The 72,089-nt window shown below is 33.3% G+C and overlaps 3 protein-coding genes and 2 long non-coding RNA genes across 5 annotated transcripts; 1 reads left to right on the top strand and 4 right to left on the bottom strand.

Moving 5' to 3' along the window:
- The first annotated feature begins 23,034 nt into the window (after positions 1-23,034).
- On the top strand, positions 23,035-30,266 carry LOC121119796 (uncharacterized). The gene is made up of 6 exons (XM_040714591.2): positions 23,035-23,390; positions 23,439-23,515; positions 27,701-27,804; positions 27,872-27,991; positions 29,495-29,909; positions 29,970-30,266. The coding sequence occupies exons 1-6, from the start codon at positions 23,261-23,263 to the stop codon at positions 30,060-30,062; spliced, it is 939 nt and encodes a 312-aa protein (XP_040570525.1). The 5' UTR covers positions 23,035-23,260; the 3' UTR covers positions 30,063-30,266.
- Positions 30,267-36,076: 5,810 nt separating this feature from the next.
- LOC139905806 (uncharacterized) lies at positions 36,077-39,105 on the bottom strand. Its single transcript, XR_011780869.1, has 2 exons — positions 38,576-39,105; positions 36,077-38,518 (listed from the first exon to the last, which is right to left on the bottom strand). It is a non-coding gene; the product is annotated as an uncharacterized lncRNA (long non-coding RNA).
- Positions 39,106-43,341: 4,236 nt separating this feature from the next.
- On the bottom strand, positions 43,342-47,586 carry LOC121119713 (uncharacterized). Its single transcript, XM_040714470.2, has 6 exons — positions 46,062-47,586; positions 45,657-46,007; positions 44,639-45,596; positions 44,239-44,565; positions 43,766-44,044; positions 43,342-43,707 (listed from the first exon to the last, which is right to left on the bottom strand). The coding sequence occupies exons 1-6, from the start codon at positions 47,363-47,365 to the stop codon at positions 43,462-43,464; spliced, it is 3,465 nt and encodes a 1,154-aa protein (XP_040570404.1). The 5' UTR covers positions 47,366-47,586; the 3' UTR covers positions 43,342-43,461.
- A 2,089-nt stretch (positions 47,587-49,675) lies between these two features.
- Positions 49,676-53,051, bottom strand: LOC121120840 (uncharacterized). The gene is made up of 5 exons (XR_005865224.2): positions 51,861-53,051; positions 51,079-51,805; positions 50,198-50,976; positions 50,012-50,126; positions 49,676-49,947 (listed from the first exon to the last, which is right to left on the bottom strand). It is a non-coding gene; the product is annotated as an uncharacterized lncRNA (long non-coding RNA).
- Positions 53,052-62,214: 9,163 nt separating this feature from the next.
- LOC121120566 (uncharacterized) lies at positions 62,215-70,683 on the bottom strand. The gene is made up of 2 exons (XM_040715440.2): positions 70,370-70,683; positions 62,215-62,449 (listed from the first exon to the last, which is right to left on the bottom strand). The coding sequence occupies exons 1-2, from the start codon at positions 70,644-70,646 to the stop codon at positions 62,358-62,360; spliced, it is 369 nt and encodes a 122-aa protein (XP_040571374.1). The 5' UTR covers positions 70,647-70,683; the 3' UTR covers positions 62,215-62,357.
- Positions 70,684-72,089: the final 1,406 nt, after the last annotated feature.

Below are 72,089 nucleotides of genomic sequence, written 5' to 3'. Positions count from 1 at the left end.
TTTTCATACGACCCTTGTATATTTATCTTTAATAAAATGACGGTTTTACACTATAACTGTTAGGTATCTAAACTCAACCCAAATTTGAATGTAAATCGTATAATTGATTCAAATATGTTTATGAAATATTCGGAGGTATATACATATGGAATAAAAATAAATAGGGATTTTCTACTTTCTTTGATTTTTGTTCAAGATTGCTTTTATGTTAACCACCACACGTGTAATAAAGTTACGTCAGTTTAAAAATTGCACAACACTTAATTAATTCCAAGCTAAATATTTATTTTTGATATTTAGGATTGCAAATTGGCAAAGTCACCACTCATTTTCTTATATAAATTACGTATCAAGAATCATTTTTTTTTATTTTATTCAACTCTTAAGTAAAGGTTTTTCTGTGGCTATGTTTCGAAAAAATCGAAACATTTCTAGAATTGTTGTTTCAAGACATTGAACATTCGTAAAAATATCAAAATAACATTGGAAAGAGTTCGGCATCAAGCTCACTATCAATCAATGGTAAATTATGAAAATAAGCTGGCAAATAAACTTCAAAAAGATTTACTTCCTCATAAAAAGTGTCGAGAACATTATTTACACTCTAAAATGCAATAAGAATTACTCCGAGAATGATCCCGAGAAGACGAAGTCTGTACAAGGATGACACAAACCTGTAGGGTTAGATATATATATATATTTGGGGGGGGGGCTGATTTTTTTGGGGAAAAAATTTAAAGAATTTAATTATTTGGAATTTTTTTTTTAATATTACTTGTTTTGAAAAAAAAGTTAAATAAAATTTTTTTCCAAAATCTACATGTATTCCTAAAATATAAAAAATTTCAAAAAAAATTCAAAAATTCATAGTTATTGCCTAAAAATCAAATTTTTTGGAATTTTTTTTGTAAAATTATATTAAATTTCAAAATAAAATAAGAAATCAAATATTAAAATTTCTATTAAAACTCTTAATTGGGAGAATGGGGATTACAGCCCCTCCAGCACACCCCTTGTGGAAGCCACTAGATATGCTAAATAATATTATTTCTTCTGTATATTTAATTAGTTGCATTATTTGTAAACATAAACACGTGCTCTACCTGATATTCTATGTTAATAAAGCAAACTTTGTCTGTCTGTTGATCTATCCATTTGTTTATTTGATTGTCTCGTAAAACCTTATTTTCGATAAAGAGAACGGTATATTAAAAAAGAATAGTAATAAATATATTTAGGGTTGTAAATGCGTGCTATTTTGGTTGAATAATGTTTTATAGAGTTATTTTATATATGATTAAAGTAAAAAATTTCTTTTCTTTGACGTCTTAAGGACTGGACCTAGTGATCAACAGTTCTGCAGACCCCTAGGACCAGACATATTACTGGAATGGACCGAATAAATAAGGAATGAGACAACACATTCCATAACTCCAAAGCCTAACTCAAAATTGATTTATGTACTTAGGTACTTAAAATACAAACGAATGAATTATAAATAAATCAATTACGACTCAATAATTATCCGTATGTCCATGTAGGATTGAGTATTACAGTGAAATCAGCGGTGCGGTAATATGAAGATTTGATCATTTAAGTACAATGTATTATTTGAGCTGAATGTTAAATAAACATTTATTTTCAAAATAAGTAGCTACGCAAAGTAGGTCAAATTATTACCACTCTTTAAGAAACTTGAGACTCTAGACAAAGTTCAACTCTGGGGAACACACATAACATCAAAGACCAACTACGTAATATAACTTTTGTCGAATATTCAAATTTGATCTTAATTCATGTTTATTTTTGAGAAAAAAAATACAATTATCTGATTAGAATATAAATACCTTTGGTATTATTTTATATTTTTTAAATATATCCATTCTTTAATTGGTTGTCGAAATATTAATATCTCTCTCTCCAAGATAAATTTCCTCTCATCTTCGGCTTTATTATTATTTTTTTTTATATTATGATAAAACTATATTATACACATATATTAGGTTAAGTAAAATTTTCTGAGTGTTTTTGATAAATGTCTTTAGTGAGTTATATTTCAAAATGAATACATTCTATAAAAAATAGCTAAGTATGCTTAAAGGTTATGCCTACACTTAAAAAAAGTTAAAATTTATAGTTTTGTGTTAGGTGAAGCCTGTTGTCTATTACAACATTCCAAAATGGAAGTAGAAAATGGGAAAATTCAACATATTTATCATTATTACATAAGTCAAAGTGAAAAGGCGGAGCAGGCGTTGTCAAAATAAATTGTGCTGTTTATGGACCCAATACAGTTTCGAATACAACTGTGAAACGGTGGTTTCAAAGATTCCTGTCTGGTAATATGGAAGTCGAAGATAAGGCACACTCTGGTAGTTCAATAATCGAAAATGTCTAAAAAATAATAGAAAATGTTCATTTGAATGGAATGTGAGCACTTATTACATTGCCCAGGAATTCGGTTTGGAGACATTTGTATAAGGTAGGTACTAACATTGGCAATGATATTGCCAAAACAATGGAAAAAGACGCTCAGAACTTATTGTTTCACCTATTATCTAACAGGATGCTGATGTTAACAAGGATCGTAATTAAGTAGTACAGTCAACTGTGCTCCTATTACCTAACAAAAATGTTATACCCGAAAAAGGGATCTGCGAAAAGAAACTCTGGGTGATTAGAAAAGGAAAAATAATAGATGCGTGCACTCGTTCTTCTTGTTTACTTATTATTTAATAAATCGTGCTGTGTTAACATCTTCCTCTAAAAGAAGAATTCTCGCCTATCTTTGGTGTAAATTGATTTAAAAAAGCATAATAAAATAAATATAAATATATGAATTGAAATATAATTAGATTATTTTAGAGGTACTAATGGTATTTTAAATGTCAAAGGTTCTAATCTTACTAGCACTAATTCATTTTCTCTCCCCCCTCCCCAAATTGATAAAAAAGGCAGCTGATATTAACAAGTGTCTTAATTCAGATACCATATGTCTCGCTCCTGCATTTTCCTCACTTCTGATCCATTACAGAATCGTCATACATAATTATGGATGAAACGAGGAAATTATGTGACTACACCCTGTACAACCAACAGCTCCGCTAACAATTAGCATGTTCAAAGCGTACTTTTCCTTAAGCTCTCCGAAATATGTACTCTAGTGAATATTTCCCCAAATTATAAATAGACACGCCAACAATGTCTGCACCAATTTTGGGGGCACTTGTGCTAAGTTCAAATAAATTATATCTACAAATTCACCCCCCTCAGTAAAAGTCGATCGATATTGACGTCTCAAACATTAACTTTTTGACTAAATTATTTCACAAGTTTATTGAAGTTCAAATGATTCATAATGCAGCGTTTAATGTCAATGCGTCATTGTTGAAAACATAATTGCTTTAAATGAACCAAAATAGTGGGAATTAGTGTTTCTTTTAATATGATGAATTAAATATATTGAAGAAAGAAAAACACATTTGCAATTGTATATGAGTGCATTAGGGTGAGGCTTGTCCCCAAAGACGTAAAAAACTATAATATCCCATCACCTCTACAACCTCAGAGCCAGGTGTATTTTTGGACACTATAAGGGGTTCTAGAGGCGCAGGGAAGCGGTGGCAGATAAATTTAACTTGACTTGAGGCCTTGCAGTTCAGCTTAACAACCTGTGGATCAGGTTGTAGTGTAGCCTATTAGAAGGGGTTCTTTTATACTTAGAAACGCAGCGTCAGTTGAGTTAAACCTTTGTTTGGGCACATTCATTCAATTCTACAACCTGAGGTATTTTGGGATATCATAAAGTCTCCTTGATGCTAAGAGAAGTACCGGTGGATAAATTTAAATTGCCTCGAGGGCCAGCATGGGCAGGATGTATTATATTATATTAGAAGGGTTCTAACATTGTGTGTTTCTTCATCATTACATAGTTTAATCGTCTGAATATAATATCAATTTTAACGATATTGCACACGATAATATTGTCTTGCAATGAAATTATTCGCAATCAAATGTCTTAAAATGATGTTGCTTCACGATAATATTACTCACAACAATTTTGTCCAACAATAATGTACACAAAGATTTTACCCCCAACGATTTTGTCCGCAACCATTTTACAATAAGCATTTTACCAGACACCTTATATTAGGTCATTAAAAATATTGATTATTAATAAAGCAAATCAAAGAAGGTAAAGCGCTTGAACATCAACATCATCGATCGGAATACAAATGATCATTCTGGATTGTTGAAGTAAATGAAGAATTTAGAATTGGAGACAATTCCTCTTCATAATTTATCCAACATATTATCAGGATAGTATAAATTTGGACATGGAAGAGTCTCAATGAAATGTAGGATCGTATTGGAAATGAGGATTTAACTTTCTGGAGTTGACGATAGGATCAGACAAGACCAGATTATTTTACCACATGTTTGAAAAGTTGATAATTTTCCAAAATCCTATGAGCTGAAGTGAAGTGACACGTACATGGACAGACTCTATACGATACTTGGCCAGAGTTAGAATCCCAGTAGAGATTTAACAGTGAAATTGATATTGGAGGTATCCTTATAAATTATATTATTACGAATAAAGGGGGATGATTCTTATTTTTATTTTTCTAATTTATGTAGCACGTGTCTGTTCCTAATTCTATTCGTTCTCGTAAAGTAATATGAGAACCTTTATTTCAAGGATTACCAAAGAGTCAGGGATTCCCCTCCGTAAAAGAGTAGGTAAACTATATTTTGAATTTCATCCAACCAAGAGATCAATATTCAAGCAGCATTTACACCCTTATGTATATTTTTCTCCTACATTTTAAATATTTCTTAGTGCCCGATTTTATTTGTACATATAGTAAAGTAACACTGCAAGAAAAAATATACAAAAATTGATTTTTTTAATTTTTAAAAAAAAGGTTCTTTTTCCAAATTTAGTTTCTGTTCTCCAAAAAAAAATTTATTTTTTTCGTCCCTTGAAAAATTATTTTTAAAATTTGGAATTCATTCAAATACTAAAGTATCCTTCCGAAATTGTCGAAAAATCCCAAGAGCCCTGCCCCCACCCCAAAAAAGTCATGCAGGTCCCCTAGTTACGTCATTGTTTTATCATTTGCCCCCCTAGCAAATAGTTAGATGATATAGTAACGAAAAAAGTCACACTAATGTGCATATGTATAATATTTCAAGCTTGGAAATTCTAACAACGAATAGTTAAAGGATATGTACTATTGTTCACTGACACACTTGTATTTATGTGTCAAATATATGTGCAAGGGTTATGTAAACATTAAGCAAATGATATTTAATATATTTCTCTGTATAGATCAATCTATATATTAACTTTTTTGACTGCTTACTCGGAATATGAAGGCCTAATCGATAAATTGTAAAATATTGTCAATATATAATCTATGAAATAATATTAAATGGCAGTGTTTTTCATAGCGCCCAATTTTTGAGGTCATTCGAGGAAAATGAAAAATGTATTCCCAGAAAAAGGTCATTTGAAAAAAAACAACCAATAAGATACATAAGAACTTCCCGTTTGAGCTCCTGCAGCTTCTGGCGCGTTATCAAAGATTTGTGCAGCCTGGCATTGTCTTGATGAAACACGATTCCTATCCTATTCGAGTTTCTTTTTGTATCCAGTCTTCTTTAAATGGTTCAAAACGGTTTTATAATCAATTTTCAGCTCCTGGGTACTTCTACGACTACTAATATGGTGGTCTATCTCGATACTTCCCATGACTTTATCGACATTTTCGACAACAGGGCTGCCATTGTGGGGCGCATAATTCATCTCCACTACAAAATTGCTCGAACCACTATTGTGCAACACGAACCGAAAGAATATTGGTCCCCTATACATTGTAAATTTTATTGGTCGCTTTCGAAGTATTTTTTCGTTTCAGTTAATAAAATTTTTAAATATGACAAATTTCTTCCTTTTCTTAATTGTTGTTCAAGTTTAATTTTTGTTGATGGGTATCATACTTTGTAAGTATTGAGAGTGAATAAAAAAACAATCGTATACAAAAATGAGATAATGAGACCCGTCAACTCTAAAGCAATCAAGAATAATTCTTCTCGAAATTGTAAGTGGATTAAATTTGCATGTTTCTACGAACTAGAATGGGAACACGGTAGAAGAGGAGTTTTGCTGTGATGAAGTTTAAGTAGATAAGCAACAATCAGCAGCTGTGAAGAGGAGAGAGAGGAAATAAACAAACCCAGATGCAATAATGACTCCTACGTCAGTCCCCAATTCTACTTTGAGTCCAACAACAACAAGTATAACTCTTCCCCAAATCCCCAAGGAATCCCTAAGAAATACACAACGTCACTACGCCTAACCTTTTTATTGGTCAAAACACACTAAAAATACAAACGTTAGGAACCAACATATCAAAAAAAAAAAAAAAAAAAAATTAAACTGAATGAAAAATGAATACAAAATTAGAAAACAACGCAGTTTTTTATCAGGCCTCGTATGTTACTTTAAATATGGAACATGTGTTAAATACATATATGCATTTTGTTCTACAATTCCGGAATTTGAGAGATAATTCCAACATATCGTGGACTTGGATGTACTAATTATTGTTATACTTGGTTGAAATTAAAAGAATATTATTAATGGAGGTAAACATTCCTCTATGTGTTTATGACGGAAATTTATTTTATGTCAGCCATGTTCGTTACATTAGTAAAAGCACACAAATGTGTCAATATTTCTATAATTAATTTATACCGGGTCGTTCAGGTAAGTCTGGACCATCTTTAACTATATCCAGAACAAAAAGGAAAGTATTTAACTCTATTATTTTGATTTTAAAGGGAGAACTAAACTTTAAGTTAGTTGAGCAACTTTTCATTCAAAACATTTATTTACAATATAGGAGACCTGATGGAACTACATCATCAAATTGGTTATGTCTCCCACGTCTTTAAACCCAAGTTTTCGGCCAGCAACATGACCTTTTGGAGTCATTGGGAGTAACAGCAGTGTCATGGCCCACCTTCTTTGATCTATAGGAGAGGGTGCGTGCCGAAAGGTACTCTGAACTCCTGTCTGGCCAAGTGATACCTTAGATGAAAGCTGAGACCAATGGTGTCGACTTCCTGTTTCAACAAGACTTGGCCCCTCTCACAAGGTCTGCAAGACCCAAAACTTGTTTAAAGCTGACAAGTTGTCATCTTGACACCCCCACACTTGGCCCCACTTGATTGGCGAAAATGGCAAACACATTTTATAATTTTCATAAAGTTGAAGATAATCCAGATTTTAGTAATTACTAAGAACGACGAAGAACAGGTACACATTACTACGGGTTTTTTTATATCGGTGTGTCCGTTATCAAGTGAGGAATTTTTCTAAACAATTCTAAACTTCGGAGGACATGACAAAAGTGTGTTTTTTCCCGTTGAAATTGGTCCTCTGACAACCTATTTAAAAATTTCTTCATAAAAAGGTAAAGTACATATCATTATTTACTCAGAGAGCGTATATTTTACAGATGGCTGGGCTCCCGCCCGTCCGACCACCACACGATGAAGCAACAAAAGATTCTTCGGACTTGTCTCCTCATATACTATATTCGAGGGCTGTGAAACAAGGAAAGGGTAGACGTGTCAATGAAGAGAAGTTTATTGAATGGGATAAGAGATTTAAATGGGAAACATTTGCTTATTTATTTGAAGACAGTAATGGTAACCCCTTTCGTATCGAAAGTCTGAGGCATATTGACGTATATGATATTCCTTTATGATATGGTTTTAAAGAGCATGAATTAGCAGGAGCAAATCCATACTTTGGTCTTAACCAAGCGGGTTTTTACTCCAAATTTCCATTGGACATAAGAGGAAGATTAGAGGACCTCAAAATGGTACACCCATTTTGGGTTAAAAATGTCGATGGAAGTAGTATCAATGTGAACAAAAAATTAAAAGACATTAATAAAATTAATCTTAATAAAGAGAAAAAAAATTACTCTCAAAATGTGACACATTCAAATGAATCGATAAACTAAGAGCTGCTAATTGGTTGAAACAACTTGGGCAAGACTAAAAAATATATATAAGGATAACAAAGATGTATGGAGGGATGGTGATTACATTGTAGAAATAGTTGCAGATCCAGCAAAATTCCACAACTAATTGTTTTCCAGGGATGCCTTGTTAAGCTCAAATTTAGGGGATCCAGACTACAATGACGAATTATTTTGAGCTAGGTCACACAAAACATGATTGTAGTAATAGTAGAGTTAAGTTTCATAGATATGAAAATGTTTTGAAGCAAACAATTACAAGAAATAGGTCTAATAAGGCCGCTGGAGGCATCTGAGATGACGAAGGTATATCTAGAGGTAGGGATATGGTAGCAAAAAAGGTAACGGAGATTACACATGGAGGAGTGGAAGTTTAGAGGAGCTCAGATGTGAAAGATGAATGGAAGGAAGAAGATGAAATTGGAAGTGCAACGATGGATTTATTAACAGTGGAAGAAGTTGATCCGCCAAGGGTCAAACCTAATTAAATAAATGGTGAATAAGTACCTCTGAAATGGTCACTTGGGAAGACAATACTGAGAAAAATAATACTGAATATGACGTCTATCAATATGACGTTCTTAATTAAAGCTATAGAATCCTTTCTGGTATTCTTACTGCCAAAATGGAGCCAATCTTAAATTATAAGCTTGGTTTGGAACAGAAAAGATGCCTGAGGGGAGGATGATTTACGACATATCAAGAAATATTCAAACTGAAATTGAGAGTATAAGAAATAGCGGGAGATTTGGTGCAATAATTGCAATTGACTTCTATAAGGCCTTTGATATCACTTTACGTGAAAATATTGAGAGCAATAAATAAACTCCTTCCTTTAGATTTTTCAACCCAATTAGAACTCTTCTATTCAACGGTATGTCGACTATTACATTAGGTGATTTGGAAGGTGATCCAATAGTTTAAAAAATAAAAGTTATCGCCAGGGTTGTCCTTTAGCTCTGCTACTTTTCGCTGCAAGGATTAAAGATCTTGGGGATACCATAAAAAAGTTTGGGGTTTTTGGAGTAGATTTTTGGAACGTCAAAACATATTATTGATATGTATCATTTGATATTGGAAGCAAAGATCCAAAAAATCCAGAGCATCAAGGCCTACTTCTGATATCCTATTATACACTCAAATCCACGGTTTGTGCTTGTGAATTACTGGTCCAAAAAGGGGATCACTATCCAATGCCACTGGTTTCCTGAAATCTTCATTACCTCCCCCCCCGGCAACGATGGAAGGTGCTGAATTGTTGGATCTAATGCCCCAGATGGAAAATCTTTGTTCTCTAGATACATATTATTGACATAATACCCATTTTTTGTCATCAATCGGTGTTCTCTCTATGTCTTCCACTTTAGGTCTTTCCTGTTCTATATTTCCACACATTTATAATGAATCCTACTCCGTGGTACTCATTGAATGAATGTAAGTCCTCATGTCCAACCTTTATCAGATGCCCATATATTACTTCGTATGTATGTCACCGAATACCAGAGTAAGAGCTGTCATTCTTGGCATACTTAACAAACCACTATCCATCATCCAACTTATTTGTCTTATTGTCTCGTTGACACATGTTAAGAATTTCTTGAATTTCTCCATTTGCTATCTCATGATTCCTGAAATTATGAGTGATGAAGATTTCTACGCATAAGTTAACTTGCTCAACCCGTGGGCCGAGGTCTATTATAGACTATAAGAAGGGGTTCTTCATTGTCAATGCAGCAGTGGATGTGGCTAATTGCCCACCTTTTCAACCAGTAGTTCACATGCACGACCCAAGGTATTAGAAACAATGTATTATAGGATATTGAAAGAGGTCCTTAATGCTCAGGAAAGAGGTGTAGGTGGTTAATGATCTACCTCTTGGTCCAGCAGTTCTTTTTCACAACCCATGGGTGGGTGTACCTTAGGATATTGGAAGGGGTCCTTGATACTGAGAATAGCTGTGGCAATAGGTTTTGATCCCACTTGTGAACAAGCTGTTCCCTTGTGTAACCCGTGGGCCGGGGTGTATTATAATATATTTGTAGGGGTCCTGGATTCTCAGTATAGTGGTGGCAAAAGGGTTTTATCCACCTCAGGGGCCAGCTGTCCACCTGCACAACCTGTTGGCCATGATATATTTATCTAACGCGAATTTTCCAAAATGCCCGTAACATATACATACATATAAGAAGATAATATTATAATCTTTTTAAGTGTATTATGTTTCCGAGATTGAATGAAATGGCAAATAAAGGAAAAATTTTATCCAAGAAATAACAACATAGTCATATTAATAAAGTCTGGCAGCCGTTTTCATTTTAGGATTGAGCGTGTACGCGGGATGAAGTATGTATACTGGCTTCCTGAAGTATATAATGAACGAAGAAGAAATGACAATCTATTTATATTAATGAAGTCTCATAAGCGTTTTGCATCTAGCATCGAGCATGTATACAGGATGCATTTTATATTGTCATCCCTGATGTATATCATAAACTTATATAGTAGAAAGAAAAAACTTTCTGTATAAAATACAGGGAATGCTGTATAATATTGCTCTCTAATGTATATTGTACATCCTAATTCATATATGAAACGTAGGTGTGTAAAAATAAATGAAATCTTGCAAGTACTTTAAAATGACAAAAAAAGGAATGCACTTTAGATGAGTCTTACCAACGTACTAAATACATCCGATAAATTGACTTTTTCTCTCGAATGTTTATCTTCTTGCCATTTTTCCAAGCATACATTCATACAGACACACAGATAAACTTTCCTTTATTAATATAGAAAACAAAACCAATTTTGACCTTATTAAAGTGATAGTTGTTGGATAAAAAAAAGTAGGAACATTTTATTGTGTTATCTTGGAGAAACAGGGCAACAGCAAATCATTTAGCACATCTTACAGGGCTTTAAATCAGTTGTCCCCAAGCTTTTTCTAACTTTAGACCAGTCAACACTTCACAATTTTACTGCAGACCAGAGGTTGGGTGTTTCAATGATAATAATAATAAATGGGAATCCACTGTGTACTCTTATGGAACTTTTTTAGTATATTGCTCCAACATTAAAATGTTGTTTCCAGGTGGCCCATTAAAATCAAACCTTTAATGTAATTCAATAATTAACTAAAGTTGAGTGATTGAAATTAATCATATTTCGATATACTAAAGCATAAACAATTAATTACAAAACAAAACAAAAATGACCCCTCTAGCTTACAAACAAGTCGAGAAAATGACACTTGAACGTGATCGACGAATTTCTATTTCCACACTCCTACCAGTCGGACATCTCCAGGACCACCGTCTACGCCGTTGCCAAGGCTGAAACGTTGGAGAGGAAGAATGGTTCGGTCAAAAAACCCAAAATGGACTTGGACGAGTAAAAGAATACATCCCAGGTCATTCCTCTCAAGTCCATGAGGGTCCATGCAAGAGATCTCTAGGTTTCACACCAGACAATCCAGGAAGCTATCAAAAAAGTGGATGGAAAGAGTATGGTGGGGGGCTACTTTTGACACAAGCATTGAAAGAAACACATCCTCTCCGTTGCAAGACTTTTTTGAATGTGTATTTTGCGTTCATCTACATTAATGATTAAGAGAGCTTTGACACACATCTACATATAGTATTGATTTGTTGAAACTCTATTGTTAATTAATAAATTATATCTTGTTAAATTTTTAAATTCAAAATGCTCAGATTTTAATGGACCACTTGGTATAAAATTTGGAAAAAATGACTTTATCTTCAACTTTAATTCAACAATATAACGCTATTATAACATCAAAACTGTCGGTAATGCTAAATCAATAGGACACTAAGCTTATTTCTTTACAAAGTGAGGATATCATTGGGGGCCTGTCTCTTAGTCATTTTGCTAGTTGGGTTAAACTTTGACGTTTAAGCAAGGAGAATACAGTCTTTTTAAAATAAAAGACCACTCTATCTAGTGTGAAACTATCATAGAGGGGGACTTACTCTATCTAACGTTAGTTGGAGTAAAAAAAAATATAAATATGAATGGAATAAAAAAAGTGCGCTGAGAACATGTAGTAGACATTGAGGTAATTGAAAATTATCAACCCAAAAATAATTCACAACTACTTTGCTCAATTAATTATCTTTTGTAATTTGGATTTATACTTAACATTTTCTTCTTCTCTTACCAACTGTGGATGAAGTAGTAAGTTCCCCTTTATTATCTTCCCGCAATAACATAATAAATAAAAAAGAAAAATAACTAATTGGTAAGGTATTGATTTATTGACAGACTGGGGATTGTGAACCACTGTTTAAATGATTAAAAACAATGTGCACAAGGTATTTTTAACTGATGAAGCAAATACTGAAAAATATCGTCAGTAAATTTTACTATCATAGCATTACATTTTGGTGGGAAAAGAGACATGAAATGACAAATTTTGACACAAAAATAACAGTTTTTCCAAAACTAAAATGGCATGTACTGCGCCACAAATGGCATGAGAGCCCTGAACGTTTGCCAAAGTAAGGTTTTTGAATGCTTCCTGCAGAAAAAACATTTGTGCTTTGATATAAAAATTTTAAACCAAAAATGGGACATTTTAATAACTGTGTGCAAGGCAAAATCGTGGACTTCAGTTTATATCAATCTAGATTACTTCAGGGTGAATAGTTAAAAATACTAGATTGTATTATTAAAAGTAAGGACTATTAAAGTTAATAAAATTAAAATAAAACTTTCAACCATCTGCAGTTGTCAGTATGGAGGCCAAAAGGGAAAGGGTAAAAAATTAAAAGTTTTGTGGCTTCAGGTCAGAGCATTGAGAGGTTCCCTGGCAGTGGTAGATGACAGAAAATTGGGATCATGAAGGAAGTGCACACTATGATAACCAGAAGTCCGGCCTAGTAGGCAGCTTGTCAAGGCTCTCAATGCCAGTTATTGGACTGTTAGGAGGTACGTAAAGGATTTGGGGAAGACATCATATGTAAAATGACTTTAGAAATTGCTTTCAGTAGCAACTAAGGCCAACCGGGTCAAGAGAGCCCAGAAATTGAGGACTTGCTTAAAGTAATTTGGTCACCTCCTCCTAAGACTGTTTCCCCCTCGACTATAACATTTGGGTTATAGTCCAGAAGAGAGCTTATGCTACCCCTCACCAAAGTTTGGATAACCTGAAGGATTATCTCGATTGGCAGTAGTAGGCCATGTCTGAGGCCTTCGTGAAGAAGTACTACGGCGTTTTTAGGACCAGGTAGGATACAATGGTAGTAGGCAAAGGAAATCATTTTGAAAAAGTATGTGATAAAGCTTCAATGTTGTACTCCTTTTCATTCATACAAAAGGTTACCTTAATTTTTCGTGATCAAAATTCCACAATTTTACATTACACACTGTATATTGTTTTGTGTAACCCCTTATTTAAGACTAAAGACGGCAATTTCAGTCTCCTCCCGGTACAGTTTATTCCTGCTAATCAGGCCTAAAACTTATACAGTTTGTTCCACGATGACGTCTCTCTCTTTAATTATTATTTTTGATAGTGAGTTGTAGTACTCACAGTCCGAAGGACCAACAGTATTAAGGATTAGTGTCAAGACTGGACTGAACCGAATAAATAAGGACTGAAACAAAAATAACTGGAAATATACATATATTTTCTTCATAAAAAAAACCATCGATAATGTAAATAAATCTACAAAAGATATCAATACATGAAATTACGGACTTGAACAAATTACACTTATTTTTCACTTTATTATAAAATTTTCATAATCATATAGATAGATTAATTAAAATCAGCCTCTTGCATGTTTTGTTTAAATGTTGTTGTTTTTTTATTATACTGTAATATTTATTATCCTAATATGATAATTTCTTCCGTTGTGCAATAATAATAGTTTATGAACGTTAATTATCGAAATGCAACAACTTTTTTGTACCCGGGTTTTAATATTTTAACCATTTTCATGTCGAATACATCGAAAATAGATATTTAAATTTTTCCTTTGTGTTTTATAATTTGGTTTTTGAAGTTGTACGTGTGCATTCATTTTACAACATGAGAATAAATGAGGAAACATCTCACAATAAAAAAAATTAGAATAACTTATGTTTTAAAAATTGATGTATTTAAAAGCATATATGAATTAAACTTAAACGAATTAGTACAGATAAAAATAATACAGATATGGAATATTATGATGGATAAAAATCATTATAAATTGGGGTAATGAGGAACGTTCATTTGCTCTCAAAAATGTTTTGTTAAATTAAACTAATTGTAAAGATGTTCATGAGTTTTTATTAGTGCGATCAAAGAAATCAGTTTATTATTTCAAACTATAATATATAAAAAAACAATTTTGTCAATCATTTTCAAAATTTGACATTTGCAGGATTATTTAAACGCAAATAACTTGACGAATAATGATGCTAAAGAATTAAAATTAGTTTTATCAGATCCGATGTCATACAAGAATTTTAAATTCGTACAATTTGCTCAAATTTGGTAATTAGAATTGGATTTATTTCGGAAAAACAAAAATTTTAAAATTACCAATTACAAATTGGTTAATCCACTAACTATCCACAAACTAAATATAATATATTATGTCAATGAAACCATGCATTATTTTGTATATCACAACTATCTCTCTAAAAACTGCGGATGTGAAGTTATTTTAAGAGAAACAAAAAAATTCAAAACATCACCAAGTCTAAAAATATTGAAGTTATGCTTATTCAAAAATGAACGTCGCCTATCTGATATGATTTCCAAAACTGTTTAAAACAAAAATTTGAATGTGTGCTATTATTTTGAGACAAAATTAAAACTTTCCTAATTTTCTAAAGCTTGTTTACTTTTTTGAGGAAGCAAATTATATTAACGTAACAAAGTAGGTGATTAAGTTAAATGCTGCCAAACATAGACAGCCATGAATACGTAAGCTTTTTTTAAATGAAATCCTTGGATCGTCGAACTTCAAGGTTATAAAACTACTCGAAACTTATATCCAGTTCAAAACACAACGTCACGACGATGAAAGGGAAAAAAAATCAAACAGATTAGTTATTAAACATAATAAATAATAGGAATATATTGTCTGTCATTTGTAATGCCCTTGATGGGATAATGGTTTATTGCGGTTGTCGTGCTTTAATTGAGAAATATGTACATAGTTACTACAAGAGCAACTTTGTAATATTACTATTGTAATTATTAAGCAGAGCTTGACAACTTAATTACATTTTATGTTTATTTAATCATAAATATGTACTATGCTTAATCTGCTTTGCTTTCAATCTTCATTCAAATCTATTCCTTTATTCTTGTTTTAATAGATGATTTTCAAGTTCCATCAGTATTGTTGTTGATGTTTGCTATTATTCAAGATGCCTACACCATCAAACCAATAAACCAAAGTAATGAAACTTATCTTCGGAAAATAGGTAAAAACATTTTTCCAAAAGGACATTTCGCCGAAAAAGGATAATTAATATATTGATACTGCATATTTTAAAATGATAATTTGATAAACAGGCAGTGTTCATATGCCATATATGTCAATGAAGTAGTGTTATTTTGCGAAGAAATATTTTTAAAAATTATATTCATTAATTATCATTATATAAGCACGGCACATGCATGTTTGAATGGAGTGCGAATCTTTACGGATTTAGTACTTTAAATATCTTAAATAGTAAAGAAACCCGCTAATCACTTCTCAATTAATTATCATTCGACATGATGGATGATTCGTATTGAAATAAACTCATGAACTAACGAACAAACAAAATATCAGGCAAGAGCCATGATTTCCACTTTGGATTGATTCAGGATGTGTCAGAAGAAGAGGCAGTTGGCTTTGGCGATGCTAACCTCCGAGAGAATTCAGGAATGTACTTAAAGATCGAGTTGTAGGAGAGCACGAGAAAATGAGAGACGTAAGCAAGGAAAACTCTAAAGCTCAGTCCAGTTGGAGCAATCTGTAATCGAAATAGAAAGATGGTCCTTGCCTCTTCATGAACTGCATTTATTGTCCAATGAGAAAAATACAGTCTGCATTACATAGTGACTTAAAGGATTCGAATATCTAAGTCTGTGATTTCTTACCTCCCAATGGATCTAATGCCAAGCTTTGAGAAACGTAACCAGTGATGCATGAAATAATTTTGGAGGGGGAAAACTTGTTATCTTTCTTAAGGCTAGGACTTTTCAGCCCATGTGTTAGATCAGGCCTAATATGAGCAGGTAGCGACAAAGGGTATTAGCCCTGCAATTGAAATATAAGCATAATCTAAACTATATTCTTCTAAACGACTACGTCTTAAATTAAACAGAAATATAAAATCCTAATTACAGTCCTGGTTGCATTATATTTTGAGTGTCTTCCACTTTGATATTGTTCTGGTTACGAGACTGCATTGTTATAAAATATTTACATTGAGTATCCCAATAAACCACATTGGATAGGATTATATATTTTTGTCCAGTTATCCTTCTTTTCTCTGCCTCATTCGATCCAAAATCAAGTTAAATGTAAAAATCTAGACGTTTAATAACGATTTATAATATCTAAACATAATATTCAATTTAAATATCACTATTTTGACTATTAAACCCATGAACGTGGTTATGAATGTTTCAAATCGCTCCATCAAAAGAAGACTCCATTTAGAATATCCAAATCCACATTTTTATGATGGCTGCAATGGAAAAAGAAAATACAAAAAAATATGAAAAAATAATATAGGACCCTTTACTCACAGCGAAACAAAAGTATACAAAGTACAGAATATTATCGGCAACTACTTCACGCCGAGAGTATTTCAGGGTGAGCGGAGCCTCTGAAGTCACCGTAATGAGATGAGGATTTGGATTTTTACAGTAACTAATATAAGTCAATGTCAATCGTTAAGAAATCATGACATTTCATACTCAGTCATTGGCAAGATTATCAATTTAGTTTATATAATAATAAGTAACTATTCTCTAAATAATAATTAACACTTGGCAACAAGAAAAATACAGAAAGCAAGCTACCATATGTTTTTTGTTTTTTAACTTTTTCCTTTACCTTTTGTCAGTCAAGGTTAAGAGTTAATAAAAAAGCTAGCCGTGCACATTGAAAAAAAGACTAATATAAGACAATAAAAGAACGACATTAAAGCAAAACAGTTAATTAAATTCACTAAGCTTTGATTAAAATTGCTAAATATATTAATAAATGCTAACCAGGCATTATCAAGACAGTTAAAGAATTACATATTATCAAATTTAAAATTCAGGAGCAAAATGAAAAGTATTGTGCGATAAATTGTAGATTCAAGGGAGGTGCTATACTACAGTCGTTTATGAGTAAAAACATTGTTAGAAGTTATACTAAAACTTAATATATGATAATATAAAAAATATCTTGACAGAAATCAATTACGACTACATTTTTGTATCTAAAAAAAAATATATAAATATAATTTAACAAGTCATATGCATAAATGTTCCATGAGATCTGCATAATTGAATACGCAGGATTACAAAGTCATGTTTTGCCATTTCGGTATGCATTTGATTTTCACATATGTACAACTTTTTTTTCCTATTTCCAATTGATGATACGTACATAATCCATAAATATGTAAAATATTGATTAATATCTAAATATATTCAAAGTTTAGCTCGAAGTGATAAGGCAAATAATGATTAAATATGGATCATAGAGAATTGTCCGTGGTTCAACAACTAATGTAGGGAAATCCATATTTACCAAGTGGTCCATTAATTCTGAAGACTTTGAATTTTAAACTTCAACTCGATATCATGTATTAATTAACAATATAATTTTAACAAAATTAATACTCAAAATACATGTGTGCCTGAGCTCTGTTAATCGTTAATGTAGCCTCCCTTCAGGATAATGATGGCTTCCAGGCGGTGTCAGAAGGCCTGACAGCTCCGTTAGATGTATTTATCTGTCTTTGGATGAAGGGCACTGCAGGGTACCCCCTCGGCATGCGCTCTGAAGGTATAGTCGAAGGAGTTGGCATCAGGATTGTAGGGGGGTAAAGTGTCAAAAATAGAGTTTAAAATACTTATTTACAACATATTCAATAAAGTCTTACAACGAAGGAAATGAGTTTCTTCTTTGCTCGTGTCAAGAGTGACTCTTCCATTCTTATAAGGCTCTTTTCACCCGCTTGTTTATAGCTCTCTTGACAGTCTGCTGCGAAACCCCAAGATTACTTGCATGAGCCCTCATGGGCAGTTTGAACTTTTTGAAATAGTCCTTCTTCTTCTCCAACGTTTTGGACTTGCTGACAGCGTAGACCGTGGTCTTGAGACACCCAACTGCTAGGAGTGTCGGAATGGAAATTCGTAGATCACATTCAAGTGTCATTTTCTCGTATATGTTTGCTAGAGAGCTCAGGTTTTTTTTTTTTTTTTAATTGTTTATGCTTTAATATATCGAAATATGAATAAATTCCAACTATCAGCCTTGATTAATAATTGAATTAGTAAGTGTTCACCTTTCAAGGGAAGACTCTGTAAATATGACCCAACTGGGAATAAATTCACTTCTTAGTACGGAGAGGAACTTTTTTAATAATAATCATTTCAAATTATTAATAAATAGTCATTATTTTGATTTCGACAATATCCAGCCCCCACGCAGGAATTTCATATCGTAAAAACTCTATCAAGTACATTATTTTTTATGTATTCACATTAAAACATTATACGGTATCCTCTGGTAACACAAGCTAATGGTATAATAGCGTATTTAAGGTCAAATATCCCTGGAAATATTTTTAATATATATTCTGTAAGAGGAACTTCGAGTACACCCCCAATCAAATTCCATGGGAAGACTTGCTACCTGACACAAAGATCAAGAAGAAATATTGGCTGAGAATGGGAACGAGTAGGCCACTTCAAGGGAACACAGTGGTCATAATTCACTTATTTAAGGAGATACTAGGGAATTAGCATCATTAATAATAAAAAGTATATATAATGTTTCCAACTACTACTTTTGAAGCCTTCCATAGCGATACTAGAGTGGCATCTCTCGTTTAACTCGACCCAAAGATTTAAGTACATAAATAGTTTTATGAATGTTCAAAATTATTCAATCAGAAGAAAAATTGTGTTGGCAATATCCAAATCAGAATAAAGTCAACATTTTTATGAAGGCTACAAAGAAATAGGAAAAGTCGGAAGATTGCGTTATAACAATAAATAAATTATCTATGTCAGTTAGAAAATTAACTGAGTGACGTCATATGAAAAGTGACATCTTGCGAAAAAATGTTAAAACGCTGCACCATAATATCTCATCATATTCTTTTTGTTTGTTTTTTCAAATATAATCCGCTTTTCTTTTCTTTTTTTATGTGACGCACTCGTTGTTAAAAATGATAAGACAAAATCAATCAAACAAATAAACAACCCGACAGACAAACCAACATAGCTTAATTAATATAGTCATACTCTGAACAATGACAAGGAAACCCGAAAAAAAATAATTCAAACGATGTGGCCTCAGTTGTTAGATAAATGGGAAGGTCAAAATATCCAACATTAGTCATGATATTGGGAGTAATTGGAAGTGATGGAAGGCCTTTCCCCCTGTCTGGGAAAATGGTAAAATGGATAGTACTCAATACAAAAGAGTTTTGTCGTAGAATGTGTATTCTGTTTTCAATAGATCCCATTGAGGTTTGAATTGAATATGGACTATGGAGAAGGTTCCATGCTACATCTTCATGGAATCTCAATCGTACTTAAAAGAAAATTAAAGTAATAAGGATTTTGGTCAAATGAACAAGAAACCTGAAGAGCTATCGGAAAAAAGATTCAGTTTTAATCCAGTCAACTGCCGTTCTGTTGATAGATAAATCCCTATTTTATATCCATAGGAGATTTCCCACTCAAGGTTTTCGCTTAGTACCCTCTGCATTGACTGTCCAGTTATTATGCGTTGAAAAACAGAGGATATTGGCTTCAATAATGTAAAAGACAAATCCTTCGTGTTACTCTCCTTTTTTCATGAGCACACTCACACACAGTTGATCAATACATGGATGTTATTTTCTTAAATATTTAAGAATGCAAGGCTACATTCAGCCTATTGGAAACATGTTCCTCCAATTATCGCATCTGATATATCATGTCTGCAATCGAAGTAGAAAACTTTCCGGCCAAGTTTGTCTTCAATCAGTTTTGCTGCACCATTGTGTCAAATCCTAGACCAACAATGTTGTTTTTCAGGTTCCATATTTCCAATAGGTCCAATGTAGCCTTGCATTGTTGAAGTTCGGTGGAACTTGTTATGAAAGGAACACTGAGCAATTTCCCATCCTCACTCTGTGCAGCACCTGAGACTAGTACAGCGTGACTATTAACTTTCTGTTTTTTAGCATTTGTTTAAGGAAAAAGTTTATTTCTTCTATTTTTGTATATATATACGTCAAGATTATGATATCTCTGGAGAATACCTAAAAAAAATACGGAAAAAATGAAAAAAATATATGAAACAAGCTTTTTTCAATATCTTGGGTAAAATTTATCCATGGGCAAAAATAAAGGGTTAATAACATATTTATAAAAACTAAACCATAGTTTTTTGGCTTTGATTTGATACCCATATCGATACTAAACGATTAACCATTGCGAAGCTATAGACAAAAGAATACAAACAATCACGGTTTGTTTGCCTTTTTTTAGAGCCACCAACATTAAATTTCAAGGCCCGTGCGGCAGGTATAGCCGCTGTCTAAAATTCAAATGACTGGTATATTTAGTTTCTATAGACCTTGGAAAACGGGAAAAAATTACATATTAAAAGGCTTGAAAAAAAAAGTTAAAATTTGAACTGGTCTACTGTGGAGGCACGAAGAAATTGTTCAAACCAATTTTTGGTATACCCCTGAACTGCTGGGGTATGATGAATTTGCAGTACTAGAGGTACAAAAGACTTGGCGTGTATGTCTATATTCTTTGAGGTCAGCATTTCCTCCTTCTATTAAAAAAAATCAACAAATCAAAAAAAGATGTCTGTGGTCTGACGGCCGGCCTCTTGATGATCTCATGTTGTCTCCTATACATCGATACTACCAGCTACTGTTCGATTGTCAGCTCTAAACTTTCGAGTTGTTTATAATAGCGGGCAAAATTGAGTTATAGAAAAAAATAGCTCAAACCAATGTTGTCAGTACGAACGGAAAGAGTGTCGGCCCCGTATATATCATAAATTTTTTTGGTCGTTTTCGACTTCTTTTTTTTTCTGGTTGTAAAAATGAAAAATATGGCGAATTTCTTCCTGTTAGTCCTCCATACTCGAAGAATGATAATTCAAGACTGAACGGTCTAATTGCAATAGTGTTTTTTAAGCGTTTGTAGTATACACTCACGCCTTTATAAATCCATATCGAATGATCCATTGGGACCAATAATATAGAGTTTAGAAAAAGGGCGAGAAATTCGAAATTACTTTTTCCTCAACCAAATATATATTTTTAAAAAAGGCGTACACGTTATTTTTGAATTTTTGTTATCTACACTTAAAAATGGCGAACGGATAGCATAGATAAAAGTGTAGATACAGACATACTCTGTTTCATTAATATGGATTCAATGGCTTAACTGAATTTAGACTGAAGATGTTTTTTTGCACTCAATAAATTCAATTAAAATATTAAAAATACTAATAGGACATTGTGCAAAAATATATCCCTATTTTAAAACTGTCCTATAAACATGAGTTGGGTATTTTAAGAAGATTTATAATTTGATATTCTATTAGTAAAAACATTAAATTTAATCAAGTAAGAAATTATTTAATTAAAAAAATATTACTTTACAAAATAATAGTTAGTTAAATTCCCTACACCTCCGTAACAAATTGCTAAATATATGAATAAATCCTAAACATGGTACTATCAAGATTTGAAAAATACATATAATCAGACTTTTGTTAAAATTTATTCCTGTTAACGGAAAAGAATATATAAAAATTACTAAAGTAGAGAACACAACTACACATTGGTGTATTTGTGCTACTACAACAGATCCTGAGTATACATTGAAATTTTTATCAATAATTCTCTTCACTTTTGAACATTTGATAAATTTTAGAACAGGAATATTTCAATTTCATTTTTCATAACTTTTATACGAAAGTGCAGTATATCTGCTTATAAGATGGTCTGCACTCTGCACATTCTTCTATACAGACATTAATGTTAGATGTCTATTTTTATATTTACTCAGGTGGCCCATAAATGAACTGTGCCTTGTGTAAACTAGTACTAAAAGTTTAATCTTCTCACATGCAAGTTTTGGAGGAGATCAAGTATAATCAACTGTGACAAGGGAGGAAGGAAAAATGATATGAACAAGGACATTTGCTAGAACTGCTCCAATATCAATCCCCAATTCTACTAGTAGTTCAAAAAGGACATACAATTATAACCCCGCAATAAATACTCAGGGTTACAGTTCGTCTTTTATCAGGACACATGAATGTATTATCAAGTTTTGAATATAATTGAATCCATTTATTTGAGAATTTTCATAAATCAGGAATAAAATAATAATGACAACTACCAAGGAAAAGAAACATTCATTCTTCAGTTTACCAATTCAAAAAAAAAACCGGGCGAGCTAAAAAATACAATTGATTTTCCTTACTCCCCATATTCCATAGTCGAGTGGCGAGGAGTTTGGCAATGAATGAGGCCACATGTTTGGAGGCAATAAATCGATGAGGATTTCTTTGCACCAAACTTGAGTTTGGTTATTACCTTATTGGAAGGTACTGAGTTTTGTAGCTAATAACCTTTTGGTACTTCAATTTCAATCATGTTGACGTCACATAAAATATAGTGTACATTTTATTATTAGAAAGATAAAATTTTGAAAACACTATATCCTTAATTATAATCTTTAATATCTTATGATTCATGTTTATTACAAATATTTCTTATCAATAACTTTACCTTCAACGACTAATTTATTTCTCCTTGTTAACTTACATACAATGAGGGGGCACATCGTATCTACATATTACACATACAAGTCTTATCTTATCTTCTATTTTAAGCAAATGTTCCCTTAATAACAATGATTACTTCAACTTTGTTTTTTATAGTTTGTTTTATTGGAGTGAATATATCATCGACCAATTAAGTTTAAAATTATAGAAACAGTCATGTGGGGATTTATTGCTGTACTCCTGCCGTTTCACATCCTTCTCAATCCGCTCCCTATCCACGCAGTCAATATTCAAAGTGTGTCTATTTCAGGTGTAGGTGAAACTCCGGAGAAACCTGTAAATGAAGGTAATTCAATGATCATTTAGTTAATTGCATACACATAAGAAACCCTAGGTACTGGAGATGAAGCCGTTCTCCGATGCGAAATCTCAGGAACATGGGATACTTGCAGATGGAAACATACCTTTGTGGTAAGTTAATATTTTTCGAACTCTTTATAACCAGTGCTGTGTCGGTCCTTATTTAGGACCGAGCAAGGACCAATAGGACAGGTATGTATGTAACTATCGATCCTTGGAATTTTTCATAAAAATATCAATGGTTTGTTAAGCCAAATAAGGTTTAGTGCTAAGACTGAACTGAACCGAATAAATAAGGACCGACACAACCCTATTTATAACACATGTCCTGAAAAGTCCCTTAAGAAAAAAAAACATTTTTTTAATTCACTCAATGTGTGAAGCCTGGTACTTTTCAGTCCAAGTGTAATATGTGGTGCGTCAATAATCTTGACCAAAAATCATTACAAGGAGAAAATCCCAATTAATTTATTTACTTCACATAAACATACAGCTTAATATTCAATATACATAAATGAGTCTATTCAAGGCTTTACTGAGTGGCCCATTAAAATCTGAGCCCTTTGAATTTTAAACTTGAACAACAATTAATTTATTAACTAACAATATAATTTTAACAAATCAATACCATAAATAGATGTGTGTATGAGCTCTCATAACCATGAATGGTGCCGCAATGATTACTTTTCTCGACTTGTCCGTAAGCTAAAGAGCTTAGGGTTGTTTTGTTACTAATTGTTTATTCTTTAATTTATATAAATATGAATTAATTTAAATCCCTCAATTTCTATTGAATTTGTAAGTGTTCAGATTTCAATGAACATCCGGTACATTCAAATTCGTAGGATGAGTTAAGATGGCCCAGAATATTATATATTGATTAAAACCTTCATTTGATTCATGATATTTAATTTGGATCCGATAAGGCCCCTTTAAAGTAAATTTCAAATTTTTAATATTGTGACGACCAACTTGATAGAAAATTCATCCAATAATACAAATGTAATCCAAAGCCAATTTTGAGAAAAATCCGCCTAGCTTATTTTTATATTGACGGGTAATATATTTGTTAGTTTTCGGACTAAATCGAAAATATTTTTTTTTTGGGGGGGGAGTCCCATATGTACAGTTATTTCGTTACATTTAGAAATTCCGACTGTGGAACGAAATTTCCTTATCTTAAACAAAATGACGTGGGACAGGATCAAGGCCGGATTTTACTATAAAACGGGCCAGACAGATTTATTTAAAGTTGTAGCGGTCAAAGACTGGTCTTGGATTTTTTGACGAAAATCTAATTCTTAAATTGAACTTGTATACAAATACAAATGGTACACTTTGCAACCAAAAAATTAAATAAAAAATTTTAATCAAGTATTTACGGTACACTTTTGATGAGGATACTACAATTATAAATAATTAGTTTAATGTTCTTTGATTGGTTGGAAGGAGTTGCACTGATAAATCATACGAAAACATTGAGGTAGTACAATTACTCCATCTAACCCAGGAATCTTGGTGTAAAGTACATATACATACATATAGTATATTTCTTTCTCTAGGAATCAACTGGGTCCAAACCTACGCAGTTAATTCATGGACAACGCGCTCGAGGAGAAATTATTCTCTTGAACTCAATGTGTCTATAATATAAGGTTCACTTACACTTAATCAGTGTAAATCCATCTGACCAGTTAAAGGAATATAAAAATAGATGAACCTGATTTGAACGGTGACTTTTCAAAAACTTACAAAAGCTTTTTTTTTTGCGCGAGTTAAATAAAAAATAATTTGAAAGGTCCGTGCAAAGTCCAAGAGACGGCACTACTGGTTCGTATCGAGGTTATTTTTAGTTAGTAGCATCTCTTGGAAGAACACACATCAATTTTCAGCCAGATTGGTCTGTCTCTTTCTGTTTGACATTTGTTTGAATGAAAATTACTAATTGTGCATCAGTATTTTTATGCACAACATGACAAATCAGGAAATTTAATTGAACATAAATTGTACAAATTATAACATGTATAAACAGCCCGTTTGTTTTCAACTTTTTTCGAATTTCGATTCCGGCTAGTGCAGAAAAGTTGTCAATTGTTCAGAAAATAACCTAAGCTCAATTTTATTGTTCTAGGATGTCATCCGTTGGTCGCACATCTCGTTCAAAGTATGAACGGAGACAATAGTTCCTTATTGCGTCAATAAAGATTAAATTAACGTATTAATCATTATTTTGCATTATTTAATTATAATAGACATTATTATAACCTACAAAAAAAATCAATGAAATATTATTCTAAAGGTGACCTAGGGAACAAAAAGAGAAAAATGGTGCAGGTTATACGTTAAATGTTGTAAATATATTTTATAGGTGAAAAAATGATTTATTACAAAATAACTGAAAATGCCTTCTTAGTATCTTATTTGACTTAAAATGAGTACTTCGTCTTTTGCCATATCGAATTTGATCGAGATGTGCGACTATAAACGACCTCGTAGGACATTGCAATTTTGCATTCGTATTTTTAAACCATATCACAACTTTTCTGCGCTAGCCATAATCAAAATTTAAAAAAAGTTGAAAACAAGCCACTCTAATGGACAGATATTCAGAGTTAGGGACAAGTATGTAATGTGTCAGTTTTTTATCTAGGACTGTGACTGTAGTCCCGTCCAATACAGTCTGGATCTAGTCTAGTTCAGTCCTGAATATCAGTCCTAAGAACCTATAAAGTTTGGTCCTGGATTATGTTACTTAACTTTATTTTTACTTGTGTATAGTATAAGAACCTCGAGACTGACTTGACTTGGATTCCAAAGCTGATCCTCACCTTTACCCACCTCTCCAAATATAAATTATCTAGGTTCTTACCAATTTCAGTCCTTATTGAGCAATGAAGACTGGACTCCCGCCCCTTTTCGGTTATGTTACTTAACGTCAATCAAATGTATTTCTTCTTTTTTTAATCACTTCTATTACCGCCAGTCCCAAGGACTGGCGGTCTTAAGAAATTGTCCCAGAGACTGAACAGCTGGTCCTTTGACTGGTCTGGTCAAATATATAAGGAGTGGCACAACAAGGGTAGGAACTTGGACTCGAGACTTGCGACTCGACATGAACTCGAGTCCCCATTTTGAAGACTTATGCCTCAACTTGATCATACAATAAAAGACTCGAGACTTGACTTGGATTCCAAAGCTGATCCTTGCCTTTCCCCACCTCTCCAAACATTCTAACTGTATCTGTATGTAATTCATATCTCTATTATATATATACATTTTTTAAGTCCAAAACGTTACAGTTGTTTTTGGAAGTCAAGGAGACTAGATAAGGGGGTTGAGTTATAAATTAAAAAGTGACTCGCGTTTCAAAAACAATTAATTAAATGACGAAGTTTTTTGAATTTATTGAAAATCAAAAAGATATGGGCAAAATAAGAAATCAGTGAAATTTGGAGTTTCATTTTTTTATTATGTGCAAAAAAATGTATTTACAATGGAATACTGTATTCCTAGATACAATAAAGGTTTCACAAATTTATCTGTTTGCATATAAAATTGACACATAAAAATTGGTGCTTAATTAAAATATCTGCCACTTTCTTACTAATTTTTCCATTTTTTTAATTTTTTTTTATTTTCTTCTCTTTTTTTTAATTTAACGTCATTTTTTAATTTTTTTAAGAAAAAATACAACAAAACGATGAATTTTCTACATCATTTTAGTTTCTTATTTTCTAAAGAGTATTTTTAATTTCTTAAATATTTGATTACATCATTTCTTCAATATTTGCACAAATTAACCATTTATCGACGACATTATTGTCTATAACTTATTTGCTTTTTCAAGTGTGAAAACAAAATTGGTAGGTTTGTGTTCCTCTTTGCAATGCCAAAAATATTTCTTAAACTTTTGTTACAAAATTAGTAAAAAAATCGTTTTTCCAATTTTCTTTGCAAATTTGGATGTTTTTTGTTCTTTTAGATATTTATTAACAAAAATTAAAGTTGGAATTTTACTCTAGACAGATTTGTTCATTCATAAATGTTGATGTGTTATTTGAAGTTCATAGCACATTTTTTTTTAAATTCATAATAATACATATATTAATAATGTTGTCCCGCACCGAAGGTGTCAAATATTAAGAAGAAATCACATTGACCATTGCCAATGTGATTTCCCGCTCCATTCTTGGCTCGAGCATCTCCGGGTAACCCCTGGCTAGTATATAATATATATATAACATGTCAAAATTTGGATGATTAGAAATTTAGATTAATCAATATTAACATATTTAGAAAGAGAATACTGATACACAAAGCCTTTTCTACTGCTCAATTATCCAAGGGACAGCCTCGAATACATGCGACCCAGAAAATGTCGACACGGACTATAAAAGGAGGTAAAAATAAATTATTGTTTTAGGTTGTCTAAAAAATATAAATCATACGTTTGTACATCTAACTTAGAATCAAAATTGAAGCCAAATCATCTTCCTGCGAGCTGAAAATCAGTAATCCCAACTATTTGGATAGTGGCGAATGGGAATGTTATGTATCAGGGGGTGCAGAATCCAATTTTATACGGGGGTTAGTTCATATATTAATCGTCAATAAATGGTTCTACAAGACTCTAATAAGTGGAGTTGTAAATTCTAAACACTGCCGGTATATACGAGGGTTGTTTGAAAAGTTTGTAAAAAGACCGAAGATGGCACCTACTAGCACGTATTGAGATTATTTTTAGTTAGTAGCATCTCCTGGAAGAACAAAAATCAACTTTCAGCCAAATTAGTCTATATTACTCTGTTTGGAATTCGTTTGAATCGAAGAATCAGGCTGAAAGATTAGGGGGACTGTCTTTTGAATTCACAAGGACAAATCAAAGTCGGAATAGGAATCTGGAATAGGGTCAAACTATTACATGTGTATGTTGTTAATCCTTATTGGACCATTTGCAAATCGAGCTTCAAGAAAAATGCCCACAATTGACCCCCCAAAAAAAAAAAAAAAAAACACACATTTTCCATCACGACAATGCACCAGCTCACACCTCAGCAATTTTGGTTGCAAAATTAATGGAAATAGGGGTTTAACTCGAGACGCACACAGCACTAACAACCTTACACACCTTCATTCTTCTTTCGTCCATCACCATATCACGGATTTTATCAATGATTTCTGGAATAATAACCTAAACAAAGCGTCCATAACGTTCAGCGTCACTTGTGCCCATATGGCCACTCCAAAAACTTTGAAACATCTTATATATTGTTCTAATCGAAAGTACAGAGTTCCTCATAGTTTACACAAACTTTTCAAACGAACCTCTTAAATAAAGAAAGTAAGCGAAAACATTGACATTGTAACCCTGACAATTTGAAGAATGTTTGGGAAGAGCACAGCTTAGTTGTCATGACGTTTTATCAGATTAGCTGCAAGCAGTTATAAGAGGATGGAGAGAAACAAAAATCCCACTTCGTATCTACTATGAGCATCGATAATAATAACTCCGATTTGTCGATCCTCAATTTCAATCCAAGTCCAACAAATCCTCAGTGTTATTTTCCATTTTTCATGATTACACGCCCTTCATACATAGATGTTATCTTCTCAAGAATAAAGAATTATAATTTTTGGGTCATTTAAAAACGACGTGATCATTTTTTTACATAATGTTTACCCCCTCCCCACTCACCATGTGGAGATATGGGTGACTTTCGGAAATATAATACTGGGCCTAATTTAACGTTTTTTTATCCAAAAAAAAAAATTTTAAGACAAAGATCGATCCTTTTCTTTAATTTACGTCTCATTATCCATATGACGTCTTTATACCACATTTACCTATTATTCAGGTATACAATGTTTTAAGTAGACCCCCTCCTTAACGAGGATAGACGTGTTTTTAAGTCTTACCCTTCCCTCAGGTGCACACTTGGTTAGTGAATGTCTCTTAACAGCTATGGAAATTACAAAACACTGTTCAAATTGTCAACTACAAAAAATATCGAGCACTAAAAAATCCTTCGAATTTACAACTCTACAGTAACATGGTGTATTTTTAATTGCTAACATTATTTTCTATTGTAGAACAACTGAGATTTTTGTATCAAGACGGGCAGAACTATACATTTCAGAACCTGATATGGAAACAAATAGCAATCAGTACATCGTACTTGATATGGCAAGTAGTCGACCCAAGTTGTACGCAAAATGCCGAGCTTATCACGCCATTCCATACCCTCAATTCCGTTGGTATGTGAATGAGGTCAATCCAAGGAATGAAATCAAGGGTCAGGATGCTCAAATCAGTTTACGACCACCACGAACAGACTCAAGGGGGCAATATACTGAAGGTTCATTGGATTGGGGTCCAAAAGATCTTTGTCAAAATTACAATATTGAAGCAGATCTTTGCAAAAAAGAAGAATTTGAATTCGATTTACTTTGTATCATCGATCAAGCAGAATACTATATGGCTGAGAACGAAGATAATGTTCAAAGGGTAATGGGAAATTGTTATATGTCTCTATGAAATTGTTATAAATTGTAATTTTATATTTAGGTTACAACAAGAGTTATTGGAAACTCGAGCAGGAGGATCATTGCTTCTGGGATCATGATATTGGTTGTCTCATGCTTCGTAGCCTTTTTTTAATTAATTACTAATCTTTAAAGACATTTATCTTGGTCCTTTTTTTCTCAATAGGCAGTAAACAATAAAAATATTTGTAATAATATTAAAGCAATATATTATTAAATGTTCAATTTCTTAGACAATTTTGAATTTAAATAGTAAAAGTATATTATTATTCACACCATGAATTCCAAATAAAGATAATTGATTATTTTTTACGAAAAATATACAGCGTATTCATTCACCTACAGATTACACAATAAATCGAAGCAAGCTCCATAAGGTCAAACTTATGCTGGAATTGTAAATCGTAAGCATTTTCAGTATGAAAAGAAAACCCAACAAAAAATATGGTAAACCTGACATTTTAAAATGTTTCAAAAGGAGAGCAGCTGGGCTGCCATGATGTTTCATTAAATTGACGCTAGGCAATTTTGCCTTAAACAATTTTGCCTCAGAACATTTTTCTTTAGACCATTGTGTCTAAAATCCATTTTGCTTCAAGAATATTTCGCCTTAATATATATATAAATGAGATTTATACTTCGTTTTTGTTGTTTTTGGTTAAAATTAATGTACCATGTAATTCTTTAATCAAAATATGTAATATTTATTAATATAAACGCATGAAATGATTGTTTTCGGTTGGAAAATGATGGTATCATGGCTCAAAATTTCAATACATACACCAACAAATCTCAGTATGAAATGAATTCGAACCAGAGACAAAATGGATTATAAAATTAAGAAGAAAAAAAATAAGAAAGACATAAGTAACAAACACGGCAACAATTCGAATAGAAGCATTGCTAATCACTTATGATTTGGTAATTATCATTAGACATGATGGGTTATTCACACTAGAAAATACTCCTAGATTGACAAACATGTATAATATGAGGCAAGAGCATAATTCCATAATTATTCCAAAAGAAAACAAACATTCAATACATTTTATATTAATAAATATTTCATATTTTGGTTTAAAAAATTCCAAGGGAATATCCATTTTAAGCCAAAATGATAAAAAAGTACAAATTGCATTTATTCATATATTAAGGCAAAATATCCTTGAGGCAAAATGGCTTTAAAATAAAATGTCCTGAGGCAAAATAGTCTAAGGCAAATTTACCAGGCACCATTAAATTAGCTGCGTAAGTTTGCCTCCTGGTCGTTCTTAGACAAGAAAATATACTTTATATATGTATATGGACTTCGAAAAAGATTCCTAGGTCAGATGGAGTAAATGTAATACTATAATGTTTATGCACCGCTTGGCAAGACAAGACTTAAAACTTAATGTCTACAAGATAACTCCTCGTCAGTGTTTGAAAAAAAAATGGATCGAGTAAAGCATGTGACCCAGTGCAAAATCCTTCTTAATGTAGCGTATTTAGAAACTACAAAGGTTCTTTTTACCTTCCTTCTTCCCCTCTTAATCTTATTATTATTTAATATGTGTATGTGTAAAGTACTGTTTTAGCTTATAATACAATAAATAACTGTAACGTTCATGTATTAATCCGAGTAGTGTCAAGTAGCAATGATGTCTATAATAATCTTGTTTATATATAACCCCTTTTAGTCTCATTCTTCCACGCATTCTCCTTGTTTCTCTCGGCCGTCCTGGATTCCTGGTATTGAATAGTTTGTGTCTTTCAACCTCGTCAAGACACAACACCTAACAAGCTTGAAAAGCAAAGACTTTTGGCTGTCAGCATCCCCAACTGTTCTCCCATAGACATTAATATTTTTGGGGACCTTAAGGGGAAGCTTTCAGGAGTACGTAACACAACAAAGGAACGACTGAAGATTGCTATCATCACTGCTTGAGCTAACCTAGAGTTGATCTTTGTAAAGAACTACTGTGTAAAGTTCCGTACTAGGAAGGAATTGGTCATTAAGGCAAAGGGTGGATATATTTTCAAATGTTATATATGGTCAAAATACTTGAAAAAATTTCAGAAAATGATTATGTATACAGAATTATTATATTATACTAATAATTATAATATTAATGTTTCGTTGTTGTGGAGAAAGATCATGATAATTATAATTATCTTTCTATGATAATAACGATGGAGCAGGGAATTGACTATATTTTATACAACATATACTAATCACACTATATCAATCCGGTAAAGTAAGGGGATCCACAAAGTCTCGTCATTCTATAACTTAGTAAAGATGGGTTGTTTAGTCAAATAAATTACTGTTTTGAGATTAGAAAACCAAAACAGTTTTTTTTTTCCCCTTCATTATCCATTAATATTTCTTGTGCACAACATCTCCCTCTAATAAAAAATATAGTTTGCCGCTTACCTTAGTAAAATTGAATAAAATTAATTTTATTAGTCAAATGCCTTAAGAAAGCTCCCCCTCCACCTGTATTGCATTTAATTGGATCTCCTATCACCTATTCTTACTTTTCCAAATCCCTCGGAGTTCATATTTTTCCATTTGGATATCCGAGCAACACACCTTCTGATCCTCTCTTCATGTTCTGTTCAAGGGATCTCGTCTTTGTGTGCCTCACTCGATGGATTTCATCTTCTTTAATGAAAGGATCGTTCATTGTGCAGATACCTCTTCCCTTTCAAGGACTTCGATAGTGACTTCTGACCTCGTGAACATTGGCTCTATGTTCAAAATTACATAAATTCCTCCAAATCTTCTACGGAATAATCGTATACTGCTATAAGAACTAATGAGTTCCATTAAAAGGCAGAATAATCCACTCAAAGCCAAAGTGCGGAACAGAAAGAGTTATCATCGTCCATCCACTGCTCCTACATTGAAATTCTGAAGTTATTTTGTTCTTAAGTCAACTCTGCTTCGTCTTTTACTCTAAGAAAAATATTTCATTTATAAGAGTCCTTCAGTTTCCTTGATGTGTATAACGCGGAAATAACTTATATCAATCACAATTTTCATTTATAAGGTGGAGTTTGTGGTGTATAATGTTGTGTCTTCCGTAGATTGCCGAGGTACCAATTATTTATTAAAAGGAGGAATCCATGACGAACGGAAGAAATGAGGAGAAGCAAAAGCTTGGAGGAATAAGACAAGGCTTGTTTATAGGAGCATCTATATTCTTACTAATACAAAAACCTACTCTGGTATTTACATAGAATACATAACTATTTATACTTATAAAAAGGTAAAAACAGTACTTTACAAATATATATACATACAGAAAATACAATAAATAAGAGAATAAGAGGGAAGGAGACACAAATACATTACATATGGATAATTACCCATTTAACTTGGGCCCTTGGTTTCTTTATTACATGTGTGCCTCTTTTGTCATTGGAAAACGAGTACAAGATAATTCTAGATTCCTAACGACAATGTGCCTCTCTTTTCTTGATAGTTTAGTTTTGTCTGCATTGCCAATTCTATTCTGCTAATAAGTATATTTATTTCTCAATAAAAACGTCTCATTTCATTTTGTATTTGCATTGCATTGACAATGCAGACAAAACAAGGCCAAAATTGGGAAAATATCAAGTTTCGAATTCTTATAAGTAACTCATATTTTCTAAACTAAAATTTTATTTAAACTTCAAATTTGAAGTCAGAAATACAAAATAAGCAATGATTTTTTAGATATTCTCATTTTTGTAAAGGTATGTCACATTTAACGGAAATTAAAATATGTATTCATCATTTTCAAATTTTACAAATGAATCAATTAGTCTAACACCTGTGGTTTGAGAACCTATAGTTGTTTTGTAACAAATGGGACCTTGATTTAGTCAATACCAAGTAGCTGCTAGTAATGTGATTGTGCAAGATCACGCGTTCCGAAACATGGACATCTTGCTCAAAAATCGAGTTTTTGTTGGTTGTAAAAAAAAATCAGAAATATTAAGTACTTTGACTCTAAATAGCTCCAAAAGCGGTTTATAATGCTTCAATAGCTCCTAACGTTTTTATGCACCATCCATTTTACTGTAAAACGGTACTTTTTTTCACATGTAAATATAATTAAGGAGTAGGGGTAATATTTTTATTTATTTTTAAATCTTCCTGCACAAGAAATAGTATAAATTAGGTATCAATTTAAAGTATATTAAAATAACAATAAAATGATGGATAAATCAAGCCGTAGGCCTTTCCTAATAGTAAATATGACTGCCTAAAGCCAGGAATTCATCAAAAAGTGTGCATTTTTAATTCTTGATTGTCACTTGAGACATATTTTTTTAAAGGGACATTGCAAAAGTTATTCAAGAAAACACTAAACAGACAGATTATTTGCAAGTCCTGGCCACTATCTATCATTTTAACATAAATAATGGTCTTTTCAATGTACATAATAGACTTGATTTTTGAGCAAAATTGGTCACAAATTCAAATTTCTTATATAATGAGGTACACTTTAATTCTAGTAGGTTTCTAATCATTTAAACAACCCTTAGCTTCTAGAGATTTCTGAATGTCATTTCCACTCCTGCAGCCTACGACACAGCATTAATCGGAGTAGGGAAAAAGTCCTTCGACTGCAAGTCCACGTCGAATCTCAAGTCCTTAAATATTGTCATCTAATCCTCAGATTCATTTAAAAGCTCTTTTCAATTGCATAACTATAAAATGGGGTCCATAGCGTTAAGGCTTTTCTTGAGAGTACAATATACTAGCTTTGGATTCCAAGTCGAGTCGCATGACTTAGCTATGGAGTCCAAGTCAAGTCTCGAGTTTTTCATTTTGAGATCGTTCTCAAAATATGGACTCAACTCCCAAGTCACAACTCAAAAGCCTTAAGCCCAATTTCCCGCCTCTGGCAATAATTGGCCATTGTATATTTAATTATACATTTATTATTATACTATTAATTATTATAATAAGTTGGAAAAATTAGGAAGCTATTCACAAATGTATCTTACTCTGTCTAGTCCGTGGAGCCCAGAAAAGCAGCAATGTTGATGGCTTTACTGACGGAGTTAATTTTATTGTCTGAATTTATGCAATGTGATACTAAGATCTTGTTTAGCTCGATGTCGTTACAGAAAATTCTGAAGGAGAAGTCTTCTTCTACGTCCAGCCAAGATTCAATGTCTAACCCTTTCGTATATAAATGCATGATTTTGATAAGTGCATTTTTGAGGAGTTTTAAGCAACAAGAACCCTAAGGACAATGATTGAACTATGCTATAATTTCGTTGTCCAGACATTTGAAAAGCATAAGAAAGTACTTCTATATTTGAAAGGCAATTTTAACTCTTAGGAAGGAATATGACCTCTTAAAGGTATCTCCATTGGTTTTTAGATTCACCTTGAATCGCATAAAGCCTATAACAACATTATGAAGAACATTTTCATAATTGATTTTTTCCTATAAATTCCTAATATTCTCGTTTCTTCTCGTAAATACTTATTTTAATAAAAAATGTAATCAATGAAGTATCATTTATACTACAAATTATTGATTCTTAGACTGAATAAGATATGGCAACTATCAAATATAACTGCCATCTTGATTTCAGGATTTCTTTTTTTGTTCAATTTTTTCACCACCCTCAAGGATTCCATAGTACTAGGTAGGACATATGTATGAGTAATTACTAAATTTATAGTTGGCCTTTTTTCAATCATGTCATCAAAATTCATTTTTTTTTAGTTCTGTCTTCTTCAAAAGTTATCAGCTTTAAGATTCGTCGAAGGGACTCCACTTTTTTTAAGTGCATTGGAAAGTCGGAAATGGGGGTCACTGCTCCATCAACATCTAACAAGAGTGCACTTAACTTAATGTTTGATGATGTCAGAGCCCTTGACATTACTTTAGCTCTTATTGCAGGAACATTGCTTGCATGACTTCTGTCCTGTTCCATGTTCCGCTTCCTTTAATATATATTCGATCATAAGAATAACACACTAAATTATTAAGTAGCATGAAATTTTCAGGCACAAAGAATAAATATTTAATATCATGTTATGCATTCCAGTAGAAACAAATGAACACAATAATTCCAAAAACAATGTGATGTTATGTTTTTAAAAATAAAGCTAGTAATGAAATAAAACACTAGTTGGCATTTAACAAATCCCTTATTTATTTAAGGTGAGCGAAACAAAAATTCAAGATTTTGAAGTCAACTTAGTAATTTTTCTATCTGCAGGACAATTTGATAGAGAACGTTTTTTTAGATTGATGTATGTAGCTATTTTTTTCATTTACTAATTTTTACTAAAAATATTACAAAATTTAAAAGCAACATGTGCGGCATAATCCATAAAATGATGTCCTTTATCGCACTTTAATTCAGTAGGAATCATACATTCTCCACATTTTAATATAATGACAAATGTTTCCACAAATAGCCTTCTAGGATTTGAAGAATTAATTAAATACAGCAAATCCGATTTTTTTTAGGCCACCTCTAACAATTTGATCTTGAGAACTTTGGATCAGCTCAAGATCCCCTCCATCGTAATCTACGCATTCATTCATTGGTCTATTAGAAATCAGGAACTTCAAGCAATCACAATCTTTTAATTTAAATGCTTTAATTATGGAAGATGGCATATATCCAGATATGAAAAATAACATGTTGGCGTGAGATTGAGAAAAGTAAAATTTGACGATGGAAGGCTGAAGAAATTGGTAATAGACTTGATCTCTTATATTTCGTTTTCAAATGACTGATCCTCTTCTTTTAAGACGCGAAATATCCCAGCAAGATTGAGATTACTTGACTGAAATAATTTTTTAAGCCTTATTTTCTTTTCAGCCTCCAAAAATTGCCGACAGCTCATAAAATAGTCGCCACCAGAGAGCTTTTTATATTGCCCAAAATGTCGCTCTATGGGATCGGACGTTGTATTTCCAAGACAAATGTACTTCATTTCTATAATATTTAATAAATATTCAGTAATTTCAATGAGAGCAGAAGTAGTTTGAATCCCTATAGAAAAAGTTTCACAAGTCAATCCCTCCTTGAAACATATAAGTGACGCTTTCCAAGATAACAACCAACTTAAAAAATTACGCAAGAAGTTCAAATTAATTTTGTAGTTTTGAGAAATTGGTTTTCCTTCTTCTCTCCGTTCAAAAAATTCCGATTTTGGATATTAAATCGATGTTACGCACCAAAACTTATTTATTATTTCAAGAAATGTCGCAGTTTGGTTCCAATCGGAATGTGCATTACTATATTGCCGAAGGCCAGATATAGTAGATTGACTGAAGAAGTGTTCTGCTAAATTTACTTTTACTTTTTCTATAGACTTCGGAGCCAAAACTTTATTTTTCAGTTGATGTACAAACTTTAAAGGTAACCCTTGTTCCTTCTCAAAAAAGTTTAAATAAGTGCTTGAGATTTGCCGTAAAAAATTATTTTTCTTGAGACATATTTTTCTAAATGACGGGTTAAATAAAATTTTGTTTATGAAATTATCGTTGAAATTTTTAAAAACGAAGTCATATAACTAAAATATTCGATTTCCAATTGAATACGGATTTTCTATTGATGTCTTAAATTGCCCTTCACATAATTCTTTATGATAAAATTTTCGATTGGAGGCATGTCCATCACAAACTAATGCAACTATATCGAATCAAATTTCCGTTACTAGTTTAATTGCAGACATAGCCCACTTTAATAATTTTCGAATTTATTGTAACAATTGGAACCATGGCAACAATATCACTATATTTAGTTGCTACACTTTTAATCATTAAACATAGCACCGTCCTTGTGGGTGTTCCATCAGCGTTAGATTAATAAAATTTTACTCTAACAAACTCAATCCTTTGTGAGAAATACACTTCGTCGAATATTAAAGAAAACTTTTCTACTTTCAGGAGACATTGAATTAATGCGCGTCTTGAGATACGAATTGGTAGAAGAAGATATCTCAGTACTTAAATTCAAGGCCCCAGATAATTTTCGCAAATGCGAAACACTAGGTAAACAAAGGCAAGCCTCTTTTACAATGGTTCTATAAAGAGAAGGACTACATGTTTCCCACAGCATGCACATAGCAAGCAACTTCATTGAGTAACGTCTCCCTTTCATTGGACTTGTTAATAACTTTAGTTGCTCAGAAATAAAATTCAGTTTCTTCTGATCCTCCTCTTCTTCCTATCCAAGACTGTTAAGAATCGTGATGCAGTATTCTATTCTTGTCTGTAGAACATCTTTAGATGGAAGTGCTTTCATAAAAGTAAGCCAATTTCCGACTTAGATAGAGTTTGAATTTTATTAGAAGAACAGATATGCTGAAACTTATTAAGAGAGACTATGGAATGACGATTGCATAATTTCAAGGTGAGATCGTCGAAAATTTGGAGTGAATATTGAATTTGAGAGGTTAGTCCATGAACAGCACAAAAACCTTCTATAAGATGGATGTTAGATGGCAAAGAAGATAAATCCAAGTTATTTTTTAGCTGACATAATGACGAAACTTTGTTTTCTTGAAAATAACTCATTTCCAATTCCTTTTGACTCTCCAAACTTCTTTTATATCTGGAAAGTAATAATTGAATATTATATAAGAGTCCTAATATGTATTTAAAAGAATACAAGGAAACAATAGAAATAAACTAGTAAGAGGGAGACATCAACCCCAAGAGTTCTTGAGTTGCAAATAATTTGAGCTCGAATCTGCAGTTGAGGTTGGGCTTCTCGGAGATGGACGGGATTTTATTAATGGGGAAGGAATGTTCTCAAATACAGATGGAATAGCATGAGGCTTAAGGTAACGACAACGGAGAGGATTGGAATGAGTCCACCCCTTCTTTTAGTCCTTGTTTTTTCTTGGTATAGTACGAGCCCAACCATGAAGAAGTTCTTCATTTTTAAAGGGGAACCGCTGAAAAACAATATGATTCATATTCAATATTGCTTCAATTCTAGCACTAGGATTGTGTGATGACGTCATTGTATCGTAGATTTCCTATTTGTTGTTTTAGTGACGTCGAGACTCAATCTAGGGAAAATAGATGCAGCTGTTCCTCACTCATCTTTCGGCGCCAGTTGTAGATCATCAAAATAAGTGATCACTCATCAGTCTCCCCTTTTATTAGTCCCAGGCTCGTCATTCTAGTATCTCTATGGTTCCCGCTTTTACGTCTTATTTTCATACTATACCTTTTAGCTAGAAAATGTCAATATAATCCGTTTGAATTTATCAAAATTGCCGTTGAATTCCTAACATTGAAGGAAAAATAAACAAACAAAGTTAGTTGTAAGATGGATCTTTCCCTCGAAGCATTCGGTTACACTGGATTGGATATCCTATTCATATGCTTTCTGATCCTTGTTTCAACTTCTTGTTCTGTTCAAGGGATCTCGTCTCTTTTTCTTTGGAGGGATTGTTCATTGCGCAGATGTCTCTTCACATCAAGATCTTTGATAGTGACTTTTGATCCTGTGAATCATCGCCTCTATACTCAAGAATACATCAATTCCTTCAGATCTTGGAAATAATCATAGTCTACTTCTATAAGAAATAAGGAGTTTCATAGAAGACAGAATAATCGACTGAAATACCTATTGAGGTATATACACAAATTTATCATCCTCTACGCACAACTCCTTCAATGAAATTATTGAGCCAATTCCTCCTTAAGTCAACTCTGATTCGTCTATAACTCTAAGAAAACAATCATTGATAAGATTCCTTCAGTGTCCGATCTATCACATTGATATAATTTCATTTATAAGATAGAGTTTGTGATGTGTAATCTAGTATATGCTTAATTATATAACCTGAACAATTCAAACTCAACCTTGATTTCTTTATTACTTTTGAGTCTATTTTGTCATTGAAAAACAAGGGAAAGATAGTTCTATACTCTTAAAGATAATATGTATCTCTTTTCTCCAACGTTTTGTCTGCAAAGTATATTCTGTTGTGTTATTACATATAAATTGTTATTGTGAAATTTTAAGTGAGTATGTGTTTTAAAAAAAATATAAGTGACCTCTTAACTTGCACATAATTCAATTGGAATATCTTATTGTTGTTGCAATTCCCAAACATATAGAGTCGGGAATCCTTTTCTAAGCAGCTTCTCACCATATTGGAATATTACTCTTGAAAAGATCTAGGATCTCCACACAGTAAATTTATTATAGAATACTAAATGTTTTCCATAAGAGCTAATATTATGTGTATTATAACAGTTAAAATGTAACAGAGTAATAATACCATTTGGTTGGAAAAATAAATTAAAACATCAAAGATATTCCTCAAAATTTAATTCCCTGTTTATCTGTTATATTATTTTTGTTTCTTATTGATTCCTTCAATTTTATTTCGACAGACAAATGCTATTTCATTATTGTGATTGTAGTAATGCGAGTTATTAAAATTCTTCTTGTTGTCAGTTGTAGAACTACTATTGGTCTGTGTTATAAACTGTTCAAGTAATACGAATATAGGATGTTTTAGAAAATTATATTTACTGAGTATCATTTAAATATTTGCAAAAATATATTTCTCTCAAGAAATAGTAGTCAAAATCACAAGTCTTAATTAAGACATCATATTCAATTATGTTAGCAAGCTCTATATTTATTATATTCAAGATAAATGAAAAATTAAGATCTTGTTATTAGTTAATGTTTCACATGATCATTTCATATTTATTACATAATATTTCTCCAATATTTTTATGACTTTTTTACGACAAAAATATACCTAGTATTTAAAAAAAAATGTTGATTCCCAACTATAGAAATATATTGAATATATTCATAAATGACTTAGGTGCGGTCGATCTAAGTTACATTGTAACTAAAAGTAGACTACCATATTAATAAACGCTTTTGCAGAATAATCACTTTATACACAATTTGGTACGCCCAAGGTGTTTACCTTGGCTAAATAAGGTGTTATCCCTTCTGAATGAAGATAATGAATATAAACGCTATCACATCCACAAGGATCCTCTTACCAAAAAATAATGCATCATAGGTGCAAAAGGGAATATCTGATACTTTGCAGACTTTCTCATAGTCTATAGATTTAAAGTGTGTTGTTCCATCAATTAAATTTTTTAGTCAAGCTCAAAATAGAGAATCTTAAAAAATTATGATTCAAATATATCATAATTAAAAAAATGAAATGATTGAAGTTGTATTTCATAGCCACAGACAATGCAGCAACTGTTTAAAGTGGGAGTTGAAAGCAAGAATCCATCTAATGATGTCTTAAGCTCAACTAATATGGAATATACAGAAATGAAGGGAGGTTAATATTTTATTGTAAGTAAAATTTTTGTAGAGTAAAACCCTATTTTTCATTTAATCAGCCTTATACTCCAAGACTGTTTCTTTAAATGCATATCAAATTTGATTATCGTCATTCATAACTAATGTATCATTAAGAATAAGTCCAATGATATGTTTAATACAAATCGTTTAAAGTCAATGTAAAGTTTTAAATGTGTCACATATTTAATATTTTTAATTATTCTCCATATAATCCACTAGATATTAGTCATTCACAATAAATTGAAGCTAAGACGTAAACTATATATATAATTTAATGATTAATTTGTTATCCATTTCCAACGGCGCATCATCAAGTCAGACTACTCTGTACTATAGAGTTTGTACAAAGCAGAGGGGATCAACGTATTTGCTCTTTGAAGAATTCATTTACATGATCTGCAGGAAATCCATTGTAATCCGGACTTGGCGGTGCATCAAAATAAATTGCAAAGGTGGAGTGAAGTCCACAGAATGGCAACGCGCCCATTTCGATTTTAGAAATCAAGAATTTGTACACTTATTATTGCTCATGATGCCCAAAACTTAATTTAGATATTTTTAATTAAAAAATAAGACTATTTGTATAATATAATCAATTTTTGCTTTATGAGGTCTTCTTCGACTCTAACTAATAAAATGTAATTCTTAATCTATGCAATTCCACAGCATATATAAAATACAAGTCTTTTCGTTTGCCATTCTTGAAATAGTTAAATTTTATACAAAAAAAGATTAATAAGTATATATCGGCAGATTTAGTTTGAATTAACAATAAAAGAGCACGGCTTTGTTGCATTTTTTTCTGAGAAAAAGCTTAATCTCCATCATTCATAAATGAATTCAAAAAGTTCCTAAGTATCCGTTTTTCGAACGTATTACATCAAGCATCAAATCTTAGAAGAGTAAGAATTAGAAAAAAATTCTTGTTGTGTTTAAGTATGATATACCTAAGTGCATTATGGAGATGTAAAAACTCAATGATATAATTCATTGCAGAAAGTTAAAAGAATTTAGTGAAGAATGAGATAGTTTAAGACTAAAGATAAATAATGAAATACGGTGTCTCCTCTTTGACCCGTAACATCCCTTAGAGATGGAATACAAGAAGTATAATATATAATATAAGGGTTTATTATAATACACCATAGATTAACTAAATTCAAATAAGAGGGGAAGACGTCAGGAATCTTCTTAATCCACAGAGTTGACTATCAACCCTTATCCGAATCTCTCATTCTTTTAACATCTCACTAGGCAATTTACCACATTCAAACAAGGAAGCTCGATATAGAAACCATAAATATATAATATTGTTTAATTGATGAGTTAGAATTCTTGGTTATGAGGCAATATTCGCTAGAGCATTCGACTGAGGGTAATACAGAACAAAATACAACACTATTTTCATGTTAAGTACGGTCTGATCTTCGAAATCCTCAGCTTGCATCCATAGTCCTACCAAATAGTGATCGAAATATTCTTCTTCGCCAGTTTTTAACCTCTAGAAAAGGATCTCCCCCTCGATCCAATAACATTTCATCATCTCGCCTCGCACTCCAATTCTCCTCTTAAGTCGCTAAGGGAGAGTAAACTTCAGTCTCAGTACATAACTCCCCATTTTATTTAGTCCCAGGATATACAAGACTCCACTTTCCCTTATAGTCTCTGATGAGACATCTAACAAGAAATACATTGTACGTTCCAGAGTTAGGGATTCGGACTCGTAACTGGATTTGAACTTGAGTCCATCTTTTGAAACTTGCCGTTCGAATTGATGGTATAACCAGGGACTCGCGACTCCATAGATAAGATTTTTTTTTTTCTTTTTTTTTTACTCGAAAGCTATTTATCATTAATTCAAAAAATACTTTATCACTATGAACCCAGGGACGTCCGCAGCCTATTTTTTTTAAGGGAAGCTTAGTTTTTGTAATGTTTATAAAAAAATTCAAATATCCATTACTATTCACAAAAAAAAAAAAAAATCAAAAATTATATTCAGGTGAATATAATTACAGATCGATAAAAGTATTTCAGCATTCCAAGTAACTCCATTAAATAAGAAAAAATAATATATGCGTATATATTTTTGCATGATTTTTTAAAGGAAATTACAAGCTAAATATTAAAAAAATAAAATCTTATTTTAAAACTAAAAATAATAACACTAAAATAAATGTTTATCTAAATCACCAAATATCCGTTGTTGATGAAGAAGATGAATGAACGGACGACTCGTCTACACTGATTTGACTGTTGGAACTATATGAAGAAGTTTCACTACTGCTACCTGACTCAGACCTTGGTCTAAAGGTTGGATCCCAAGCCCGGAGATTGACTAGAGCACTGTTTAAAATGCTGCACCAAGCTATTCTTTCATCCCTTGTATCAGCCATTACCAAGTGTCGAACTCGCGTTAATCCACTTTTGCGATTCTAGAAAAATAAAATATGAATAAAAAATTAATATAATGTGGATTAATTTAGAACTTACGACATGCATAATTAGAGATTGTTTATCATCCGTCCGTGTAGGGCGTTGAGTCTCAAAGGTAAAAGTATTCATTCTTGAGCAAACTTCTCTGGGTGCGAGTGTGACGTTATCCGTTATGCATGCAATCAAATTGATTTCATATTTTGCTTCTTCTTTATTTTCGTCTTCAGGGTATCTCCAAAATCTTAAGCTGTTTCCCGATAATAAACACCACCGTCTATTCCAGTCCCCAAACCCATTCACATCTGTGAAAAGGGTCAAAAATCCACGTTTTTCAACCTATAGGTATAAATAAGACATTAATGACAAAATAATTACATACAATACAAAGTACATTTTACGAAACAAACTAAAGTCTTTCATATTCAAATCAAGGCGTCTCATCTTCATATTTATATATATGGGTCTTAAAATTTTTCACCATAATTTTTAACGAAGAAAAATATAACCAATGTAATATGAAAACTATCTACCTTATTTTCAGAATGCGCGGTCAAGTTCATGTTGAGATCCTTTTCAAGAGGAGAAATGGGAGGAACATCATGCAAAGAGTATTTTTTCATCTTCATAGTATCCAAGCTGATAGTTGTATGACCAACCTTACCAAAAGCAGGCCTTCGAATAGTTTTACTATTCACTGGATTCTGATGTCTAGGCCCTGGTAAACGTGAGACTTCCTGCTTCTTTAACTTTCGAAGTGGAGTCAAGTTGAATACGGATTTGTCTTTGCGAATATGATACTTAACCTCATGCGTCAATATCTCTTTCCTTGTTTGCAACGCATATACTTCCAAATGTATCTAAAAAGAGGCGGAAAATGAATGCTATCACTCACTACCGAGTCAAGAGTGAACCCAGATCACATTAACATACCTGAAAATCAAAGTCCAATTCACGGACATTGATCAAGTTGGGAAAATGGAGCCTTCCTTTTGAAATCCCATCTACAGATGAAAGCATTTGTGTTGCAATGACTTGATTCTTATACTTGACCAAGCACACAAAATAATGAACAAAATTATCCATTCCGCTGTTAATCTGTTTGATAAAATCTGTTTTTAACCTCAAAGTTACTCCGCTGATACTAATGGATCCCTTACACCCAAAGGGTCTATTCCTTTGAGGAGTAGTTTTTCCCATGGCCCCCTCGGTTTTAAGTCTTTCTACCTCTGCCATAGCAGCAGAATATTTATGAAAAGCTTCCAATAGCAAACGCTCACCCTCCACTCTTTCATATGAACCCTCGAACTCGTCTTTAGACACACAGTAATTCAGAGCTTTAGATGATTGCTCCATTCTTTGCTCTTGTTGCATCGCGTCTTCCTGAAGTGTTCTAATTTGTCGCAAAATGTTTTGTTTCAGAATGTCAGGATCCTCATCTTCTCGCACTACTTTCCTTGAGTGCTCTGCGTCATTCCTCACAATTCTAGGTTGAGGATTACACTTTCTATAAAAAGAAACAGTATGAAACAAGCCACCATCTTTCACACCTTCCACATGTGGGAGATTTTCAGCACCCGGAGAATTGTTTCCTTCTATCAGTGGAGTTTTAAAGTCATGACAATGATGTTCAGAGCTTTTTAAAGGAGTCTTCTGCTCAAATTCCCAACTGGAAGTGGAGATTGTTGGAGACTTTCCTTCCATTTTCAAAGTACTTTGAGATGTTCTGGAGATTTTAGGTGGAGTAGGTCCACAGTCAGAATAGTCCAATTCAGAGTCATCCAGAGCCTCATCCAGAATATCATCTATTTCTTCGGAGCAATTGGATACATTCATTCTCTCACATACTTTATTATCTTCATCCTCATGAATAGAAGGCAAATGCGATGTCCTAAAATGTCAATGAACTTGTTAATTTCTAATAAAAACAACATATAAATAATCATATTACCTCTTAGTTGATGCTGCATTTTTGATGGCTGTTCCTAGACTAGGAGCTTCACTCAGTGCAAAACTCTCCACACTCATAGCAGTTTCAGATCTGGGTAACGTGTCTTCATCTGTTCCTGATAAATTGGGATAAATGCAACCTTCTTTTGGAGGAGAGACTTTAACTTTTTTGAGAGAGTGAATTCCTGGATAATCATTATGCTCAGTCCCTCGAGGTGAAGTAATGACTTGATCCATTTCATCATCTTCACTTGCAGTTGTTTTTATGGAATCGTTTTTATCTTTTTCTTCCATAATTTCTACTTCTTCTTCTTCTTCAATAGGATTATTGGAATAGGATCCCGTAATAAATCTATTAAAAAGAGATTAGTTTAGGCTTTAAGTGAATGAATCCTAAATGTATTACCTTTTCATTAGAATATCCATATCCTTTTTTTTATTTTCTTCAAACTGACGAGCCAAATCGGATTCTCTCCAGTCTTCCTTCTCTTGCACTCCTTTTTCAAAGAGTTTTTTCTGAGCATCTATTTTGGATGTTCTGTCCGAGGGTGACACGGATCTTCGCTTGTGATGATTTGCGGGGGATGTAACTGTGATGTGAGGAGGGGAGTCCCTCTTTCGTTTCCAGGCAGGTTCACTCCCAGGGGCAACTCGTCCCTGAGCCTTGGAGAGCATGGAAGGAGTCACAGACTCGCCGAAGCGAGCAATGGGTGTGGGCACAGTTTTATTTTTCTCAAACAAGGCCTTCCTCTCCCGAAGAGACAACAATGCGGGATCCACAGAGGGTGAAGACTTTTCAAACAGAGTTTTCTTTTCAAACAGTGTTCTCCTTGAGGCAGTATCAGATTTATCAGGGCCGCTGTTCCTGCTACTGCTGAGATGATTTTCTTCTGAAGAGCTTTTGGAGATGTCATGTACCAGGGGCTGTACATAGGTTCTAGCAGGCTTGGGTGGCGGTGGTTTGGGAGGACTCACAAACTGTAGAGGATGTGGTTTGGAGGGACTGGGAGATCTCCGGGGCACTTGCTGAATAAAGTTGCGATTTTGAGTGACTTGAACGGGAGGAAAGGATTTGACGGGACTGAGGGATCGGGATCGGCGCCGGTTGAAGTCGTAGACCAATTTGCTCCTGGAATCCGTCTCTTGGAATCCCTGCGCCTTGAGACTCTTGATGAAAGAAGGATCCTTCTTTCTGAGAGCGGCGTCCACATCCACGACCTCGGACGTGGGGATCTTTTGGGGCTCCTGTTTGGGACATCCCGCGTCGTGTTCCCAAGCGTTGAATTTGGCGGCGAGTCCCGCCAGCCGCTTCTTCCGCGCCTCTTTCTCGTCTTGGAAGAGGGGCTCTTCTTCTTTGGGATCAGGAGCGGAAGAGGAACGTTCCCGCGGCACGCTTGACTGTAAACCAATGAGTGCCTTGAGTTCCTCTTTGGTTTCCGGATCCATCGGCCCCGAGAAAGTAACGACTTTCTTCGTTTCCACTCGTTCCTCCGTCGTCTTGCTCACGGTCTTCTGGATGAGGGCCCCTTTGCCCTCGCTGAGCCGTTCCTCCTTCTCGGACATCTGGACTCGAGTCGTGACTTCGTTGCTCCGCTCCTTCAGAGGACTTCGAATCGCTTTTCCTTCCTCACCAACGGATTTCAGCCGAGAATTCAGCGCTTCTCTCCGAGCTCGAGTTCGAGCCAATAGTCGACTCACTTCCTCATCCATTTCCTTGATTCTAATGGAATTCGTGATCGTGATTCACTTCAAAAAGACACAATAAACTTGAAGTTTACTTCTTTATTTTTTCATTCACTTCTTTCCTTTTCTTTTCCTCCGCTCAAAATTTCAAAAAAAGGGCCACAGATCATTTTCGATATTTGTTCCCTTTTTTATTTATTTATATTATTATAAATGTTCCCTTGCTCTTGCGGGATCTGTATTTGATTTATATTTATTTTCTAATCTTCGGTAATATTATGAAGATAAAATATCCTAATTTTGTCGCTAACATTTTTGTCCAATAAAAAATTCCCCCTTCATTGATTCTGCTGGTTATTTTTCCTCGAGGAGATTTGGTCGCGTGATCGACATCTTCGCTGCCTTTTGATGTTCTTATATTATCGTTCGAACTTAATTGTTTTATCTTGATCAAATCAAGGTTAATAGAAAATGTATTTCTATTGACTATTAACCTTAAAACAGATTAATTAATTATATAACTAGAGGCAGAAGAGAAAAGGAATAATTATAAACAAGTAATTTGTAATCTTGTACTGTTTATACATTATAACTTATAAGAAAGAAGGAGTAAGGAATTATGGATCTGGGATGCTGATTCTATATGGAAAGGACTCATTTACTCGTGGCACATTAATGAATCATAGTCGTGGCCTTAGTTAAGGTTTGAAGATATGGAAGAAGCTCGATTGATCGAAAAAAAAGGAATATTTATTGGTGAATCATAGCTCTTTTCCGAAAATGGTGGGTAGCTTCTTATTTCTCTCCCGAAGCTACTTTTACTATCAACGAGATTAATTAGCTCACGTAGGTGCATCCCATTTCTTGGATTCATCTCACTTTCCCTTTGTCTTATCCCATTGTGTAATATATTTTATTAATATTAGTTATTACGAGATTATTATTAATTCTTTCATTTTATGTAGACTCCGGCTCGACTTACCTCTCGATAAAATACAATGAAGTTAAATAGACTTTTTGAAAAAAGTAACTTTTGTAGAAATAAATCTTTATGTAAATGCGCGGGAACTTATAACGGTTCTTGAGTCTTATCTCATATCTGTTATGTTAACAATGAATGACTAATTACAAATAACTTTTATAACCACCCTAATACGTAGTAACGAAATAATACATATTAATTAATAATTATTATATGTATCGGCTATTGTTATTTCTTTCTTTATCGTGAAAACATAGAAATCCCTACATTTTAATGAGACAAATGAAAAAAGGATAAGTTGACAGCAATATATTAAACATTGAAACAATTCTCCAACGAATACATAGATTGTGGATGAACAATTATTAATGACATAGTTATTGCAAGGTGACTATATATTTATTAAGAAAGACATATTTTCTGCCCCCTGTTCGTACCTTGCCATATTACGGCACTTCAACGATCTCATTGGATGGGCTAGAAAGCCAGCCAATCATCTTAGAAAAGAGCTTTCGTCAGGGATGCCCCTCGCCTCCACTTCTTGTCATAGCTGTAATCGAAGAACTCGTTTTAGGTATTACAAAAAGGTACAGAGGCTTTGGGATTAGCTTTGAGGGATCTGATTTGTATACAGATGATATAATTTTAACCGTAGAGGCGAATTCTGAGTCTCAGCTAATTGCCAGAACAAAAGTCTTACTTAATTATTTTCGGAAGTTTCAAGAAAAAACAGGATTGGTTGTGAATAAAAATAAGACCCCTAATTACTTTTGGGCTCCTCGAAGCCTGAAAATGAGCTTAAAGGCGGAAGTTATAAAGTTAGAAAAATGGCGGAAATTTTGGGTATCAAATGGAATAGCAGTGGTATTCATGAAGATAACTGGAACGAAATTCGGACATCTGTCAACAAAAGAATTTCTTTTTTGAAAAGATTCAACCTTAAAAAGAGTTGACTTTTATAACAATTTGGTAATACATTTAATTTTATATAAGGCCCCATCAAGTCTGCAGCTAGCTGAAAAAGCTATTTTAGAAGAAGACAAATGCCTAATTGTTTGTTTTATAAGAATTATATCGAAGCCATGAAAATACCTAAATCCCATATAGGTGGTGGAGTAGCCCAACTATCTCGTATTGTCCCGAAAATTTACTCCAAAATTTTTGTGGATATTTCAAGAAATCCAGCAGTAGAATGGAGAAGAAGCATAACGAACCGATAACTGTACATTTGGCTTATGATGGGGACTAACCTGACCAACAAAATTACATCTTTGATCTTTCCAGTTTGGGGCTCAGCTAAGAGAATAGTTTGGATGCTCACCCTTGCATTTAGAAATGACTCAACCATTGATATATTTCGGCAAAATATAAATAAAAAGTTATTTATTATAAATTTAAAGGACCCCCTCAATTTTAGAAGAACACGCAATCACACGAGATATTTAAACTGTTCACAATTTAAATTCGGAAGAATTGCCCAACGATGGTAGAATAAGACTTCCACTCGTTAATTCTTCAAAATATTGTTCAATGCCATGCCCGAGGCACGTTAAGATGGTTCTCCTAAATTCTCCTGATGCAGCTATGAATGGACTCTGGGAGCTGCATAGTAAGCGTCTGGGCCTCCCTATGGGTTGGAAAAGAAAAATAGTGTCTTCTCTGAGGGGAATAATTGATGATAAAAAGTTTACCTCGCAGTTACAAATCTCCACAGATTGTATAAAATATACTAGGCCCAAGGACTCACGCGTTTCCAATATGGGTCTATGTTTATTCTGTATGGAATGTCTCTCTTCAAGTGTTTTCCTACAAAATAAAAAGTTTTTAAAAGTATTTTGCTAGGAAAAATTATCAAAATAATAAAGATGAGGCAATACCTTTATAATAGAAGTGGTATTTTATTAGTACTTTCATCAAAATAAACATTAAAAACATATTAAAAAGAAAAGGCACAATCAAAAAGTACAACGTTGGTCCAAGTCTACAAGTCAAAAGATTTTGATTGAAATTTAGCTTTTTTTCTATTAGCTTCTGAATTCTTAGCTGCCATTCTCTTTTTGTTAAAAATCGGATGTCATCATTCAGTTTAGCACTGAAATTGTTACCCATGACATTAAATAAAGCAAATGAAATTCTTTGAAGAACCAGGAGTGTCCTTCCTCGCACTTTACTCCCACAACAGCGATAATGTCAGAGTTTAAACTGTCCTGCATCCTTTCAATGAATCTGGCAACAAATGAAGCTCTAGGATTTGGGGTGCTAAGTAAACTGTCTTTCTCTTCAGGAGTAGCTGTGATGTAACAGAACATGGAGTGAGCATAAAGACAGGAGAGGTAGAGAAGGTCAAATGGAGTCGACAACCCCCCTCTGCTCATTATGTCGATGAACTCTTTCAGGTCTACATGCTGATTAGTTGGGCTATCTAAGGTTATTGAGTCCGTAGGTGTGTCTCTGATGACCATTAACTCTTGGCATGATGTACAGCTGATATTTTTCTTCAAAGAAAAACCAATATACCCGGCAACAAAGTAAAGAGCATTACTCTTTCCCTGAGAAGCTAGTTCCTGGAGGCCATCTGGTTGCCAGTTAGTCAAAATGAGCTCAGCTTTTACCAGGTCTTCATCCAGCAGACCTTTAATTTCTGAAGTAGTCAGACCTGAAAATTGAAAAAAGTCAAATATTGTTATGATATTATTATATTGTGAAAATAAGAAATACCAAAATAAAGAAGCTTACTATTAACAAATATGTTATTTACCTGAGAATTTGACAAGACTCAGAATAAGAATCTTTTTCTCTGCTTCCAGGATCTGTCTCACGCTGATGTGGTAGATACCTCCACTTAGTTGTTATATTAGTTGGATATTCTACATAGTCCTGATCCCACATTCTCCCACATGAGTGCGGTTGATAGAAGAAAAGGTAAATATTATCTAGCTGTTGGTTTGGTGAAGAGGAGAGCCATTTGCTCACGAATGAAAGAGAGCTTAGAAGCTTGCTTCGGTTCAATCTCTGAGGAGTTGAGAAACTTCACTAACTTGTTGAAAATGTCTTCCCAGGTCTCTGTTTGATTCAATTCTTCTTCTGCTCCCAGAAAGGAAGCCAAATTGATGGCTTGAATCACAGTGTTGACCTTGCCTTCTGAGGTGATGTGTGATACTGCCTTTTTGTCAATCAACACACCAGAGTGGTACATTTTGAATGACATATCTGTCTCAAACTGGATGCTGGCTACTACTTGGGGGCCCAATTTCTCATCATGGGATAGCTTTAAAAGGGCAGCACTTGGTTTTGTGATGAGGATGAAGTTGAGTGGGAGTGTCTCCTTGGCCAATTTGTCACCAAGTTCTTCTGCAGAACTCATTTCGTTGAACTGTTGAGCCCTATATGACGTGGTCGCAGCCTGAGTTGATCTTGATGAAGCTTTAGGAGTTGAGTTTGGGCAGTTTGGCCATAGGGATGGTACTACATCTGGTTTGAGGTACCTGTAAAAGAAGGACAGTTATAAGCATACACATCAAAAGTGAGCAGCTGCCTTACCTCTTCTTTAGAGCCTTGGCAAGGGTAGACTTCTTTTAGACTCACAGATGAAACCAGATTCGTTGAAATGCAGCAATCATAGCTTTGTACTTATATATTGTGCCTAATCTGTCTTCTTCAGATCTGTTTCTCTTGGAATGGCTCTCAGCAAGGCTGTATCAAGTCCATGTTTTCTCTCTTTGTTTGGCCACAGATGGATAGTAACGCCAGACTGTTGTGGCTCGTTGTCATTGCCCGTTCTACACCCTAGAGCACAACACTTAGTGGACATGAATGGAATTTCAAAACACAATAAAGATGGGGTCCACAAAGTAACTAATAGTTATTAGTTATTACTTATTATCTTAGCAAACACGTTGCATTGTTTTTTTTTCAATGGACCCATGTTGCACGCGTATTTGAATTCATGTTTGTGCGTGCCCGGTCCTGCTTACAGGAGTCCTTGACTAGGCCCTGCAAGGACTGTGCAAAAATATATAACACACTACATGCGTTTGTGGACTGCCATGCCATTTATATCCTAAAATGTTTTGTATCCATAAGGGCTGACGAATGGGGAAGAAAAATAGGTTAAAGGTCTTGTTCGTTTTGGAATTACAAAGAAGAAGGGTGAAACTTCTGAGGTAAAAAGGGCCCGGGATTTTGCAATTCTTAATTTTATAGCCCTCATCGCCAGCCAACTAACTGAAGGATGAGTTGAGAGGTATCACCTTGGCAGCTTCAGCCCGCTATGTCTCTCTCACAACGAAAATTCCTAAATCAGGATGTGAGTCATGGAATTTTGCAGGGAAATAAATCCGGTACTTTCCATCAACTTCAGGGAATCATCGAAGTATTTTAAAAAGGGTTTTAAGAAATTTTAACAAATATTTATCATAATAGTTAATTTGCATGTTTACTGTTGTTTTTTTAAAGATTGATATTTAGAATATTAGTTGAAATTCTACCCGGAGCATTAAGTATATGTTTATTTATGTAATTTTTTAAGCAAACGCTCCGGTTTATTTATATATGTATGTTCTATATAATATATAAACCAAATAAAGAATGTTAAAAAAGAGGGAGCAGAACATTTTAAATTTTTTTATATTCAGGGGGAGGGGCTTGGTTTTGGAATTTCAAAACGGGGTGATGGGGACTCTTAGTAGTTTCCTCAAGTATCAGTAGTGAGTTGTATCCCGTTTTGGGACCTGGCAGTACGCGAAAACACTCCCACTATTTGCTGTACAATTGGGGGCACTCAGTAGTTTCTTCAAATAGTGGGTTGCAACCGAATTGGGATCCGGTGGTATCCGAATATGAACTCAACATTTGGGGTTCAATTGGTGGGGCATGTGAGGGACTCTTAGTAGTTACTTAAGTATCGGAGGTACCAAAAACACCCCCAAGATTCGGGGTACAAAATGACAATTCATAAAGTCTTTGCCCCGTTTCCTCATAAGTTTATACGAATGGTCCTTATACGCTATAATGAGAGCATTTAATCAAATAAAATGTTCGGTCTAGCTCGGTCCCCAAAAAAAATTGGTACAAACGATTTTTTAGATAAATTGTTTATAACATGGCATTATACGTATTTTCATGTACAATGACGTCATACGAAGTTTAAACAGAGATAGCTAGTATGAATTTTAATCCTGTCGTCTCTTTTGGAATACATAATTCTTAATACGAATATCTATTGAGATGGATGATCAAGTTATAAGTATCTTCCTTCGATTCCCACTATATTTATTTAGTTCTAACTCTTGGAGGACATAGAAGTCCACTTCTTCCGGTCTTGATGAATTAAGAATGACCTTTGGCCTTAGTATTGTATACATTGCGTACTATTGAGATTTTTTTTGAAATAATCAATGACAGTTGATCTAAAAAAAAATGAAATTTGGTCTTTACAATTTATGAGGCCGAAAAAAATAGGTACATAGTGTAAACCCAAAAAAATCATTCCTTCTAGGACAACTGTTTGGACCGAAAAATCGGTCTAGAAAACATCACATAAGAGCAAACCGAAAAAAAAAAAAAAATTGGTTCTGGACCAAGTCTCAACACTAGTTGTTACCTTTATTGTATTACTAATACAATAAAGGTAACAGTCTGCCCTCCCTCCTTCAGGTCTGAAAACCTAACAATGCCATTTAATGAAGTGTTAGCCAATTCTTCCTAAATATAGAATTATTTAATCACTGATAGTAACTGTTCAAAGCGCTTAACAGTAGCCAATACGAATTCAACCAATCAATATTCAGAACACTTATTTGGAGGTGAAACATGGACTTCTAACAACCAAATATAGTGGCTATGTGTGTGTCTGTGAGGTTACGTCACGGAATAGTTTGTAGTTACGCGTTGGTTACGTCCAAGGCAAGTGGCGAAAAAAAGATCATGGGATCCATATTTTAACGAAAATATATGGTAATACTTTTATTGTCCACTAGGGGCGATGTGTGTACTCAAATATTACTTTATAAGTTATACTAACTAGTATTGTGTCGACCCTTATTTATTCGGTCCAGTTCAATCCAGTCTTAGGATCGGTCATTAATTGTCGGCTCTTTGAACTTTTCGTAAAAATATCGATGGTTTATTGAGACAAATAAGACATATGAAATATTTATTATGATTATTGCACATATCTTGCTAAAAATATTATATTTTTCATTATAATACAATATAATACGAACATATTATTTTGTTAATTATTTATATATAATTAATTCTATTATATAATAGAATAATTAAAAGGAGGAAAAACACCCTCCCTCATTGACTTAACGAGGGATCGATTCTACCTTTCTCTAGGACCGACAAGTAGGACTGGACTGCGGTTCTCGGTCCTAAATAAGGACTGGTACAACACTAGTTACAAACCTAGCTGTAAACTACAATAACTATTTAGGCAGCCACTATATGTTCATTGTTCACCATTTTAACTGAATTAACAAGTTGAATTCGGCAAAGGGAATAAAAAGTTGTATACGTCATAAGGGAAAATGATAAAGTGACGTCATTTGTTGTAGTATAAAAAGCGACATCTGCTGTACGAAAAAGATATCAGCACAGAGCATATACATATTGAGGTCTAGTAAGACGATATTCTGACTAATGTTGATAATGGCTCCCTCGTGCGCCCAGTGGGTATAACTAATCTTATGAACAATCACAATGATGATATAAAGTATTACCTAAAAGGATATTCATTGCAAAATTCTATGATATGATGTTAATATGTGACAACAGTTACGAATGTTTTATAATTTTTAGTTTCCATTTGCTCTTTTTGATAGTACTCTTTAGCTCGTTATTTATCCATTTGACTTTTTAGTGCAGCAAAGTAGGGACAATATGTAGAGCTAACTTTTCTCGAACGTAGTCTTGGCAAAATATTGGAGGCCATATTATACTCAAAAATAGTGATTTTGAGGAGCTTAAGAATCCCATTGCATGATAAGTGACGAAAGGAGCAGAAGTTGCTCCCAAGTAAAATGTTCTTAAAATATTTTGTCATCTCAGGTCCTGTACAGAAAAGTGTTGATGAGTGTATAGCGTATTTTTTCAGCCACAAGAACAGTTCACTGTTTTCAATCTCAGTTGTAAACACAGTTAGCTCTCTGCCTAGGTAACTGCATGTCTCTCAAGAAGCAACATGTAACTTGTTGAGATTTCATGAACAATATCCAGCAAAATATTCTAATGCTTGGATCCTTTTCGTCCAAAGTGCTACATCTCAATGGCAATAGCTTAGTAAATTAGGACAGAACCCCTCATTCACGTAGAACTTTGACATTCAGGCCTGTATTGATGAAACAGTAGGTAGTTCGAGCTTTGCCGAAAGAAATATGTAGTACGATGAACTTTTGTAGTAGGCACTGACAGCAAAAGTGGAGCTGAATAGATATAAGGAAATGTTGCAGTTTAGAAAGGAATGGATGCATTGAAGAGATTATGTGTCTCACATTTGTCAGAGTTGGGACTTTAGCCTTTTTCCCTTGCTACAATCTTTTTATTGTCCTATTTTTGAGATAAACATACTATCTGAGTTTTACCATTAGAGAAAGTTCTTTGGATTTACCGGGTGCAGAGACTGTAGAGACATCCATGCAAATGTTATCTGCAAAAAAAAAAAAATGTTTTTTGAATCCCTATATCTTCTGATAAGTATATATCATAATGTTTTGGTGAGGATTTGGTACATCGAACATAGTGGGAATTGCATTAGGTATTAGTCTTCTTTTCTCTTTTTTGAAGCAATATTTTATGAATATGCAGTCCTCAAAATGCGTATAACAAAGTCTATGACTAACGTTGCATGACTCACTCGACCTTCCTCTTAAATCGGCTCGACGAGAATTCTTAATCCATCTTCTGCAGATATTATCGTTAAGAAGAAATTTAAATAAATGCAAACGGTGGCTTTCCAATTGTTGGAACAATTTATCGCAACACAATAAGTTCCTCCGGACGCTTTCATTTGGATTAAGGACACTGAAAAGTAAATTAGCTATGTCTTCTTTCTTGAAGTAGAAAAATGTTTTATCAAGCCATTAAAATGTGGAAGCAATATTAAAGTGTCTTTTAAGGGGCTTAAAGTTTATTATAACCAACTTACCTAATCAATGTTCCTTAAAATATTTAATTTTTTTAAAGATTTATTTTCTTATCTGGATTGTTGATAAACACTGAAGGCTGGGGGACGCCACAGTCACAATTTGCCATTTTGTTTTGAAGCTTTAGATTACGTTATTTCCCCAGGGTACATTTCCTTAATGAGCCAATATAATTACTATTGATGGAACGATTAATCGGAATAGGAGAATCGGGTGTTTTTATGGAATCAAAATTAGCATCTCCAAAATAATATTTAATTTGCGATTCCAATTCTTATGTATTTCTGGAATTTAACTATTTATTACTTTAATAGTCATCAATAAAAATAAGCCTCCCAAATTAAGAAATTTTTGCTTTTTACTAAAAAATTTAATATTTGAAATTTAACTTAATTTTTCAAAAAAAAAATCCAAAAAATTTAATTTTCTGTGAATTACTACGTACTTTTGAAATTTTTGTAGATACACCATGAGTTTTTGAATTTGTTTTTCAAAAAATTTAAGTTTTTGTGAATAATTGTAGAATTTTGAAAAAAATTTAAATATAAAATTATATATTTGAAATATATTTTAAATTGTGTACAAAAAAATTTAATTTTTGGATTTTTTTTCTTTAAAAATTCCAAAAACTAAGCCTCCTCTCCTAAAATATAATCCATTGGGCAACCCTGATAACAAAATGGTATTTCTTTACTATTATTTATGCAAGAATTGGAATCGGTGTTAAGTTTTTTTTGGACTTGTCCCATCACAAATAATTTTTAGCAACACCCTTGCAAAAGAAATTAATTCATTTTTATAGCAATTACACAATATATAATGTATATCTGTTTATGCGTTTAAAAAATGAATCGTAATTATGATTGTGATTATGCTTTCTTCCCCCTCCCCTCTTTATCCCATGCAGGAGTTCGACCTTCAAAGGCCTGATTCTCTATACACAAAGCAAATATAATATACATTATACATAAATACAAATAAAAAATTGTAAAAATGAAGAAATATATAAGAATGTGTAACTTATGACTCTTTGTTTAAGTATGTTAAAAGAAATATATTCTTAGCTCATCCATTGCAAAATGAAGCCAAAATTAATTATGTAAAGGTTATGTTTTAATATAATAATGTTTCTGAATTTTATTTTTAATCGACACGCAACTTCATTTTTATACGGAGTGTGAAATCAGGAGAGACTTAAGGCATCTTGCATCTAAGAGCCTTGCGAAATTAAAATTAAGGTCCTATGGAAAGAGGCAGTGAGGTTGCCATAGCATGAAACTTATCAATTTTAATTAAAAAATCAATAATTATTAATAAAACGAGGCCTTTGGAGTCGCTGAAATGGCACCTATCTTTTTACCTCATATCAATTGGATATTTTAGTGAAAGAATGTGGTTCCTATATGACAACTCGATCTTACTAAGCTTCTTAAAAAACCAATCATTTGGATCAAAGAATTCCAGAACAAGCACAGAATCAACCCAACGAGTAAGTTTGAACACCTCTTTTATTGTTTAAAGCTATTTTATGTTCTATTAATTCATTGGTTTTTTTCTTTTGTTATATCTATATATTTTTTATAAAAATGGCTGAAACATTCCTTACATAGCCCCTCTAGGCTACCCCCTACGGACGCCCTCTATTTAGTATTGATTTTTGTAATTATTAAATTTTTTGTTGTTGTATAGAGTTACATAAATATTTTAAAAAGAGAAGTAGGAAAATCAATCATGTATCTATAAAGCTAAATCTGCGAATTCAAAGTAGTTTTAAAGGAATCAATAATCCACCAAAATAGTTGATTAATTATAATCAATATTTTTTTACTTAAGAACAAGCTCCGATTTTGGGAAATTTGAAAAACAGTGTCTTTTTTTTAAAAAGAAAGAATATAATTTCGTTAATTAATTACTTAACTATTGACTACCCAAATGTCGCCAGTTCTACCATTTCTGTATTCCCCCTTCATGAATATTTTTGATCCTGACAATCAATTTAATTTACGAATTGTCATGTCACCTTGAAATGAGTTTTTGGTTTTTTTTGTAATAAAGTTCTAATCATCCATATAATCCTATTTGTTACCACACACGTCATGAATATGATTTAATTGAAGCCACAATTTAATACTTTCAAAAGAAAAATTCGAATCTGTTTTTTTTTTCAAAATCTTCCTAGATGCATTGCTACTTTAAAGAAGAAAGTTATTTAGAGTCAAATCCGGACATAAAAAATAAGGATTTAAGAAAAATACGCTTATAGTTAACCTTCTCTCAGATATATATTTCTTATACAGAAAATACATCGCGTAGAAGAAAGATGAAGGAAAAAAATCTGAATGATGTTTCATATTTCAAATTCATAGTAATATATGAAACTCCTCATAAAGATTTTTCCTATTTTATAAGTAATTCTAAAAATTACGCACATTGAGGGCAAAATAACCATTTCTCTCGAGCGCGTTGTCCATAAAGCTATGTCGTTCCCTATAAATATTGTATTTTTTTTACCTCCCACTGCATTTTGTTCTTCTTTTCCTTCTATCAGTGTCGTTAATATTGATTGGGTGGATTCGAATTCGTTCTTGTTAGGCTGTCAACAATTATTGAATAAAAACTTTTCGATTTTGGACTCTTTTTTTTTGGGTTGAGTTCAACTTTTTTAGAAAAAAGGTTGCGTGCTACAATAAAAGTCAGGGCGAGATATAAATCCAACAAATTAGAGTACTAAATATAGCGCTATAAAGTCGTACATAAACTACCAAATTAATTATATATTTAAATAAAATTTCCTCATATTATACTTATGTTTATTTTAAAAAAAATTAACTATTTTTAGGATCGGCTAAGGATTTCTCATTTCCTTATTTTAAAAAAAAATTATTTTCCTAGAAAATAATTATAAAAAGGTGAAAAAGAAGAAGAAAGGGGATAGCTTATAGTAAAATACATCGTAAATTTTTATGATAGTGTTGTGTCCTGACGAGGTTGAGGAGACACAAACTATTTAATCCAAGGAATCCAGGATGACCGAGAGAAATGGGGAGAGGAAAGACGTGGAGGAATAAAACAAAGGTTGTCTAATAGGAACAATTGTATTCTTATTAATACAATAACCTACTCTGATACATACATAAAATACACGACTATCTATACTTAAAACGATGTAAAAGACTGTACTTTACACATATATATACATACAAGAAAATAACAGAAGTAAGAGAACAAGGAGGAAGGAAACACGAATACATTACAGTTAGTGAGGTAATAACACCTTGATAAATTATTAATTTCTATCAAAAATATAAATGTATCTTTGAAAGATCATAATACCTTACACGCCGGTACCTTTACTTCACCTCACAATCTTTCATAATAAAACCCATAAAATGACCTAAAATAAATCTTTAATAGGGAGAAGGTATGGAATTCCGATCCGTTGATATATTTCATACCTTGGGAAGTAGAAGTTAATCCCTTCATTACCCTTCCTCTTCTTCATCGTCTATAAATTGTCGCTCCTACTCCTTTTCATCATCCCCTGTTCTCTTCCTATCCCCTTTTCACAATTCAAATCTACGTAAACTATAAGCAAGTTTGTTGGTACCCCTCACTCCCTTCTCCAGGATCATTTACTCTCCCTGCTTCAAGTTCATTTCTGGATTGAATCCTACAACAATAATGAGCATTCATATATGATCATGCAGGGACTCCCTCTACAGCCCTATACAAAAACTAATAACTAGTTTAGAAACATAAACCGTATGACATAACTAAATATCCCCCTTGAAAGTGGGAATGAAAGGTCCAGGCATCAATTTTACATTGAATGAAATTACTAGGGTTGAAAAGACAGGGAATGAAATCACCGGTGATAGATTTTAATATTACAAATATATGTCGTTCATTTAAAAAATTGTGGAGAAATAATATGACAATGATAGTCCAGGAATATTTAAGAGATAAATAGCAGTTGGTATGATTGCCTTATTGGACTAACTACCAGATGATTTTATGCCTTTTCAGTGTTTTTATGGAGGACATGTTACGTTATACGACAAAGTACTACGAAAATAATTTAATATGGGATTTTCCGTAACTGTAAAATCCAGAAAAATCCCTGGATATCAGGAGATGCAGGGTGTGCACCATAAATTGGAACTATCTTAAAATTCAACCTGCTTGATAAAAATGGAATTTGGAGTGTATTTGTTAATATGAAAAAGTTAGACATGATATTAAACAATAAATTTATTCAACATGTCCTCCCTCAGCAGTCACCATCTTCTCCATCCTGCCCCTAAAGTATTTGCATGTCCTGATGACTTCCGCGGCATCGACAGCATTCCACTCCCTCGTAATGGAGCCCTTCAGGGCTGCGATGCTCTTGTTGCTGACCTTGCACACCTCCCTCTCCAACTTCCCCTACCAGTAGTAATCACACGGATTGAGGTCGGGTGAGTTGGAGGGCCAGGTGTTGCGATCCCAGAAAGGGATGTCGTGGGAGTTGAAGAGGTTAGTCGTCCTCATGGCGATGTGTGCGGCCGTATCCTTCATCCAGGCGATGACGAACTCCTCCATGACTTCGCAGTACCTTAACGCGTTAACCCTTTCCTTGGGATTGAAGAAGAAAGGAGGCATCACCTCACCGGTGCTGCAGATGACACCCAGGGGCATCACGGAGGCCGGGAACTTTGTGGTGAAGACCGCAGGGACCTTTTCTCTCTCCTTGGCAAGCCACCTGTCATTCTGGACGTTGTAGCTTCTGTCGACAGTTTAGTTCTTCTCGTCGGAGAAGAAGAGGATTCTTCCTCCATGGTTCTTCAGGTCATTGAGGAGACGCTTACCATTGGTGAGCCTGGTGGTCTTCATAGATGCCGTGAGGATGTGTTGTTTGGCCATTCGGTATAACCTGTACCCGAGGTCCTCATTCAAAGCCTTGGACACCAGCTGCTTGCTCACTCCACGGTTCTTGGCCAAACTGGATAAGGAAGTCCCCGGCGAAGCCTTGATGGACTTCCAGAGGCCTTCAAGGAAGCAGGGAGTGCGGATTTGGTCACTTCTCATGTTGTGGGCCTTGTGGCAGACCTTCCCCGCAACCTCCCAGGCATTGAAGACCCGGTACACCGTGGTCTTGGGGTTGTTAAGAAGCTTGTTGATAGCAGAGGGCCTGTGTCCCGCGCGAGCCAATTCGAGGATGGCGTCTCTCCTTGCTTGTTCCATGAAGACTATTGTTTGTTGTCAAAACAATTGTGATGGAAGTTATAGTGTATTGTTCACGCAACCTTTTATATTAGTATCATTTAACTACGAATATCCACATTATGGATCTGGATGAAGTTTAAAGTAGTTCCAATTTATCGTAGACACCCTGTACACCTCGGGCGTCCGCAAGGTATGATTTTTTAAGGGGGGGGGGGAGGCACGGTTTTTGGATTTTTTAAACAAACATCCATATTTATTCGTACAAAATTAATTGGCAATTTTTTTAAAAAATTTATAGCTATTTACGGAAAATAAAACTTTCGGCATACAAAAAATTAAGACTCTAGAGCTATCACAAAAAAATAATTCTTATGGAAAAAAATTAAAAAATTAACAGTTGTTGATTTGATTTGATTTTTTTTTAAATGTTTCAAATATTTAAAAACTTTTGAGCCCTCCGGCTCAAAAGTTTTTCGGATACCCCTGTAAATCTTAGTAAATATTGATTTCCTATTGATTAAAAAGAAATAATTAAGTAAATATTATTATATTATTATCTAAGTAGTAAGATATTTATTGCGTCATCAAGTAGATAAATAAAGCACATAATTGTTCAATATGATATTACATAAAATAAGATAGTATAAACAGTCAATTCTGTAATCAAAATATATATTAAAATTTATTATGAATGTTTTTGTGGTGGAGGTACCCATTTTGGTTTTGGTTTAAGTTTTGGTTTTTCATTTGTGGATCCTGGAGTTTTTGATAGGTTATCTATAAAAAATAAAAAAAAGTTATTGATTGATGTTAAACTTCTGTATTTATTTATGTACTCTGGGTACACACTATAGTGTCTTTAGATCAAATTTTCGTCGGGATAGAACGGCCTGACTTAGGCTTTCTCTACAAAGAAACGTTTTTTCAAGAAAACGCAAAATATCTATCAGTGTAAAAATTAGTTCTAAAGTGGGCCGTTTTACCTATCCGATATTTTATACAAACTGCTTCTACTAGGTGGTCCATTGAAAACTGAACATTTACTAATTAATTAATCAATGAAGGTTGAGAGATTGAAATTCATTCTTATTCCAATATATTAAAGCATAAACAATTAGGGGAAAAAAACATGAGCTCTTTAGCTTTCGTACTATTCAAGAAAATTACACTTGAATGTGATCAACAAATTTCTATTCGCACACTCCAAGCAGTTGGGCGTCTCCAGGATCACCGTCTACGCTGTCAGCAATTCCCAACCATTGAAGATGAAGAAGGGCTCTGTCAAAAAGGCCAAACCGGACCCGGAAGAGTTAAACAAAGCAGTTCAGGCCAATCCCCTCAAGTCCATGAGGGTCCATTCAAGGGATCTCATGATTTCCCACTAGACAGAAAGCTATTAAAAAAGTGGGTAGAAAGTGCTTGGGGGTGGGGGTGGAAAGGCTACTTTTGACACCAACAATCAAAGAAGCCCATCTCCTCCGTTGCAAGACTCTTTTGCATGAGTCTTCTGAGTTTTTTTAAACTCTTTTTTTACACTTTAGCCTCCCTTCCGCCCTGACACCATTCCTCTCAAATACATTTTTTGGGTACAGGTACAGGAGAAGGCCTGTAGTGTCCGTCATCCAAACACCGAGGCCCTCAAAGCCACTGTCAGTCAACACCGCGACGCCTTGGGAGAGAATTATATCTTGTTGAAGTTTAAAATTCAAAGTGTTCACATTTTAATGCATCACTCGGTAGTGTGAAATAATTTGACAACATCGTGCACACTTTAAATAAACTTGTACATGCAAATTGTACCAATTAAGATGTGTAGTTAACTCTTCCCACCAAATGCGCTCATTTTCCCTTCTCTAATAATATGATGCCCATTAACTATTAGCAAGGTTGGGTTTATAGATGAGCGTAAGAAGAGGAGCGAGCAAGACATAAAGTACTGTTAATTAAAGTTTATTTAAAAAAAATCAGCCCCCTATTAGGTTAGTATTTCGGAAGATATACATGCTTATGCTCTAGAAATGAAATTCTTCTATATTTCAAATAGCACTAGTAGAACAAAGTCTAGAGGAATTAAGAAGAAAGAGAAGAGTAGTGACAAGTCATATTATTTGGCGCTCTGATTTATATTCCTCAATGAAATGAAGTTTTACATTGAATTTGAGTATAAGTGAAACCCTAGATATAAAATATGCATATATTTAGTGAGATATATATCTTACAGTGTGAAATAGTTGTGAGAAAAAATGGATTTTATTATTTTCGATTATCATCTTTAAATTCTTATTGACATCAATCATATGGTAAGAGGTTCCATATATTTTTTTATCACTTCATAAAACAAAAAGTTCCGAGAAATTTACGTTTTAATAATGAACGAATCATCTATTGGGGAAATCCTACGGCCACATATCCATTTAAATGCATCGAAAAAAGATTTGGATACAAAAGCAATTAGAAGGAAGATAATAATTGAATTTTACAAACATTGATGGAGGTCGCATTCCTAAATGCCCAACTGTTCCAGAAGTTGATAATTTAATTTTCGGAACTTTGAAGATAGACATACTCCTTCTTCGAAGAATTCATATTTGTCCTGGATCTCGGCTTATGGTTGTTATAGTACAGAAAACAGAACTTGATATGAGTATTGCCTTTTCTCACGTAGAAGATACCTTTCCAATAAGGGAAGCAAATGATGGGGATGGGGGAATTAAAGGTATTGTAAGCCGGCTAAGAGCCGAACGTAAAGACGAGCTAGAAATCCTATTGTATTTGAAAAGAAAGTAACAATTCACTCTCTCTATGAGAATGTTAAGCCCTGTAAAATAGATGATGCATTAAAAGATTTTGTCGAAATTGTAAAGCCTACAAAAGAGACTACTTTTATGATGGAAGATTAAAGTGCCTTAATAACGGGAATCTTGTTCTTGGATTGATACCAAAGCGTGACATTCCAGGATTTATAGATTTTAGAGGTTTAGTTACGCAGTTCAGTCAATAACATGTGCAAAGTGTTACGAAACAGGCCACTTTGCAAAAAATTGTATAAATCTTTTTGTAAAATGCGGAGAATATCTTAAGTCAGTTAAATAAGTTTTACCCCAAGACAATCAAACAAGTGAAAACATTGATAATGGTTCCATCATTGTTGACAAGACTATTACAAGATGTTGTAGATTCAGTTGGGAGGAAAAATACAAATAGTGAACAAAACATTCCTGAAAATGACAGAGTAATCACTTGTACTGTTTAAGAAGAGGTTACAATAAGCGAAAATACAACTCCGACTGGAGACAAATTGTAATAAAAAAATCATTTTAGTCTCGAATATTTATATATTACCTCGTAAGATTAAAAATCTCACGCGGTACTGAGTTCAAAACTTGAGAGCCCTCCTGCAACAAGGTTCCTTGGACGACGGAAAACTGTCTGCTAATATCAAGGGAACTATGGAGACAGTATTGATTGGAAATGATCTTCCCCATCTCCTTCTGCACTTTTGCCTTCCACTCAATATCCCCGTGAGGGTTTTTGATGCATAAGAAGCCCTCATGATTTTTTGGGATGGCCCTCATCGCAAAATGGAAAATCCTATTTATTTTATAGGCAAACATAGCCTGTACACGCCAAAATGCCATGGGAGGCCTCAAAATTAGGCATAACTAGTTCATCAATTGTCCTTAGCAGCAAAGGTATTTGTACAGAGGGGAGGAATAGGCAAAAAATGTAACAGTTTAGTGCAGGAGCGTCCTCAGACGTGGGGTGAAAGGGCTGAAGATCTCCCCCCACCAATCAAGGAACAGTTAAAAATCAAAATAAAACTTGAAGACGCTACCGCAGTGCATTAACCTAATCATGTACACTATTTAACGTACTTGGGAGTAATGCCGTCATTGCAAAGGCGAAAATTTGTTCTAACCACCCTGTACATATTTATGAAGCATTAATATATAAATGAAAAAAAAAAGAAATTGACAAATAAAAAGTGTATTTTCAAATAACAGAGATACCAACCCATTTCCTTTTAATCAATTAAAATATATATATTATAAGTTGTGATGCAATTATTATTTATTTCCCAATAATAAAAATACTTAAGCAAAACAAAAAAAATCTTTTTTCCCCATTTTCAATACATAAATGAAGAAATTGTCCTTCATAGCGGATACTATATATCTATAAAGTTATATAAATCCCACAATCTAATAGATATTTAGATATGCATGACTTCATTCTTTTGTTTATAGCTTCATCTTACTCCATAAAACTACATCAGTTATACCACGGATCGAAGGTTCGTCCTGTTTCACAAATAACAGAAAGAAACAGACTGATCTGGTTGATATTTGGCGTGTGTTCTTCCAAGATATGCTACGAACTAAAAATCATCTCGATACGTGCCAGTAGTGCCATCTCTCGGACTTTTCAAACGACACTCGTATATCTATCAGTTTTTGATATCACCCAACAGTTAACCTGATCCAAGGTGATATTAGCGTCGTTAAGCAAATCTTTACGTATCTATGGTGCTCTAACTCCTTCCTTCAGACATAGGAGCACCAAAGCTATAAGGAAAATGGTAAAACAAAAATCACGTGATCAATACTACTAAAAACTACTGTTCGTAGTTATTCTCTAATTTTCGTCCGCTAGGGATTTAAGAATACTTGAATATTACTCTATAACTAACTAGATAGCCTCAATGAATTTACAAGGTGAATTCTGCAAAGTGAATATCAAGTTGCCTACATCATGAAGGTAAATGACTAAAAATCAATAAATGACGTCATCTATGTTATTAAAAAAGTGACATGTCACATGAGGGGGGAGGGGATATGGGTACAACCAGGAAGCTACTCAAGATAACGGTCGTGTTTCGCCACTTAATATTGAAGCTTTATGGAGAATCAGCTAAAACAACCTTTACTAAGTTGTTGCCAGAAGTTCATGTTACTATACACTCTCGTATAATATTCGCAGTATGGGCTGCACCCCCGTCCTGCTGAAATACATAAGTGTCCTTTTTGACTTCTTCGTGGTCTTCGTGCTCTATGGGGCCACATTTTCTTTCAAACCTACCAAAGAGTCAGCTGCGGTAACCGATATCAAACAGAAAACCAAATTGGAGGCATTTTTTCTCCAGGTGATGCCCCAACCCCCAACGTCATCATAGAGGCTAGATGTTCGTTCTTGGTAACTGTACTGATTCTGTTGTCAGCTTTGCCAAAGTATACCACCCGATCATTTTGCTTGTTGTAGACGGGGTCAACGGTAAAGGTCTTCTCATCAGAGAAAAGACATTTACACAGTTGCTGTTGTGCTTCAGATCATTCTAGAGTTGTTGAGATGGCTGAAGACGGAATTCTTTTTAACGTTTGGACAGGAATGGCCTCTCAATTATTCTAAGCAACCATCCCCCATCCTTTTGGATGACCTTGTCCACAGTAGACCGACGCACCTTCTTCTTCTTGGCGTACTCTGACATCTTCATCGTTGGGTTTACCTCCAAGATTGTCCTTAAGGTTGTCCCCATCAGCCAAACAATTTCTGATCTAACAGACTGTGGCCTTGCTGGCTTTTAAGGCCTTCATGATATCCGGGATGGTCATTTCCTATGATGCTTCAATCGCGACATTTACATATTTTTTGTTTACATCATGTACATCAATCAAAGGCTTAGAATCTAAGCTATTCAAAAATAATCGGAACTAAAGATTTAATCAACAGCACATATTTAAAACTGTATTTCTAGAAGGTATCATTATTTTTTCTAGACCCAGTACAATATGAATGTTTTAGTTAACTACGATGACTACTTCGTCACATCATGTTTAATATTTCCTTTAAAAAATCACCTAATACCCGGAACTGTTATTTAAAGATCTTTTACATCACTAGTACGTACGTATATACTTCATAAATTAATCTTTTATTTTAAATCACAGAGGATTACAAGAAAATAAAAATGATAGAGAGATTTATTTCTTATTTTGACGTCATCCCACATAATTCCTGGATTAACCCCAAATTCATTTTCTGATACATGATTGTGTAAGCGTAAGTATGTATAAGTATTTTCAGAGTTAAATGACGACAAGAAATACGATTTGTTAAATAATAGGGATATTTAATAAATAGTGTTGTGTCGGTGCTTAATTATTCAGTACAGTCTTAGGACTAGTCCTATCGGTCTTTAAGACTCTCAGTAAAATCTGATTAAACAAAGAAGAAATGAAGTTAAGCGACGTACTCAAATACCAAACTTTAAAAGTTTTTAAGACTGATATGCAGGACTGAAATGGACCGGGCCGAAACTGAACTGGAAGAGAATGCAGCCTTCCATCCCAAATAAAGATGTTTTAAAACTAATGTTTGTATATTCTTAATATGTTATTAAACTGAAATGACGTCCAAAGTATTTACCTTCTTAAAGGTCAATTGATATTAGCTCCTAGTAATTGTATGTATATTCAGGGGTGTCCGCAGGGGTGGGCTGGAGGGACTGTAGCCCACCCCCCTAATCAAGGAATTTTAGCTTTTTACTATATTTTTTTTGGTCATGATGAAAAAATTTAACATTTAATAATTGGAATTTTTTTTTCAAAATATTTAATATTTTGAATATTTTGTCAGAAAATTGATATACGAAATGCTTTTCAAGAAATTTCATGTTATAATTTTTTTCCAAAAATTTAACTTTTTGTGAACAACTGTGGATTTTTGGATTTATTATATACATAGCATGTGTTTTGTGTCGACACAAAAAGTAATATTGAACAAAATTAAAACAATAAAAATTCCCAATACTACATAAACAATATTATTTGAATTTTTACTATCAATTATGCGCTTCATATCATAATTTCTGGGATGACTGGATGTAACTAAAATATTAAATATAATTTGAAGCCGCCATTTGTTATATGAGCCTTTGTTTGCTCCGACATGCCCTTTTATATATAATATAATTTATTTTATTTCTATAACAGATCAATAGTTTGTATCAACACGATTTATCAAAATAATTGATAAATAAAAATTTAAGATGATTAGATAAGAAATATAATTCAGAATCACGTTTGATAAAAATCATCTGACCTTTCCTTTGTGTTGATTGGTTAAATAATATGTAAATACAACTTAGCCTCCGGAATAGGGAGCCAATGTTCCCTTGACTCCTCACTTTTAGAAAAGCAATAACGAGGGAAAGTTGCGTGATTATGATGTTAATAAAATATATTACGTCATTTTTATAAAATTCCACCCACCCACATATGAAATGGTTACAAAGCCCCTTTTAACCAAACTGACAATAATGTAAAATATAAAAAAAAGTAATCATAAGTGTACATATATGCTTCATAAATCTGCAATTTTATTACGCTTAACAGAATGTTAAACAAAAAATTGAGCCTATCTAACCCCCCCCCCTTTGGACACTAAATAAAGGCTATATATTCTATAAAACGAGACTCTCTGCTCATAACTCCATCTATCTCCCGAAACCAAATACAGACATTTTTAAGCCTAGTTTTTATTATAGATCGACTAGTATTTAGAATTCTATACCTTTATGCCAGGGAAGTGAGGCTGACCTCAAGTAGTTTTTAGATAATTCTGAACTTTATAGGATGCGATAATCGCCTTCTGTCGAAATAAATAAATAAAAATAATTTTAGAAAATAATTAACAGGAGAATTATGCGTTTTATCATAAGGGGTTGTATCCCCTAAAATTAAGGAATTTTTGCTTATTACTATAACTTTTTTCAGCATTTGGGAAAATTATGCAGCTGGGCAAAAAATTTAATATTGCCAATTTCGATACGAAAAACTTATTATTATTTTTTTCTTTTTTGAACAGCTATGGAATTTTAATAGCCAATGAAAAATAATTTATTTATATAAAGCTTGTTTTATTTTTTTAATTCAAAACTTAAACGATCAGGTATAAACTATAATTATATAATAGGTAAATTTCTATTGCAATACCTCCTTGTATATAATTTTTTTTTTGTATTTTTCTGTCCATTTGATGTAAATATGTATACTCATATCTTTAACCCTTTTGACACTGTTGAAAATGCAACATATAATTGACCAAATGAAAATACTGATTTCGTTAAATATAAAGCAATTTGAATCAAATGTTTGACCTTGTGATTTATTTATTTGCATTGCCATTGCTAACTTGCTAACCATAATGAGGATTGAAGATACATAACTCACTCATGCTGTTCTTTATTCCCTTTTTTAAATTCGGTTTAATACACGTTCTCCTTTTTTCTGTTATTACAATCATTCGTTTTTTGGATTTTAAATTTCCTTTGGTGCATTTTTGAATTGATATCCCATACCTTTAAAACAACTTTGAGACACGGGTGATCTGGTTTTATGAAAAAAATCAACGAATTAGCAAAAAATCAAACTCGTCTAATCAGAATTAAACCTAGCCTTACGTACGTCACTTAAAATTCTGAACAACTTTTATTGTATGACTAAAGTCTCCGTTTTTGAAATAAATGCGTTTTAATCATTGTTTTTTTAAGCGAGATAAAACTATAAATATATCATCCTGCGGACGCCACTGAGGCATATAATATACCTAATGTTTACGAAATAAATCTTAAGGATCCCACCACTTAAGGACTTTGTTGTCCCTACGCCCCTAATAAAGTAAAACTAATCCCAATCTCACCGAAAGAGTTGATAGCTTCATCAAAGGCATCTAGTTCCTCGCTCATAAAACTCCATGACACGATTCTACTCGAGTCCATTGCCGGCCCATCATTGACAATGATTTTCGCCGGTGTAACAGTGGGTCGTTTATTCACTACTTTAATATTGTTATTACTATTATGTATCCGCGTCACAACACTCATAATAGTAGTATCCTCTTCTTGGAGTTTGTGCCTTGTTTCGTAGGTCCTTTGACAATTATTCACTGATTCAAACTTATCACGATCATTCCTCATTGAGGATCAAATGGATATTTGATTATTTGTTTAACAGAGATAAAGATTTAGGCAATGACTTGAGAAGAAGAAGAAAAAGAAAGAGGAGGATAAGGAAGGCATAATAATACAAGCCCGTAAATGTTATAATTGCGTGAATAGACAAGACAGTGTGTCTATGTATGTTAATTCATTTATTTTGCCTTGATATGTCCGGACTTCCTATTATTATATACGCGGTTGCGGTATGACGTACATATATAATAATAGTCGAATTTGTGGTTGATTTCCATTGATGCAATCGTTTTGTATTGTACATATTAAATTGCGTGATATTTAGGATTTTGTACAAGTTGAATATAATATGAGCAAAGTTGTCTGGAGGAGCTGTGGACCCTTCTCCCAAAATATCCCAAAATTAATTCTTAAGAAAAAAAATATATTCAATTTAATATATGACATTCAATTTTATAAATTTTTGTGAACAGCTGTGGATTTTTGAAAAAAAAAATTCCAAAAATTAATTTCTGTGAATAACCATCAATTGTTGAAATTTTTTTCTAAAATTTAATATTTGAAATTTAATTTTTGAATATTTTTCCAAACAATATAATTTTTGAAAAAAAAAATACCAAAAGATTGAAGTTTTTCTGAATAGCTGGGGATTTTTAAATTTAAAAAAAAAAATTTAATACATGAAATTTCATTTTTGATTTTTTTCCCACATAATTTAATGTTTTTTGAATAGCTATCTGTATTTTAATTTTTGGATATTTTTTCAAAAGATTCCAAAAACCAAGACAAAAATATAATCTTGCAAACACGCCTAATTATAGGTAATTATGGACCTGAAATGAGGTTAAATTAAATCTTAAGACTTTAATTTGACCTTCTGAAAATATTCAAGGACTTAGACTTGAGAGCAAAGACACGAGACAAAACTATAATTTGCAGTATGAGGACTTTAATCCTGTCCCTGATAAATTCTAAGTATTTACTCGCAGCATGGGAAATTAGTCATCGGTTTTTACACAAAGAATTCCAGAGTATTACGTTGTCAGCTATCAGTGTTCTAAAATGTTGATTAATTACATTTGAATATACTCTTATTAACCTGTAAACACTTCACAACAGTTATTGAATAATAAGTCCATTGTTGTAAAGAATTACCTAGCTACTACCAACTGTTTTTGGGCATTTTCTCCAGGTTTCTTTTTAGAAGCAAGGTTACGTGATACAATAAAGGTAAAGACGGGGGATTTGTGTCTATTTTCTTCCTAATCCTAGTAATTTTTTGATAAATTTTTATTCTTTTATTTTTTACACACCGTCAGAGTCTAGAATTGACCGGTCCATATATATCCTGAGATATATTTTATTAATCGTCAACTAAAACATCTATTGTTTAACAATTTTGTGCTGAGATCATAGATTTTGTCCAATTTTCCATGGAGAATGCTAAGA

The sequence above is a fragment of the Lepeophtheirus salmonis genome, chromosome 6 (genome assembly GCF_016086655.4).
Source record: "Lepeophtheirus salmonis chromosome 6, UVic_Lsal_1.4, whole genome shotgun sequence".
NCBI classification, from domain to species: Eukaryota; Metazoa; Arthropoda; class Copepoda; order Siphonostomatoida; family Caligidae; genus Lepeophtheirus; species Lepeophtheirus salmonis.
Note: the sequence above shows the minus strand (reverse complement) of the source record. Positions and strands in the feature narration are given on the sequence as shown.

Excerpts from the sequence above, each read along its gene's own strand:
- LOC121120566 (XM_040715440.2), bottom strand. The coding sequence starts at position 70,646 with ATGAGGAATGATCGTGATAAGTTTGAATCAGTGAATAATTGTCAAAGG. Across the intron at positions 62,450-70,369 it reads TGAAGCTATCAACTCTTTCG|ATAACCTATCAAAAACTCCA; the intron begins GTGAGATTGGGA and ends TATTTTTTATAG.
- LOC121119796 (XM_040714591.2), top strand. The coding sequence starts at position 23,261 with ATGTGGGGATTTATTGCTGTACTCCTGCCGTTTCACATCCTTCTCAAT. Across the intron at positions 23,391-23,438 it reads GGAGAAACCTGTAAATGAAG|GTACTGGAGATGAAGCCGTT; the intron begins GTAATTCAATGA and ends AAGAAACCCTAG. Across the intron at positions 29,910-29,969 it reads ACGAAGATAATGTTCAAAGG|GTTACAACAAGAGTTATTGG; the intron begins GTAATGGGAAAT and ends TTTTATATTTAG.
- LOC121119713 (XM_040714470.2), bottom strand. The coding sequence starts at position 47,365 with ATGGATGAGGAAGTGAGTCGACTATTGGCTCGAACTCGAGCTCGGAGA. Across the intron at positions 46,008-46,061 it reads ATGGATATTCTAATGAAAAG|ATTTATTACGGGATCCTATT; the intron begins GTAATACATTTA and ends TCTTTTTAATAG. Across the intron at positions 44,566-44,638 it reads AATTGGACTTTGATTTTCAG|ATACATTTGGAAGTATATGC; the intron begins GTATGTTAATGT and ends GCCTCTTTTTAG.